This window comes from Lotus japonicus, chromosome 6, assembly GCF_012489685.1.
Source record: "Lotus japonicus ecotype B-129 chromosome 6, LjGifu_v1.2".
NCBI lineage: Eukaryota > Viridiplantae > Streptophyta > Magnoliopsida > Fabales > Fabaceae > Lotus > Lotus japonicus.
This window is the reverse complement of record NC_080046.1, coordinates 52,511,645-52,582,876: the sequence shown is the minus strand read 5'-3', so window position 1 is coordinate 52,582,876 and position 71,232 is coordinate 52,511,645. Positions and strand designations below refer to the sequence as shown.

The 71,232-nt window shown below is 37.1% G+C and overlaps 5 protein-coding genes and 2 long non-coding RNA genes across 8 annotated transcripts; 5 read left to right on the top strand and 2 right to left on the bottom strand.

Moving 5' to 3' along the window:
- Nucleotides 1–2,831: 2,831 nt before the first annotated feature.
- On the top strand, nt 2,832–4,263 carry LOC130725545 (uncharacterized). The gene is made up of 3 exons (XM_057576764.1): nt 2,832–2,988; nt 3,044–3,370; nt 3,632–4,263. The coding sequence occupies exons 1-3, from the start codon at nt 2,832–2,834 to the stop codon at nt 4,261–4,263; spliced, it is 1,116 nt and encodes a 371-aa protein (XP_057432747.1).
- A 21,468-nt stretch (nt 4,264–25,731) lies between these two features.
- LOC130725544 (uncharacterized) lies at nt 25,732–31,013 on the top strand. Its single transcript, XM_057576763.1, has 4 exons — nt 25,732–25,833; nt 30,086–30,293; nt 30,360–30,621; nt 30,959–31,013. Exons 1-4 carry the CDS (start codon nt 25,732–25,734, stop codon nt 31,011–31,013), a joined length of 627 nt encoding a protein of 208 aa, XP_057432746.1.
- A 160-nt stretch (nt 31,014–31,173) lies between these two features.
- On the bottom strand, nt 31,174–41,411 carry LOC130723134 (uncharacterized). The gene is made up of 3 exons (XR_009014192.1): nt 40,249–41,411; nt 39,924–40,067; nt 31,174–31,745 (listed from the first exon to the last, which is right to left on the bottom strand). It is a non-coding gene; the product is annotated as an uncharacterized LOC130723134 (long non-coding RNA).
- On the top strand, nt 34,024–36,931 carry LOC130723133 (probable flavin-containing monooxygenase 1). Its single transcript, XM_057574092.1, has 5 exons — nt 34,024–34,557; nt 34,778–35,018; nt 35,596–35,774; nt 35,866–36,215; nt 36,305–36,931. Exons 1-5 carry the CDS (start codon nt 34,096–34,098, stop codon nt 36,645–36,647), a joined length of 1,575 nt encoding a protein of 524 aa, XP_057430075.1. The 5' UTR covers nt 34,024–34,095; the 3' UTR covers nt 36,648–36,931.
- A 1,138-nt stretch (nt 41,412–42,549) lies between the features above and the next one.
- Nucleotides 42,550–47,926, top strand: LOC130724259 (uncharacterized). The gene is made up of 5 exons (XR_009014470.1): nt 42,550–43,450; nt 43,551–43,656; nt 44,003–44,123; nt 44,345–44,408; nt 47,765–47,926. It is a non-coding gene; the product is annotated as an uncharacterized LOC130724259 (long non-coding RNA).
- On the bottom strand, nt 44,453–51,950 carry LOC130724258 (respiratory burst oxidase homolog protein E). 2 transcript variants are annotated; one of them, XM_057575454.1, is made up of 14 exons: nt 51,108–51,950; nt 50,357–50,516; nt 49,320–49,368; nt 49,077–49,190; nt 48,491–48,913; nt 47,920–48,303; nt 47,720–47,815; nt 47,495–47,610; nt 47,245–47,412; nt 46,900–47,059; nt 46,623–46,814; nt 46,220–46,348; nt 46,028–46,106; nt 44,453–45,156 (listed from the first exon to the last, which is right to left on the bottom strand). In XM_057575454.1, exons 1-14 carry the CDS (start codon nt 51,739–51,741, stop codon nt 45,047–45,049), a joined length of 2,814 nt encoding a protein of 937 aa, XP_057431437.1. In that variant the 5' UTR covers nt 51,742–51,950; the 3' UTR covers nt 44,453–45,046. The 2 variants fall into 2 exon arrangements, with proteins under 2 accessions (XP_057431437.1, XP_057431436.1); XM_057575453.1 differs by having other exon boundaries at nt 44,455–45,156; nt 46,623–46,820; nt 51,108–51,949.
- A 7,667-nt stretch (nt 51,951–59,617) lies between these two features.
- On the top strand, nt 59,618–62,460 carry LOC130726740 (uncharacterized). The gene is made up of 3 exons (XM_057578042.1): nt 59,618–59,942; nt 60,703–61,170; nt 61,902–62,460. The coding sequence occupies exons 1-3, from the start codon at nt 59,921–59,923 to the stop codon at nt 61,937–61,939; spliced, it is 528 nt and encodes a 175-aa protein (XP_057434025.1). The 5' UTR covers nt 59,618–59,920; the 3' UTR covers nt 61,940–62,460.
- The last annotated feature ends 8,772 nt before the right edge of the window (nt 62,461–71,232 follow it).

Genomic DNA, 71,232 nt, shown 5'->3' with positions numbered 1-71,232 from the left:
TCCACCTAACTATCCCTAGCCTAGGTGAATCTATCAATTAGAATTCCTAGACGTAATCCCTTACCATCTAGAAAACCCAAAAGAAATAATATAGCTCAAGTTCTCTCTCAAAGACATTCCCAATGACCAATTCATCCTAAGACAAGGTACCCTAGGCTTGAAAGTCTCCGTTGTCACTCCGGAAACTCCTGTTAGAACTCAGAATCCCACCTGTCACGTGGAAATCCACTATTGCTCCTACCCAAGATATTCTCATTTTAAGACAACTAGTTTAGTGAGTGGTTTCTCTCTTGAACCGGACCCATAATTATCTCCCGATCTCATGCTAGTCCATAGAAACCTAACACAAATCAATCGATACTTGAAGCGAAGAAAGTAAAACTTTAACACGGTGTTGTGACCTAAGACATAGGCGCTCTACTTTCATTTATCTAAGCATTCACCAACTCATATCAACCTCTCGATCTATTTACAAATTAGTGAGACTCATTTGATTATCAATTGATTGGTTAGAAGCATTAAGCGTAGAAAGAAACACCATACATGAAATATTTCCATTTACATTAATGAATGAGTTTACAACAAATCAAAAAATCAAGGTTCAACAATCTAAATACAAAAATAGAAACAACATGTACAAGGGATAAGGAAGAAGAGATGAAACTAAGAAGAACGACAATAGAAGCTTTCCCAAGCTTTGCATAGCCCCCGAGAGGTTGTCACGGTCCTTCGGCGGTCGCCGCCACGATCCGGAGCTTCAATCCGTCAATCCTAGACCCAGGGACCTCTCCTCCATGAATCCGAACTCCCTAGCTATGTTTTGGAGCCAAAAGTGGGAGAAATTCGAAGAGAATGGGAGAGATAACGAAAAGATGAAGGTTCTGGCCATTTATAGAGTTCTGGCCGTCTTAATTTCGCTTGAGCGAGATGCAGTTCGCTCGAGCGAAAACCTTTCTTAACTTTGAAGAATTATGGGCCGCCTTACTCGCTCGAAAACCTTCCTTCAGCATTAGGAAATCTGGTTCGCTTGAGCGAACTAACACTCGCTTGAGCGAGTTCTTCTGATCAAGAAACTGTCTTTCTGTTTTTAGCTCGCCCAACCTTCCTTCAAAAGTAGGTTTTCTTTTATGATTCCTCATGAAATCCATACCTACACCAAAATAAGACATTAACCATTAAAAACATAATATTTATGCTATTTTTATGTTAAAACTAAATATTTTATAAATAAACTACTTTGGGGGTAAAACGATCAACAATGCAAGCATACAAGTCAAATAAGTGTCTAAAATGATATTGAAATATACGTAAAAATTGCACTTATCATACATGCAGGGTAAACTTATTGTTTTGTCCTAGTGACTTAGAATTATCAAACACAACACACAAATGACATGACACTATTGTTCTATTTCGTCATGTTTCCTTATTCTGTCAAGTTTTGTTCTGTTACGAAATGTTTCATAAGTAAGATAGAGGAAGAAAAAAAAAGAGAAAAAATTAAAAAGATTTTTTTTTGAAAGCATAAGTTTAATTATATGGAATAGTTGATAGTACAAACAGAACTCAACGAGCATAATCCTCTCCAATATTACACAAGAATACCTAAAAATGAATTGCGCCCAAAAGACGTAACTTTCAAACTCCAGCACCTAATAAACACTTACTACCCTGTACAATTTGCAGGAAAAACCCCAATGACATTAACAAGGACCGAACCCGGATCAAACACAAAACGACTAATGAGAAGGAGCATATGTCGGGGACCAAAACGTGGCAAGAAAAAGTCACATAACCCAACAAAAACATAGCTCATCTTCTCGCTATTGGAGGGGACGAGATTCAGCACAAGACATCAATTAGAAAGCGAACACATAAAACCAAAGGGATCTACACCCGACAACGACCACGATCAGCACACGACCGATCCAAAATTTTACCACCTTCTCCGTCTACCTTGAGCAGCACTTCGAAAGCATAGAACTAAAGCACTCCAAATAGATTTGTGACAGGCTGCACTGTAAATGAATGAATACTCACACCAGTGGCACTAGTTATTCATTTCTTTAGATGCCATATCCAATTAATTTCAGTAGCCATATTTTATGGGTTTGCCTCGAAAGACTCATCATCTACCACATCCAATTTGTATACCCTCCTCCACCACAACTAATTATGGCTATTAATTTTTTCCCTCAAATAAATAAAGAAATCAAATGCAAGAGAACTTTTTTCTTCTTTTGCCGAGAAAAAAATACTCCCTAAATAAAATACAAAAATGTAGTATTATTAACATACAAATAAAATACAAATAATGGCGGATGACTATCAGGCATTCTTCTACAAACAATACTGGTATATCCTGGGGAATGATCTTCATCATATGGTGGAGCAAGCGTTCAGGAATGGTCATGCAGATGATACCTTATTGGAGACCCTTATTGTCCCCATTCCTATGGTGGTGGAACCCATGCGTTTCAACGATCTGAGACCAATTAGTCTTTGCAACGTGAAGTATAAACTCATTACCAAGATGTTGGTGAACATGTTTCGACCTTTGCTGGCAGATTTGGTGGGACCGCTGCAAGGGAGTTTTATTCCAGATAGATGCACAAAGGACAACATCATATTGGCTCATGAAGTCATGCACACTCTCCATACCCACAAGCGAAAAGGAAGTTTGGTGGCTTTGAAGATCGATCTTGAGAAAGCCTATGACCGAGTTAATTGGGACTTTCTGCTGGCAACCTTATATGACTTTGGATTTCCTCCATCTATAGTTGATCTGATTATGTGGGGCGTGTAGTCGGCATCCATCTTTATTCTTTGGAATGGGTAAAAGCTTCCGCATTTCAAACCACAACGGGGCCTTCGCTAGGATGATCCTCTCTCTCTACCTGTTTGTTCTCTGCATGGAGCGTTTGGCCATTCAGATCCAAAGACTAGTGGAGGAGGGATTCTGGAAACCAATTAGAATCACCAAAGGAGGTATTGGCATCTCGCACTTGTTTTTTTTGCTGATGACGTCTTGCTCTTTTGCCAGGCTTTGGAGAGCCAATTGCCGGTGGTAGCGGACATGCTGCAGAGTTTTTGTTCAGCTTCCGGATGAAAGTTAATCTTGAGAAGTCACAGATGTTTTGCTCCAAAAACGTGGATAGCCGTCAACAACAAAGATTTTCAAACAGCTTGGGGATCCGGCGTGCGGCGAATCTAGGAAAATACCTTTGTATACCTCTTATAAAAGGGAGGGTGATTAAGAGTGTTTTTGCTCCCATCATGGACAAAGTGAACACTAGACAGACAACTTGGAAAATATGTGCTAACCTCTCTCCCCGTGTACGCTATGCATGCCCTTTGACTCCCAAAATCAGTGTGTGGCTTCATTGATAGGAAGCTCTGTCGTTGTGTTTGGGCGAAATGAGAGAGTTCAAGGAGTTGGAACTTAGTGCCTTGGGAGGAAATTACCCACACTAAGGAGTTAGGTGGTCTTGGGCTCCGTAGCACCCGCCTTAATAACATTGCTATGCTGGGTAAACTAGAAGAGAATCTTCTTCATGACAGAGGAAAACCGTGGGTTGTAGCTCTCTTAGAAAAATACTTAGGGAATGACATTGTTCTTGATGGTACTTAGTGCCTTGGGGGGAAATTACCCACACTAAGGAGTTAGGTGGTCTTGGGATCTGTAGCACCCGCCACCTTAACAACATTGCTATGCTGGGTAAACTTGTAGAGAATCTTCTTCATGACAGAGGAAAATCGTGGGTTGTAGCTCTCTTAGAAAAATACGTAGGGAATGTCATTGTTCTTGATGGTACCTACAAAGGGGGACACTCGTACATTTGGCGTGGAACTGTCAAGGCTAAGAAGCATATTAAGGAACTATACAAGTCGCAACTAGGGGAAGGAGGTTCTTCGTTATGGTGTCACAATTGGCTTGGAAGTGGGAAACTGTGTGATAGAGTCCCTTTTGTACATATAACAGAAACTCTGCTCCGACTATCTGACGTATGGGAAGGGGGACGCAGGAACTTGTCTAGTATGTACACTGTTCTACCAAACCAAGTCAAGGAGGAAATTCTAGCAATTCAGGTTCCATGTGCGCCTAATGGAAGAGATGCCTTAAGATGGACAGAAACCACCAATGGTCAGTACACAACAACATCGGCATATTCCACCCTTACAGAGACAAACGACAATGTTTCCTTTGCCTTGAAGAAGATATGGAAATTCGAGGTCTCGAAAAAAATCAGATTCTTTCTCTAGTTAGTGAAGAAAGATGCCCTGCCCACCAACGAGAAGCACCGACGTAACCACCTTAGCTCATTCGTCGGGTGCCCGTGATGTGATGCAGATTGCGAAGACTATAATCATTTGTTCCGGCGGTGCCCCCAGTCGTGCTTACTTTGGCAACAATTCGTAGGGATTCTGCCTGCCATTGATGGTGCCTACCAGTTTCAGCACTGATTTGACAGACTTTTGCAGCAGCGTGAGGCGATGATGGGGATTGCAATCCTATGATGGAACTGGCGATGGCGAAACCATGGTATTTTCGGGAAGGAGGCTTGGACGCTACCTCATGTCCCGCGCAAGGTCTTGGTAGATGTTACAGTGTGGCGGCAGAGTAATAAGTCACCTCAAGGCAGTCCGCTATTGCACCAGGGGACTCAGCGCCACAAGCTTGCGATGGATGGAAGCTGGGATAGAGGAACCAAGAACATGGGAGCTACAACGGTCTTATGTGCATCAGGTGGGACATGGGTTTCAGCGATTTCAGATAGTGTGGTGGCTGGATCATCAGCGTTTCATGCAGAAATCTGGGCAGTGGAGTTGGGCCTCATCCACGCTTGGAATTCAGGGATTCGCACGTTGGTCTGCATGACAGATTGTTTGGGTGTTATCCAGGTACTTGACGAGCAAGTCAATATTGAAACATACTGGGATAAGGATTTGATTATGGATGTCAGGCGCTGGTGAGGAAAGACTAGAGTGTCACTTTCGTCCATGTGCCTCAGGAAAAGAATAGAGCTATAGATTTCCTTGCTCGGAAAGCTAACAGAGAGAGGAGCTCGCGAAGGATTCAGAGGCAACCCCCTCCTAATGTTTACGCGTCCTTGTATTTAGACGTTGTTGCTTAGTTTCTTTTCTTCTGTCTTATTTTCCTCATGTAACAAAAAAATAATACAAACAATGTAGTACTCTATCTGTTCCAAAATATAAGTTGTTTTGCAATTTTAAAGCTTTTTTTCACTATTTCCTTTTATACTCTCATTTGATATTATATCTCTTACCCACCACCTCCAATTTTCACTTATCACAACTCACACTATGCATTTAACCAATAATCACATTTCTCTCTCCTTAATATATATATATATATATATAAAACTCAACTTTACATAGAAATATTTCAATTAAAATATTTATCAAATGATGAGTTCTTAATACTTATACATAACCTTAACCAACATATGTTTTGAAACAGAGGAAGTATTATTAAAAAAATTCATGATGTACCCAAAATATTATACAAAAATAACATTGTGACTAGAAGGTTAAATTAATCTGATGGTTCTTATAGTTTCATCCAATTTTCAATTAAAATTCATACATCCTATTAAACTATATGAACCTTATTTTTAATTTGACGGGCCTACATAAATTTTAAACAACAAAATATCATGTTCAAAATGAATTAATGGATGTGCTCTTAGCACTCTCAAGTAATAATACTCCTGGAGGGTGTGTTATTGCAGTTGAGTGGGCACTTTGTTGACATTCATTGGTAATTATAATCTATTATTCATTGTGGAAGAAAATTAACAGGAAAGAAAGAGACGTTAGTTGGTAGAAGAGAAAGTGGAACACATGCAAAATAGAGGATAATATATTTATCAAATGACATAAATGACCCCAACTAATAATTGAATGTGGTGAAGAACATAATCGTATCACCTTTAATGAAAATAATAACAACTAATTTGGATGCAAATTAAAAAGCATTTATTTAAGGTTTTCTAGTGATTTTTTAAAAAAACTTAAATAAGTTTGCATCCAAACGGAGTTTATATATATATCCTCACTTGCTCTCTTCCTCTTTCTCACCTTTATTGGCTTCATCACAATAAGCAGCAGCCACCAAAAGTTGTAGAGCCACTGAACAAAGCTTGTAGAAATTTGTATCATTGTCATTAAATACTACAATAAAGTTATCAAAAGTAAGATAAGATCTCTGCTATTTTGAACCAAGGTTTGAAGTATCCATTATAGTAGCATCCTTGTAAAAACTATGGGGATATAGTTGGAAAATACTACTAATATAGGTCCCTTAGCTTTTTGTCCCACTTTAAGAGTGGGATGTATTTTCATGTTGGACCTAACCAGTATTTAATTTCCTTTTATTTTTTGTTATTTTAGATTGAAATTAAACCAAATGAGTGAAGGACCCATTGTGATCATACCTTTTCCCTTCCTCTAACTTTCGATCCTCCACAAAAATAAATTAATCATAACTTATAAGTATGTGATCCTCGCTTATTGACCAAACTTACAAGTTCTATTGATGCGTGGTGGGATTTTGTGGGGCGGTTTCCGTTTTCTTTTGTTCAATAAATGTAATTACATAATCGAAGCATTTTCAAGCTATTTTTAATTCTTTAAATGGATCGATGCAGATAAGTTTATTTTTTATTTTTTGGAGACATATTCAAGTCCAGATTCATTAGCAAGTTGCAAAACTTGCATGTCTTTAAAGTTTAAACTATATACTTATATAAGTATGTTTTTTTTTCAGTGTATTTAGAGGCTAGTTTTTAGTTAGTCGTTCATTTTCTTTTTCCTCTTATAAAAAAAAAGTAAACAGTGTATATTTCAGATTTATGAGTTTTAGGTCCATGAATCTAGTGAAGACATCTGGGCCAGGACAGGTTGCGTTTTACTAAGCTTTATTGTTCATTGGCGTCATGCAATTTCTAGTTTAATTTTTTTTAGCTAGATATATTAAGGGAAGTATTAGGTGTAGTTCAAACCATAAATAGTACAAGGAAAAAAACCAACAGCCTAAGAGGGACATCCACAGCTAGAAAACAGAAGAAATTTAGTGGTTGATTCAAGTGGTATAGATGGTTACCCTTAAGCAGGGTCTCGGGTTCGAGTCTTATAATGGAAATAACTCTCACTGGAAGAGTAAGTGGATGTTTTTGGTTCGAACAGTATTGCCTCCGAAGGATGACATCTGTCTTACGAAAAAAACTATTGGCGATATTTTTTATTTAACTATTCTTAATTTTTTTTTTATACTGAACTTTTTTCATAACACAGTGATAAATATTTATCTCATTAACCTTTCCTACGTGCATCACACTTACACATCAACATTAGTATAATATATGTAGTTTTGAAGTTTAGTGAGCAAAGCAACATCAATATATTATTTTAGCTGAAGACGAAATATCTACAGCACAATTATTATTAAACTTGCATGTGTCCATGTACGTGTTACGTGTACCTTCAAGGATAATGTAAATTAATAGTTATGCAAGTTAGTCCCCAACTTTGTTCATAATTCGGTTTTCAGATTATCATTTGAATTGGAAACTTGCATCATTTAATGATTTTGGATTAATAGTCAAGTTAGTCATTGATTTTATAAGTGAGTATAATTTTAGGTGCCCACTAGGGTGGGGAATTAACATTTTGGTTCACCGGTGGACCGGTGGGGTATTTTAGACTTTTTTCCCTTCCTTTCCTTCTCCCTTCCCCTCTACCCTGAGTACCCTCCTCACGCCTCCCAGAACACCACATACGGTCTGAAAGAGGCACGACGGCTCCAGTCACCGGAGCTCCGAGTTACTGCCACCCACTCGATCGCAGGAGCTCCAAGCCGACGGTTATCGGAAAACACCATAGCCAGTCCTCTTCTCTTCTCCCTTCCAAGCCTACGCTTCTTCCTCACATCCTAGAAAATAAAAGCCAATATTGCGATTGAGATGAAGAGGGTCTGGGTTTCTGATTTTCAGAGGGGAAACGGTTTCTGATTTTCAGAGGGGAAACAGATCTGGGAACAAACCCTAAACCCTAAAAACATATTCTCCCTCAGATCTAGTGTTTCTCTACCACCAAGAAAGGGATACCATGAAGGTTGTGTTTCAGATCTGGGTTTTTAGGTGTCGGAGATGTCTTCTCTGTTTAGGTTTTCAGTGCATTGTTCTGAGTTCTAACATTGCTTCTGAATGAATGTGTAGAGAAGGTTTAGAAGTGACTTGGTCATCTGTTGTTAAAATTGGCCAATCTCTGTACGCCGAGGGACCTGGTAAAGATCCATTCAGACACAAGTGAAGAATTTCTTTCTGCGTGTATCTGCGATGCGGGGGAAGAATTACTGACATTGCAGAAGAAGCTTGAAGAGTTTGAAGACGACCTTCAAATTTCAAATACTAAAGATGAATTGAGTTTAGTATGAGAGAAATTTCACGTTGAAATAAGTAAGCTTGAGCATTTAACATTTTATAATTGTATAGTCGATCAAAAGGTTCTCCAGGGCTTATAAATTATGGCTCCTATCCAGCCACCAATTTTTTATTTTGGATTGAGATTCAGCATTAAGATCATTTGAGATAATGATCCAGCAAAATATCACTGTACAAATGAATGGGTAGGGAAGACACGCCAGGAACAGGGAAGGGAGAAAGAAGAGGGGTTGCCAGTTTCCATTTTTGCCCTATTAATCATCATTAAATCCTAACCGTTTGATCAAAGAATATTCCAAGATTCTTTGATCCAATGGTATTTAAACGTGGTGCACCGATGGACCAAAAAAAAAGGTTACCCACCCTAGTGGGCACCATAATTTTAGTTCTTCAGCGGAAAAATGCGTTTAATATATAGCGGTAAAAAACTGTCAGCAACTATACAAATGACCGCCACTATGTATCATTTTTAGGTTGAGGAAATAAAATCAAATTCACTTACAAAGTCAGTGACTAATTTGACCATTAACCCAATAATTTTTTTTATACATAGTAGTATTTAATTTCATTAATATAATTGTTTAGGAATTTATTAAATAAATTAAGTTTACAAAAGGTCATATGATTTAAAAACTAATTTAAACTTCATTAAATATGTTTTTCTTATACCCATTTACACAATGCATTTGTTTTTTTTTTACAAGATGAAAAGTTCAAACAGACTAGCTAACTAAAAGATCAGAATAAAGAAACTCAATAACTGCTGACGACGGCAACCGCGACACACGCTTGGGTGTTCCTTCATGAGAGGCTTGTCTTGCCATAAAATCCGCTGCTGTATTTTGTTCTCAAGGCACAAACTCAATGCTAACAGTCCAATCTCGTTGAAGTTGGCCTCTAACCCTATCAAGCACGTCTCTATCCAGAAATTGCAAGTATCCACATTCTCTGGGAAAGCTTTCACAAGAATCCACGTTCTCTTTGTTGGGTGGAGTGGGTAGCTCTCATGGTTGGGCTAAGGGTGATTTCATATGAAGGGTCAGGGTTCGAACCCTAAGGATGAATAATTTATACTCCCTCCGTTCCTATTTATAAGAACCAAATGAAGGGTGTAGCTTGATCCTTTTTATAAGAACCAATTCAAATTTCAAGATGCATTAATTATTTTTTTGCGACAATACCCTCATTTAATAAAGCTTTCTTTTTCTTTCCACTATGTAATTCATTAATGATAAATAGAAATTAAAAAAAATAAGTTGGGGTAGTTTTGAAAAGTTGAGATAAATTTGAACAAATTTAATACTACCAACCACCTTCTTAAGGGGCGTGAAATGTTAGTTTGATTCTTATAAATAGGAACGGAGGGAGTACTAATTTACTCACAACTAACCTCTAAATTTCAAAAAAAAAAAACATTTGCCTCTAAAATAACAATACATTTATTAAAAATATAAGTTACATCATTTTCAAGGTTATATATACTATAAATTAAATAAGCTTTTTTTTAAACCGGAAGATAAATAAGCAATTTATTTGTGTAATTATGATATTAAGATCACATGTTCACATGATCCAAACACACACACACTACGTGTTAATGCCCCCTCCACATTGGGTAAATAATTGTGATACACATTTTGAGTGTAGCAATCAGATAAATGATAATTGTAATTAAGTGTTACAACCAGATATTTTCACCCCAAAGTGGCAATAATTAATTTGTAGAGTGTCCTTGAAATCAATATAACATGTTTTAAGTGTAACATCCGGTTATGCTTAATTATTTAATATAATATAGTTTCTCAGCCAACTCAGTTTGACTAATTAAGTTGCAATTATTTCAAAGGCAGCAACGTATCCACCACTCAGTCACTGACCACTGTATCACAGCTTGTCCAGATATGTGAAGAAAAGAACGAGATAAATGATAGAGAAAGATTGGAAATATATATAAAAAAGGGATCAAAATTAAATGAAAGGTTCCGATACATTTGGGAGCAAAATCTATTTGTCATAAATTATGAAAAATCTCTCTAGTAACCTCTTAAAATAAAGAGAAAAATGTTGATGCATAAAAAATGTAAAACTTTTTTATACAAACATTTAATTAATTTCTCACGCATCAGAATTTTATTTTGTTTTTATTAAAAATAAATTTAACTATTTAGTCATCTGTGACATAGTTTGATTAGTTGTTTGTGCAAAATAGTTTTAGACCGACATTACATCAAAATTAAATTCTAAAATAAAAGGAAATGATGGAGTGGTCGCGACCATGAATGATAGGGTTGCTCTTGGACTTGGTATTTACTATTGGATCTGGTTTAAGTCTTCAATTTTGCTTTCTTTAATGTTTTCTTTTTCTTTTGGTTCAGAGAGGATATGTTGCTCTTTATAGGATAATTAAGTGTTAGTGTATTATTATGGATGGTTGAGGTGTTTATTTTTCTTATTCCTATTATCTTATTCCCCAATTTAATCTATTCCCTCTTATTAATATATATGGTTTATAACTTTCAAAATATATATCTGTGTGTGTGTGTTCGTGTGTGTGTGTGCAGTGTGTGTATGGATTTGTATACATTTTTGTCTTTATACATTATGTTGTCCTATATATTCCATATAATAAACCGAAAGATATTAATTAAATTCTTTTATTTTAAGAAGGTACTGAAGCCATGAGTAATAACTGTTTCTTACCTATTCCGTGACAAAATTACCAATATTTTATTAGTTGCTCTTCCATTATATATTATTTTTATTTTGAAAGTTTTTTTTTGATAAGCATTTTTTTTTATTTTGAAAGTGAAAAATCTTTTTCTCGTGGGGTTCAGATGTTGGACAATGATGCCGCATGAGGCCAATAGGTAAATCTCCATTCTGACTAATTTTGTGGCTGACAAATGATTAATTAATGATATCCTCCTCCTTTAAAATGGTTTTTTTGCTAATAATGTGCATTTTTATTTGTGACATGTTTTTAAGTTTCTATCAAATGAGTTTTTAAAATAAATTTTCAATAAAAAAGGAAAGTTTACCTATTTTGGTGATGCAATACTTCATAACTTTTAGGTGGAAAACCATGAATGAGATATGATTTAAGATTAAAAAAAAAATATAGAGTTGAAAATGGTGGTGAATATGAAGACACGCCATATTTAAGAAATTGTGTTATGGGGCATGGATTTGAATTTTCTCATGTGTTAATCTCATATGATGTGAGAGATCCGAACCTTTAAGTCTTTAACTACTTTATTAATTGGCTTAATTGCAGTTTTCCTCCCTCATGTTTCACCGTTGTGCGAAGTTCCTCCCCCATGTTTAAAAGGAGCAGATTCGCTCCCTCATGTTTCAAAATGTGCAGATTCGATCCTTCCGTTAGTTTGCCGTCTGAAAGCTAACGACAGATGCTGACCTGGCTTCCTTTTCACACCCCCCTTGCATACCACCCCTATTTTTTAAAAGAAAAACACGAAAAATAAATATAAATGAAAATATGCTAAACCTAAATCCCCAAATCAGACTTCATAAGCCTTCACCAAAATTAGAAACCCTCTTTGTGCGATTTCCCTCCTCCATTTTTCCCCTCAATCTCTAAAGTCCATTGATCTCTTCGCCCAAACTGCTCAATCGCACGGTTCTTCGTTGAGATTCCCTTCAATGGCTGGTGGTCCCAGGCGTGGAGGTAGAGGGCGACAACGACGAGGCAACGACAAGGGAAAGGAGCCTGTCGGTGAACAAAGCACACGTGAGGGGAAGGGAAAAGAGCCTGTCGTTCAAGAACCTGTCGAGGGAGAAGGAAAGGAGCCCGTCCTCGAAGGGTGGCAGTTGTTTGGAGCCGACGATATTCCAAACCATTTCCGATTTAGATACCAACATTTCTGCCCTTTTTTCCTCTTATTTTTTGTTCAATGTTTACTTTTAGGTAGTGTACATTCATTGTAAATTGAATGGAATTTAATGGGGGTTGTTGAAATCTTAACTGTGTTGGTTGCAGGCCTACTGTTGTGAGTAAATTGACATTGATTATTTGGCATAAAGGTCATTTTGTGTTTGAGCCTACATGTGCGTATGTTGAAGGGGAGTCTGAAATATTGCCAGGTTGGGATCCAGATCAAATAAATTCAATAGAAGTAGACAAGATAGTGACAGCACATTTAGGGTATGCTTCATATAAGTGTTTGTGGTATAGGGCTCCTACTTTAGGGTTGTTTGATGGCCGCAGACCACTTAGGGATGATGGAGATGTTCATCAATTTCTGAGTGATGTCAAGGGTTTCTCTGAAGTTGAGTTTTATGTTGAGCACTTGGAAGAAACTGGAGTACAAACTGGTGAATTGCAGAAAGGGACACAGATATTTGTGGAGGACATTGACTCTGAAACAGAGTCTGCTTTTGTGAGTGTAGCAAGGGAGGCAGAGGCTGAGATTGACAGTCTTGCAAGGGGGGTGAGTGAGGTAAGGGCGGTGTCTGAAGTTGTGAGTGAAGAGAGTGTGGTGCACGAGGGTGTGAGTGAAAAGAGAGTGCTGCCTGAGGGTGTGAGAGAGGAGGTTGTGGTGCATGGGGGTGTGAGTGAACAGAGGACTGTGTCTGAGGTTGTGAGTGAACAGGGGGTACAACAAAATATTGGTAGCCTGACTGGGGAGCACATATCAGATGATGACAGCTTGGATGATGATTATGAAGCACTGAGTGGGGAAGAAGAATCTGATGATGTGAGCCTTGATGACTCAGACTTTGATGAGAGATGGGAGTGGACTACTGTTTTGCCAACTGGAGATGTTGAAGCTGTAACTAGTTTGCTTGGTTCACAAAACCCCAATTCTACCAACTATGATAGTTTTGAAGATGAGTATGGAGACTCTTCAGACCTAGATACTCCACCTGGAAGTGATTCAGATACTGAGGAGAGACCCAAGTTTCCTAAGTTCAAGCAAAAGGAAGATGATTCTGAAGTCAGGTTTGAGGTAGGTCAGATATTTAGTTCTGCTGCTCTTCTTAAGAATGCAGTGAAGGATTATGCCTTGCAGAATAAGAAGAATGTTTATTTGGAAAAAAATGATCCAAAAAGGGTTGTAGTTAAATGTACTGAGGAATGTGTATTCTATCTTAGGGCATCTAAGTACAAGCAGAACACATACTTTCAGATTGTCACATTATATGATGAGCATACATGTGTAAGGACCAGCAAGAATAGGCAAGCTAAGACCAAGTGGATAGCAAAGAAGTTTGTGTCTATGCTAAGACACACACCTTCCTTGAAGGTAGGTGCTTTGGTAGAGGAGGCAAAGATAAGGTGGGGGGTTGTGTTGTCTAGATTTCAAGCTTACAGAGCTAAAGTAACTGCATTAGAGATGATACAAGGAGCAGTGCTTGAGCAGTATAGACATCTTAGGAGTTTTGGTGAAGAACTCCTAAGAAGCAATCCAGGTAGTACAGTCAAGATCAAGAGTGTTGTGGGAGCTGGTAATCCAGTGTTTGAGAGAATTTACATTTGTTTTGCTGCCTGTAAGAGAGCCTTTGCAACCTGTTGTAGACCCTTAATAGGCTTGGATGGGTGCTTTTTAAAGGGATTATATGGTGGGCAGTTATTGGCAGCTGTTGGGAAGGATGGGAATAATCAAATGATTCCCATAGCATTTGCAGTTGTAGAGGCAGAGACAAAGGATTCATGGGCTTGGTTTGTGCACCTGCTAGTTGATGACTTGAGTAGTGTGAGTCCAAATGCCTGGGCTTTTATTTCTGATCAACAAAAGGTACCACACTCTAATTATCATTTTTTTGTCTTTTATATGGTCTTTCATTTTTTATCAACTAACTGGCATCTCCATCACATTCATGTTATTAACAGGGATTGGTACCCACTTTACAAGAGCTGGATCCAAATGTGGAGCATAGACTTTGTGTAAAGCATTTATATGGGAATTGGAGGAAAAAATACCCCGGTCAAGAAATGAAAGGAGCACTTTGGGCAGCGGCTAGAGCAAGTACTGGTCCAGAGTTTGAAAGGGCTATGGATCATATGAAGACATTAAATGAGGAAGCATGGAAGGATATGATGGAGGTACCAGCCAAGATGTGGAGTAGGTCAGCTTTTAGTACTAATACAGTGTGCGATCTGCAGGTGAATAATATGTGTGAGGCCTTCAATAGGGCAATATTAGAATGGAGAGATAAGCCAATTATTACTCTAATTGAAGGCCTCAAATATTATATCACTAACAGGATAGTGAAGCAAAGAGAACTGATGTTAAAGTACAGGGGTGCAATTTGCCCTATGATCCAACACCCCACAGTCACAGTAGAGAGTTCTACGAACACCCCACAGTCACAGTAGAGAGTTCTACGAACAGTGGCATCACTGTAAGTGCTTGTCGAAGATTGGCTCCCATCGTTAACTCTTGTCATGCTTCTTCGTTCTCCTTCAATCTCTTATGGATTTTCGAATGCCCTTCGTGTTCCTCTTCTCACTTCTGGCCTTCGTGTTCCTCTGCTAGCCTTCGTGTTCCTCTGCTAGCCTTCGTCTTCCTCTTCTCTCTTATGGCCTTCGTTCGTCTTCCTCTTGTCTCTCCTTGCCGTCGTGCTCCTGCTCCCTTCTGAATCTAGGGCAGATGTTAAGAGGAAGAAGAAGATGGTGATGTAATTTAGGGAAGTCACGTGTTTGTCACGTGATTTTTTTTTTTCTCAAGCATAAATGAGCTTAGTGGCAGCTTAGTGGCATCCTGGTGGACATGTGACAGAGACACGTCAATTAATGAAAGCCAGGTCAGCATCTGTCGTTAGCTTTCAGACGGCAAACTAACGGAAGGATCGAATCTGCACATTTTGAAACATGAGGGAGCGAATCTGCTCCTTTTAAACATGGGGGAGGAACTTCGCACAACGGTGAAACATGAGGGAGGAAAACTGCAATTAAGCCTTATTAATTTCACATGACCATGTTATGTGAATGAGACATTTAATTACTTTTTTAGTGAAATTTAAAAGTCAGTCTTATTTCTATTTCTAGCACAATTTTAATTTTCTCTCTCCATATATTAATTAAGGGTCAAGATTTCATTAAAGTAGAATTAAATGGTTTGTCCAATTTCTGTCCAAGGCACATGCAAAGGAGGCCATAGCTCGTCTCAATGGGACCAAGGTTGGTGGAGCTCATATTTCGGTGACGATGGCGAAGTTCCCTGCGAGGAATGTTTCACCTTCTCCGGCTCATGGGACGGTGGCTCAGTCTGTTCTTCAGGGAGGGGTGACCTCTGTTTCGCAAAAAGGGCTATTAAGGGAGAGAGGGTGACGCTTCCTTCTCTTTCGTGGTGTGACGTCGTGATGGGCAAACGTGGAGAGAAGCGTGGAAGGAGTGAGCGGTATTTATCTCAGGCTGAAGAAGACATGCTTTTAGGGTCGTGGAGGTGCTATGAGGAGGGTATTAGGTTCTCGGATGTTGAGTTGTTCCCAGAGCTCGTGCCTATTGTGCGTCGGAAGGTTTGCGGTGGTGGTTTGGGGGGCAATAGTCTCCCGTTTGATGTCCTGTTTCCTGAGGTGGTTTGGGAGTCTACTCAGGAGACTGTGGTACCTCAAATTGATGGTAGTCTAGCGTTATCTGTTGAGGAGCGCTCTGGTCTCACCTCGCCTGTAAGGCCTTTGGGTCTTCCTTCTTCTTCCCAGTGGTGGTTAGCTCAAGAGAGCTCTACTGATCTGTTGGTGGGCTTTGGTCCTTGTCGTTTAGCCAGGGTCGGGTTGCTGCCCCTTGGTCTTGACTCTAGTGGGAAGTTGATGGTCTTGTTCCTGTGTGACATAGTGCAGGAGCGTTTTGGTCTCTTGCTGGCTGGGACTAACTCTTTTGTCTCTACTGTATCTGTATGTTCTGGTGAGGTGGGAGTGCAGGCTTCGTGGGTTGCTGTTGTGGAGTCCCCTAGGCGTTGGGGGCGTTCTAAGAAGCTCACCGACGGTCTTGCTGATTGTGTTGTTTGATAGCTCCTTTGCAAGTGTACAAAGTTGCCCGTAGTAATAAATTATCGATCCCTTGAGGATTGTGATTCAACAATAGTTTCTATTAATTCTCTTATTTAAACTTATAAAAATAAAAACCAATTTCAGATTTTAGAAGTAATGATGTTGAACGCAATAAGTAACACAGAAAATTAAACAGATTTGAGAATTCAGTTGGGGAAAATAGCACTCGGGTATGTTTCACCTATTTGTCCTATGATTCAATTTTAACAATATTTATATAAACTCAATAATCCTCTCTTCGGCGATCTAGCCTTTATTCTAGGATGTTGATAACTCACACGCCCTAGACTTCCAATTCAAATACTAAGTCTGTTTTACGAGCACTTAGACCAGAGAATTGAAGATTAAGTTCTATTTAAACTAGCCAACGCAATTAGGTTCTACTCTTGAATCAAGCAGTAGGGAACGCCTAATCTAATTGTTTCCTTGTTTCCCTAATTCCTAATCAACTTCCGTTCTCATAAGAATCAGTAAATTACTCGCATGCATTCAAGTATAATCAAGATAAATTGAAACAACTACGTTGATTAATAAATAAAATTCATATGAAGCAAATGTTCGAATCAAAACATAATCCTAAAAAAGTTTCACAACCCAAGTACTAAAAGAAGTTTAGCCAAACATGGTCATAATCAAGAATTCAAGAGAAAGAAAATAACACCTAAAATCTCCAGGAGAAACCTTGAAAAAGCTCTCAAAACCCTAAAAATCTGTGCTCAATTTCAATCACAAAAAAACTTCCCCCTAATACTTCTACCAAAATATATATATATATATATATATATATATTAAGTTTTTCCAAATTCCATAAGCCGCCACCGTCCACTTTTTCCTTCTGTTTTATTTCCTTCTTTCACGTGAATATGCCACCGCATAAGACAAAAGAAAACCGCCACGTGTTCTCTTGCAATTGGACCAATGCTAAAGTGGGCTGGATTCCAGTGCTTCGCGTGCTACGGTCTAACGGTGAACCTCTGCTACGATCGAGCCACATGGCGGGGAGTGAAGTTGCAACCTTCGGATCTGCTGCGGGTGCATGGAAGCTCCTGTGAACCATCAGCACAGGATTAGCTCTCTTATTCTGGTTTTCTCTTTTCTCTTTATTCTGAAAATCCTAAATAAAATTTAAATAAACTAATTAAAATAAAATCCTAGAAAGATAATAATAAAAAAATAAACAACCTAAATCCTTACTAAATCTATCATTTAAAAAGTACTAATTAATAATAAGATAAAAACTACTAAAATCTAACAAATCAAAATAAAAACTCCTAAAATCCTAAAATAATTAAAAATCCGAAAATTACTTAAAAATATCATAAAAACTAATTAAAACTTAGAAAATAAATTAAAAATAAAATAAAATACCCACAAAAATACCCTTATATCCTCGGGTCAACATTGTTCAACCAGGGGAAGGGGTTGTTAGAGGTCGTTGTCCTATCGCGAAGACACCCCGCCCTCGTGGGCGTCCTAGGAAAGGGAAGAGCCTTGCGAGTGCTTGTACCTCTTCCTCAGGTGTAAGGGAGGATGTGGTGGGTTCTTTGGAGAACCAATTGGTGATTGTTGAGCCGCAGTGCGACAAAGGTCCTCCGGGTGTTATGACGAGAGCGAGAGCGGCGTTGGCCATTGGGAAACGATTTGGTTTGACTTATGATTGCTCAGATGATGAAGCCCTTCATGGTATAGCGGAAAATATTAGGTCTCGTAGGCTTAGGCAGAGTTAGTTGGGTCTTTTGGTTTTCTTTGGGTTGTTTTGTCTCTTTTATTTGGTTAATTTTTCTCTCTTTGTAGTTAGGGGCTGATTATAGGCTTATGGTGATTAGCTTTTTGTTGCACTAATCACTTTTCCCCTTTGCTATGGTTTTGAGATTTGTTGCCAAACCATATGCTATTATTATATATATAATTATCCTTTTGCTGTAAAAAAAAAGCATAATCATGTGAGATCTTCACATGACATAATCATGTGAGAATTAACACATAAGGGGATCCAAATCCTATGGGCATGTAGTCAGAATGATGAGGAGGATCATTCCAAGTACACCTCAATACAATGATGTAGTTGAGAGTATGAAACAAACATTAACTTCAAGATTCATAAGATTGTGTGTGTACTTAGACTTATGAAAGCAGTTTTGAGAAGAGGCACTCAACACGACAACTTACTTGATTAATTGAGATTCATAAGTACTATTCGAGCATAAAACACTAGAAGAAGTATGGAGCGTAAAAGGGGTAGTTAAAACTCACACATCTTAAAGCTTTAGGTTGATAGCATATGTGCACATTAATGCTTTCACATGCTATGATTTTTTTATAAGCCAAATTATCATTAAAAGCACAAGGGGTGCCACTCATAATACATAACAAAGGAAAAACAACAAAACAGAAACAAATAAAAAATAAACACACGAAAATAGAACATAAACTAGACCCGAAAACGCCTCACCCACTACCGCCACCCGCTCCACCATCCAAGGCCAACTAGAAGATAGGAGTCGCACAAATAATAGACAAACGCACTTCCTGAACACCCACTGAACAAAACAAAAAGGGTTATCCCAACATCCTGATGCACACATACAGTTGAGACAACCATTCATAGACAGAAAAATGGAAACCCCCCCCCCACCTACTTGATAACCAATGTCAATCCCTGAGTAGTGCAACTTATAGCATTTTATATGTTATGGTGAGGATGAGTTTGGCTACAACTTATATGATGATAAAACTAGAAAGATAATTCATAACATCGATGAAATCGTCAATGAAATAATGATGTGCAAGGACAAGCATAACACACACGCCATTTAAAGTAGATTAAGCCAATAAATGCAGAGGTGCATGACATCTCATAAAGTCTTATAATTGAGAATCTTGAGTAAGAAGAATCAAATGAACAGTGCAAAGATTGGCATTCTGATACATTAGAGCCTCATACTCCAACTCTTGTATTGAGAAGGTTTTCTTGACCTAAGTGGAGCCTAAGAATTATGTAGAAGCATGTCAAATCGAGATGTTACCAAGTAGAAGTTTGTTATGAAAGATGAGATGAAGTCTTTGATGTTTTCAGCTAAACATAAGAATTAGCTACGTTACCTATGGGAAAGAATGAGCTTCACAACAAATGAGTGTATTGGGTGAAGAATGATCACGATGGATCCAAAAGATACAAGGTCCGACTAGTTTTCAAATGATTTTAGCAAAAAGATTGAGTTGATTACACTGAAATATTTCCTCCAGTCGTGAAGCTCAATATTTTAGGTTCACTTTACATATTATGGAAAGAAAGAGCTCTACTTTAAGAAATTGGACATAGAAACTGTGTTTCTCTATGGAGACTTGGATGAGGAAATCTATATACACTGATCTTAAAGTTTCTCAAAAGCAAGGAAAAAGGACATGGTGTGCAATTTTAAGAATAACTTGTGTAGCGTGAAACAAACTCCAAAATAGTGCATACAAACTATGAAGGTGCCGTCGCCGGGACGCTATAAGTATGAAATTCAAGGAAAAGTTTGGAGACCAAAGGGACAGCCACAGACGAACACCTAGGGTGCAGAAAAACAAGAAAATGAGGTAACAGAACAGCAAAGGGAATTATCTCAACAGCCAGTGTTTGGCCCGCTGTGTTTCACGAATCCAGAATCTGGTGATGGTTGGTTCAGGAGATGTGCTCAGGCACGCACCCTTGACCTCACGTCTGTCAACATTGTGCAAGATGAGCTGAGTCGAATTGGGATGTATAATTTTCGCCTTATTCCATTAGGAGCAAATGAGGTGATTCTGGAATTTGAGAATAATGAAGAAATGCTGGACACAATTACTGAATGCCGGACTTTTTTGGAACAAAAGCTCTCTGATATTAGACCGTGCACTGCGCTTACTTTTGGCGTTGCACATCTCGTTTGGATTCGCCTCTGGCAAGTACCATTAGGATTATGGACTGAACACTTTTTTACTGCAGTTGGAAACAGAATGGGAAATTATGTGTTGTCGGATGCAGCAACGTTGTCGAGGCATCGAGTTGATTATGCCCGAGTACTAGTTAGAATGCATCACCCGCTGGTTCAAAGTCTCACAATGTCTGTTGATGTCGATGATACTTCCTGTATTATTTTAGTTGAGAAGGATTATGTTACTTATGATTACGGGTGTGTCGAAAATATGCCAACTACGCCATGGAAGGAATATGTGTCAGAGGAAGACGATTCTGATGATGATGTTATGAACGATGGTTTTGGTATAATCATGGACGACGCTAAGGAAAAAGATTTTCAGCCCGCCGTAGATGTTGTTTCCGATGAGGAAGATGAAGTGTATCGGGACGATAGATTGGAAGGCCTTGCTGTTCTTGAAGTTGAAGCGGTTGTGCAGGGGCTGGACAGTGGCCTGAAACAGAACACGGAGGAGATGGATCCGCAGACGGAGCCGCCGGCGAGAGAACAATCAGAAGCAGGATTTTTGAATTCTCAAACGGTAGCCATAAATTCTGGAATTAATTCAAGGGAGCAGTTACAGGACCTATTTGATGCTGGTTATACGTTGAATGACATTGAGGAATGGAGGAAGAATTTAAAAGGGAATCAGATTTCTGATAATGGAAAACAAATTTTGAATAAAGAAATTCAAAATCCAGCCCTAGATGATTCAAAACAATATCCGATTACAGGATACTCTTTTAATTCCAAGGATTTGGTTTCAAAAACAGATTATTTTAGGCATTCAAATGCTTTGAACCGGGGCCCACGTTTCTCTCCTCAACAACAAACACAAGGGACGTGTTTGCCAGGAAACAAAGCAGCACAAAACGTGTTTTTGAGCTTCCAAGAACAGACGTGTTTGGCTAACAAGGAAAAAATCAAAAACGAGTTTGGGGAAGCTGTATGTGCAACTGAAAAAACAGAGGTGTTCGTTCACACAACTCCAAATCAGATTGTGAGGAAACTCATCTCCACATCCGTGCAAGTGACTCCAAAGCACGATCAAGGTAAACAAGAGGAGATTCAGAAGCAAATTTCGTCCCCAACTAAGCCTGCCGAAACTCCTGTCCAGAAATCCACTTCTGTTATAGTTTCACCACAAACAAACTCATCACAGAAAAGCTCTCAGAGGGGGCGCCCGAAGGGGAGTAAAAATAAGCCTAAACCACTGCCTATTGAATTCTTGGAACCAGTTCCGGGAGAAGACGGAGTGACGACTCGCGCACAACGAACTTGGCTAGTTGGAAAACAATTGGGTCTGAAAGCACGAGGGTCGGAAGCTTTGATGATTAGAGGCTTGGAAGCACAAATCCGACAAAATCATCCACACCTTACTTGATATGCCAGGTCCGTGGTTTACATGGAATGTACGGGGGTTGGGAGGGTCAACGAAGAGGGAAGCCGGAACTTTTGTTATTACAGGAAACAAAGTTAATTGAGCAGCGACAGCGTACGGTAGAGTCATGGACACAAGGTATGCAAATGCGTCATGTGGAGGTTCATTCTGAGGGTGCAGCGGGGGGCCTCATGTGTCTGTGGTGGGAGAACTCTTTACAGGTAGCAGATGGTGTCTGTTAAGTTGTGGTGGCCTTGGTGAAGGCTGTGGGAGAATGCTGCTGTTGCATAGTTGCTGCTGTTACTGTTGTGGACGTTTACTGTTGCTGAGGCGGGTCTTTTTTTGTTGCTGCCGCCTGTTGCTGTTGCTGTTATGTAAACACAGAGCTCTATGATGCTGTTGTTGTTGGCTGTGTTGCTGTTGTGCTGTTATGCTGTTGTTGAAGCTGTTATTGAGTTATGTTGTTGCTGTTTGCTGTTGCTGTCACAAAAAATGTGATGCTGCTGTCAAAATGAAAGTGTTGTTGCTGTTAAAATAAATGTGTTGTTGCTGTATGCTGTTGGTGCGAAAAATGGATGATTCCGACAGTAGCTGTTGCTGGTTAATAAGAGATATGTGGTATGTTATGGATGTTGTTGTGCCTGTGTTTGCTGTTTTGCTGAAGCTGTTCTTGAGTGTTGGTGTAGATGCTTGCTGTTGTTGTCAAAAGAAATATGCTGTTGTTGCTGTCATAATCCACATGTTGTTGCCGTTAAAATAAAACAGCTTCTGATAGTTACTGCTGGTGCGAATATGGAAGGTTTTTTATAGATGCTGTTGCTGGTTTTGGTGATTAATAAGGTTCATGCTGTTGCTGGTTTTGGTGATTGATTTAATGCATTGAGCTTAAGGATGTAATATCATTGAACTCAGATACAGACTGACTATCTCAAGTTTGTAGTACTCTTTTTCCTTGCTAGGATTTTCCCACTGGGTTTTGCCTAGCAAGGTTTTAATGAGGCTCTATCTTGGGATTTCGTTTATGCATTCTGTGGGATGGTGGTGGGATTATTTTTTAATCAGCCAGCTGGTTCATAGGTCGTTCGAGTTCAGTTTAGATTGTATTTGGTTCTCGCCTTGAGTTGCAATTGACTCAAGCACTTCTATTAATAATATACATTTCATTTTCAAAAAAAAAAAACTATGAAAGCTTCATGCATGCACAAGGAAGGATTCCTGTCGTGAAATGCTAACCACAGTTGTTTCTTCAAGAGATATAAGTCCAATCATATCATTTGTCTACTCTATGTCGATGATATGTTAATAACAGGTTAAGATATGAACAAGATTAAAAAACTTGAAGATGCGAATGTCAAAAAAATTTGACATGAAGCACTTGGGTCCAGAAAAGAAGATTCTTGGAATGAATCAAGAGAGATACTTAAAGAGAAATTTTGTTGTTACCTTAGCCATGACACATCAACATTATTTTGCAAAGATTCAAAATGGGTATAGCCAAGCCTGCTAATATACCTTTGGCCAGTTATTTTCACTTATCCATGATCATTCCCCTCTAGTGGAGGAAGAAAGAGACTTCATGACTAATATTCCTTATGCTTCAGCCATCGGAAGTTTTATGTACACAATTGTTTGTACTAGTAGAGACATTGGTCGTGTAGTGATAGTTGTAAGTAGGTTTATGGAGAATCCAGGAAAAGCTCATTGGAAAGTAGACAAATGGATTTTGAGGTATTTGCGGACTACGAGGCACCACAAAAAGTCCATATACATTAGAAATATAGAATCAAAAGTGCAATGCTACCTAGATGCATATTTTGGAGGTGAAATTGATCACCGAAGAAGTATCATCGGTTAAATTTTCACTGTTGGTACTACATTTGTCAGTCGGGAGTTGAGGATACAAAAAATTGATATTTTATCCCTTTTAGAGTATGTAGTAGTAACGAGAAATAGTAAAGAGTTGATAGTAGTTCAAAGATTGTAAACTGAGTTGGGATTTATCCAGGAGAGGAGTGTTTTATATAGTGATAGTCATCGTGCAATACATCTGACAAATAATTCAACATTTCATTCTAGGTTAAAACGCATCAATATGTTACCACTTTACCGGATCCTTACTTGAAGACGAGGTAATAACATTGAGGAAAATTGTAGGAAGCAATAACCTAGCACACATGCTAACATTGAAGAACATTATTGCTTTATCCACTTCAGAGTATGTACGTAGCAGTAATAGGAAATAGTAAAGGCTTATAAAAAAACAAGAAATAGTAAAGAGTTGATATTCCTTCAAGGATTGTCACCTGAGTTGGGATTCATCCAGGAGATGAGTATTTTACACAACGATAATCATAATGCAATACATCTGACAAAGAATTCAACATTTAAATATAGGTCAAGAAAAACATTGGTATATCTTACCACTTCATCGGATCCTTGCTTGGAGATGAGACACCAACATTGAAAAAATTTGTTAGAAGCAGGAACCTAGTAGACATGGTAACATTGAAGAAGATTATTACTTTATTCACTTCAGAGTATGTAGTAGTAACACGGAATAGTAAGGAGTTGTATCGCTTCAAAGATTTCTAACTGGGTGGGATTCATCTAAGAGATGGGTGTTTTACACAGTAATAGTCATAATGCGATATATCCTGATAAAGAATTGAACATTCATTTTAAGTCAAAACACATCGATATATAACCACTTCAACATATCTTTGTTTGAAGATAAGGTGTTAACACAACTTTAACTGGCCTACTAGAATAACAGATCAGAGAAGACTCTTGTATATATTAATCGAAGTGTGAAGATCGACTGAAATCAGTCCACTATTGAAAAAGTAAAAAAAAAAAGTGATTTGGTCACCTTTAATATTTGAAATATCGTATTTTGTGATGTCTAATGTTTTACCAATAAAATGATACAAGAGGAAAGCAACATGTACACACAACCAAAAGAGAAACCATCACTATTCACTAGAGTTAGATCCATGCTCTCTTGGGCTTGAAATGTTAATTAGTAATAATGTTTTACATACTAAAATATTTACATTTTAACCGATAAACTTTAGAGTTATGATTCATTTATACTCACTTCATTTTCACCTTCATTATTTACTCATTATATATCTTACTTTCTTTCTCTTTCTCTCCTCTCTGTTTCCACCATAATTTTAAACTTTAATAACAAATGGGGGCAAATATAAATAGTGTAAATACATTGTTATGATCGATATTCGATATAATATATCTAGTGGGGGGAAATAAATCATGGCTGATAAAAACATAATATATTTGGATCAATCTTTATACTGCTAACGTACACTAAACTTTAAAATCAAGTGGGGGCAAATGCCCCATGCCCTCCAACATAAACCTGTCCCTTATGGTGTTTCATGTGTACAGTGTGATTTCGCACGTGTTAATTAGATACTCAAGTGGTGCCATGAAGTGGCTCTAACAGCTCTGAAATGGGGCCTTTCAATCGAGAGTGTGGTTCTACGTACGTGTAAGATTCTAAGGATATTGATGATTCTTTTTCTCACAAGAGAAATATGAATAATTGGTGATTTTAGGTTTTTAAAAACCTAAACAAAAGACCGTGTGTCCCTCCATTGTCCTATACATGCAGACAAAGTTCATTCAAATGTTGAAAATAAGTGGAAATCAGACATATTTTAATGCAAAAATGGAATGAGAAAAGTTAAGGGTTATGGTTTGCCAATTTCCTATTTCTATTTTAAAAAACAAGGTTAAAAATATGTTTGGTTAATATGTAGAAAATATTTTCTTTAATTTTTATTTATAAAATATCATCAAATTAGAAAATAAAAAAGTGGTTTTCATTTTGGATGAAAATGAAAATGATTTAAAGTAGTGAGATAAAAAGCAGTGTTAGTGAAAGTTGATGATGGCGGTGGTAATAACGATAATGATGAGTGAAGATAGTGGCAACAACAGTGACAACAGAGGTGGTGACACTGACGGTAATGACAATAATGACAGTGGCCTGGTTGCGTCGGCAACAGTAATGGTACTTATGATGACGGCGCTAGTTGTGGTGGTGGTGACAGTGACAATAACAGTGGTAGTGCTGGTGGTGGCTGCGACACAATGAGAGTGATGGGTGGCAATGCTGGCATGGAGGTGGTGATAGCGGCGACAGTGAAGGTGGTGTGCTAGTGGCCACAATGGTGGTAGTGACGAAAGTGGTAATTGTGATGGTGTTGATGACAATGACAGTAAAAGTGAACACTTAAAATTTATAAACACACATTTTTTATATTTTGAAATTTTAAAATAAAAATTAATTTCAGAATACGAAAGTAAAAAATAAAAACAAAATATTTTTCAAATCAATCGGTCAAGACAAAATGGGAGTGATGTATTATTTTCTCTAGTGTTTTGTAGAGAAAAGTAGAAAGAAGAGGGGAGAAAAGTTAAAATGAAATTTTTTTTGGTACATTGGAAAGATAAATTGCGCCTGTAAGGAATCGATCTCTGGACCTTCCCTATCAAATTCATATGTCCCACAGCTCCTACCACTTGAACTATCCTACGGCGACTTAAAATGAAAATCCTATCAAAGTTGTATCTCATCATGGATTGGAGAAAAAAAATTGAATTAGAGAGGCTCACTCTTTTTAATTTTGATCATCTATATTCATCTCTATCATGAAATCCACTTAATTTTGTTTCATCAATGTTACATAAAAATAATACTAATTATCTTTCCTTTTTGTCTTACCACTTTTCTACCTAATCAAACACACATAAATAGTTACAAATTAAGTTGTTGCTTGTTAGTCTAGTATATAGGCAAATTAGACCTCATAATGGTGAGCAGATAAGTGAAACTCCAGAAAATTTATTTATATTTATAGAAACAACTATATTTTTTGATTTTTTTCAAACAGGGTGGAGATATTTGCGTCAAAGTGTAAAAAACCAAAACATACCTACAGAAAATTGTTTTTTTAATGTCTTTCCAATTCTATCTAATTAAATATGGGCAAATAGCGAACTATATTAAAATTATTCCACCTTTGAACTATATTTTTTTACCACTAATAGTTAGCATTTTTTTTTGAGAAATTCAAAATATGATATTCACAATATATTTTATATATGCTAAAATTAATTCACTCTTTTAACTTTTAATATATAAAACCTACTAGTTTCTTTTCTTTATTTCTATCAAGTTATTAACCGTTTTTTTTACATCATATAGAAAACAGCAAAAGGGGGAAAAAAGCGATACCTACCCAGCTACCCTTAGAATGACCCTGCCACCACTGAAGAAAGAATATACTTCCGAATATATGCATCTTTTAGAAGTTACCAAAAAATCTTTAGAATCCAAATTTATCCTAAAGTATCCCCATTATAACTAGTCTTTTTTCTACCTTCAACAAAAAATTAAGGCTTTGATAAATATTTCAAGCATATTTTTTTCAAGTAAACCTGCAATTCATGTGTTTTGATTGGCCCAAATAGCCAAAGACTAGTAGCATCTCAAACAGCTAAAAAAAACTTACAACTATGTTGATTAATCAATACAATCCTCGACCAAAAAAACCAGAACAACCAAAGCGAAAATATCAAGTGTGTCTGAAGTCTATACATCATAATCAAGGTAGAATTAATAAGGTCTAGATCCACTATTGGTTTCTAATTGAGCTAATTTGAACATATTTTTTCAAGGGAAGTAAAATATCATTGATTAGTAGAAACGGACACAGAAACTAATACATTACAGTTAAGAGTTAATTATAAAAAGGCCAAGAGAAATTTTCTCAATCCAAACTGAACTACAATAAGTAAAAACTTTCTTAATCAGAGAATCGGTAACACGATTACCACCTCTATGAATCATTAATAAATTTAGAGGATTATATTTTACTATTATCCACATTATCTCTCCAATCATGCGTGCATTATCTTTTCAAATTGGATCTGGTCAGCTTATTTTACCAAATCCATATTATTTCCAATTATTGCATGCACTCCTGGCTCTGGTTAAAGTTAACAATCACTTATAGAGCTAGGAGTAGCATCCATGTGTTTATTTGTTCATTTTCTATTTACATATGCATTCATTTTAATGAAACAAAAATACTTTCCTATTAAGAGGAAGAACAATTTTCAAAATTAAAAGTTCCTGGTATTTTTGTAGACAAGATCCAAAATTGGGATAAACCGATAGAGGGAAGGTATTGAAGAATGCTCAATTGGTGATAGTGATATAGCTGGAATAAATAAGGTCATTATTGCTAGCTTATCGGTGGAAGGAATCATGGATGTAACAACACCTTAATATGGAAAATAAGAAACCGGTGGGATTAACTTTTGATGGCCCAAATGATGTCCAAATATTTAATGTTTGAACAGACATAAAATATATACAAAGACTTGGCAATTGACTGCTTTTGAGAAGCAACTTGTGTGCGTGTATCAAAATCATATCATGAAAGACACAGGTTTTTAATCAAAATCATATCATGAAAATCCTCTCACATTCGCTTAAGTTAAAATTTTGTGTCTATTTCTATCTTCACATATGAATTAACTAAATAATATAGATATAACTCTTTAAGAGTTTGTGAAAAGAGAGATAAATAGAAAAAACGGACATAAGAGAATTTTCATCATGATCCCCAAGTCGTTCTTATTTTTATCCTTTAGTTTTGGGCGAGAGGTTTTGGTTGTTAGATGGTAGATAGGTGCATCAGGGGATGAGTTTAACGTATTCTTGTATGGATTGATTGCAAAGTAGAAGAAAAAAATAGTGTCATAATAATTTATACTAATATGTGATAACTGATAATTAATTAAATTAGTCTGTCATGAGAATTGATTATTCAGTCAGTTAGTTGATTAATTAGTAAAAGAACTTTTTTTTTTCTACATGAAACATTTGAGCCACCCATCTTTACCACCAATCCACCATTGCCATCTCTTCTATCACCCTCATCGGAGCCACCCACAACTAAGCCATCAATTTTTACCATCACCCCCTTAGACACCCACCAAATGGCGTCTATTGTTGCCATTGTCGTACCCACCTAACAGTTGAACATTTTTTTAAGTACTTCAACACTACTAAAGACTGGAGATACATAAACTCTTGCAATTGAATCGGTATTCTCGTTTCAATTTAAAAAGTATATTAAAAAATAACTTACCATATAGAACAGATAGCTTACTTTAAAAGATGAGACGTGTACTAAAAATTATTACCCTATCAAGCAAGAAGGAAACGTAGACAATATCCCAACGGTCGCTTTGTCTTCTCTCTTTTCCATTTTCACACCAATTTCATATTTTCCCTCCTACCATTTTAAGTCAAACCAAATGAAACCATGATATGAATTTGTCGAATGAAGCATCATCACACGTCAGCTTATGGTGAAAAATTGTCCCTCTAGAATGATATTTCTTTATGTAAATTTTATATTCATTTTCGATAATTCTAAGGAAATTGTTATTCAGACCCACATAGTTATTTAAACCCAAAAAAATCTGAGAAATGTCAAAAATACCTTTAATGAAAATAAAAAAATTTGAAAAATATCCCTCCCTCCATCCTCACCTTCTTCCTAATGCTATGTTGAAACCCCTCCCCCCTCTCACCACATTCTCTTTCTTCTTCCAAACCCACTCTCAACTTCTCACATTGTTGCCGGCCACCGCCTCCACCAACGTCGCCACCGCCGCCGTCGTCCTCACCCAACACCATCACCAACGTTGTCACCGTCGTCGTCATCCTCACCTGACTTCTCCTCCCTCGTTGTCGTCGTCATTTGTGAAGGTACTGCACTCTAATCCTGATCTAGATTTATCGCATTTCCATTAAGCGTGAGCACCGTACTCTTTGTGTGCGTCAAATTCGCACCCTGAAAGTGCGACAGAGACGCACACTGAGAGTGTGTTCATCTGTTATTCTTATCCCGACGCATTGTTAAACCGCGTCTCTGTCGCACTTATAAAGTGCGTTTGTGACGCGCGTTCAACATGCGATTAATACAGTTCTGGCCTGTAACAGAAACAGTAAACAATTTGCAATTTTTGTTTTGTATTTCAGGATGAGTCTCCTTGAGTCATATGAAGTGGACATGCCACAAGAAAGGCAATTAGCCAATGTAGAAGATCGACATGATGTGCCAATTGCAGTGGACTACACAGAACAATTTACCACAGACAGGGGATTTTCATAACCAATGAGTGAGTTTATGTCAAATAAGTTGAATTTATATGTGATGTGTATATGTGTTAATATTTTGTAGGTTATTGCTACTCGGGAAGTGCTTTTGGATTGGGCTAAGAATGTAGGAAAGCAACTAGGCTTTGTGATCATTATTAGAAGGTCTGATTGTGGGAGCAAGGGTCGTGGGAGTAAAGGCAGACAGTTGGCTATTTTGGTGTGCGAGATGAGCGGCAAGTACAAACCGTACAAGCCTGTGTTGGTGCGGAAGGGGACAGGAACCAAGGAAGGTGATTGTCCGTTCAGGCTCAAGGCGAGATACACATCATAAGATGGTTTGTGGAGGTTGAATGTAGTACGTGGCGACCAAAACCATGAGCCAGTCGAGACTCTGGTTGGCCATGCCTATGCCCGTCGCCTTACAAGTCAAGAAAATGATATGGTTGGTAAAATAGTTGACAATAGAGTGAAGCCAGATAACATGTTGCTGGCATTGAAGGACCCTCAGAATCTGACTACCATAAGGCAAGTGTACAATGAGCGGATGACACACATTAGGGCCAAGAGGGGACAATTGCCAGAGATGCAGTACTTGATGAGGTTGTTGGAGGAAGACAGGTACACGCACTGGTCCAGAACTGAAGAGGGTTCCACGGTGATCCGGTCCTTATTCTGGGCCCATCCAGTTTCTATCCAACTATTCAACCAATTTCCTATTGTTGTCTTGCTTGATAGCACGTACAAGACCAGACCAACAAGTATATGATACCATTGTTGAAGATGGTTGGCATGACATCAGTTGGATTCACATACACCATCGGTTTTGGATACATGTGTAATGAACGTGAACCTGAAGTTACATGGGCACTTGAAAAACTAAGGGGGTTGCTACTTAGGAAAGAGGACATGCCTAAAGTCATGGTTATTGACAAAGACACTGCTTTGATGAACGCAGTTACAGCCACATTCCCTACAACAGCTCACTTGCTATGCCAATTCCATATTGCTAAGTGTGTGAAGGCAAAGTGCAAGTTCACTATCCAAGACAAGGAGATGTGGGATGATGTCGAGGACACATGGAATAGAGTCATGTATGCAAAGTCAGCGGAGAAGTTTAATGCAGGCATGGACTTCTTACGTTCACTTGTTGGGGAGCACTCTGACCTCATGAATTACATTAAGGAAACTTGGTTGCCGTTTAAGCACAAGTTTGTGAGGTATGCGATTGACTTTTATATGCACATGGGTAACACAACTACAAACGGGTACATTCTTAGACACCGATATTTCAATAAGTTTGCTACATTCATTAAGTATGTATTAATGTTAACGTTATAACTTTGCACAGGGTTGAAGGTGCACACGCAAAACTGAAAGCGTGCATCAAAGATAGCAAGAGTGACATGTGTGCGGCTTGGGCAGCTATACATAGGTGCACACTTCTCTAGCATACAAGGATTAATGCTGCTTTTCAGACAAGTATCTTCATCAGAGAGCATACATTTAAGGAGAAGTTGTACGACAACCTGCGTGGTGTAGTCTCAAGATATGCCCTCATGTTGATCGCAAAGGAGAAAGCGCACGTTGGAAAATGCGGCTGCACTATCAGGAGGACACACGACCTGCCTTGTTCACGTCGCCTTGGTGATAGAGTTATTAGTGAGAAGTAGAGAGGGTATTCCAACCCAACACAAAATAATATGTGAGACAAGGCACAAGCAGTGAAAATTGTGACTGCATGCCTGAAAAGTACCAGAACAAAATTGTAAGAGCTATAACAATAGAATTAAGAGGATAAGATCTACCTTTCGAAGCTTAATAGAATTAAGAGGACAAAGAAAAGGCCCCATAGACAAATCAAAACCAGCGCTCAAAATAATACGCACACCTTTGTCTTATCTTACTTAATACATGTATTAAATTTTCTTTTTTGAAATTTTATCGTACAAGTATTAGTTATTATAATGCTAAAGAAAGATTATCACATTAAATAATTTTTCTATTATATTTTTTATAGGCAAATATTAGTTATTATTAATGTTAGTAAATTAGTCATTTTTAAGAGTTCGAACTTTGAACCCTTTACCCTTCACCCTAAAAAACTATTATGTCTCATAGCTCTATTATATGAGATCTTACCAGTTATAGCTATAAAATATTTTTTTTATTTTTTCTGTAATTCATTTCCCCGTACTTTATTTTAAAAGGCTTAATAGCTCTTTTGATCTCTCACCTGTCACAATTTTACACTTTTGGTCCCCAATAAAAAAATTAGCACTTTTGGTCCTCTATACATTGCTTATTTATTTGCAAAATGATCCCTATTTGAACTAAAACGGTAAAAGTGTGTAAATGTGAGGGACTAATTTTACTAATTTTTTTCTAGAGGGACCAAAAGTACAAAATTGTGATAAATGAGGGACGAAAATAGCTATTAAGCCTTTTTAAAATTCCACTGTCTGGCAAGATATTGTCATCAAATAATAACAAAATTGTTATTTACACGAGGCCCGACATATCATTCTATAGATACCATCCCATTCAAAGGGAAATCCAATAGGCCCTATATAGGGGTGGGAATAGGCTGGGCCTAGGTAGGCTTTGCTTAAATAGGCCTAGCCTATTTAAAAATCTTAAGGCCTGAGCCTGGCCTATGGCCTATCAAAGGCTTTTTTTCGAGCCTGGCCTGAGCCTTCCGAAAGGCTGGCTTGGCCTGGTAGCCTGTTTAAAGGCCCGTTTCACAACAACAGTTTTACGTTTGTTAACAAATTTATCTGTAAAGAAGCTATCAAACTTATAAGCTAACGGGTTAAATTATACTAAAATAATCTTTCAACGATCAGACTTATAATATTATTAGCTAATAAGTAGTGAAGAAACTAAACGAGATTATGTTGGTTTCTTAGAGTTGGAGAGCCAATTTAAAATCACACTTCATTTTTAAAAAGACTTATAACTTTGACTCGTTATATAAGTCAATTTGCTTAAATATATAAAAATCTCAATAAGTATATAATATCAAGATATTATAATAAATTTCTAATATATAGACATCATCAAGGGTAAAATATATTTATACTTATCATATTTACAATTTACCAAAAAATACTAATCATATTTACTTAAATAGGCTAGCCTGTAAGGCTTACAAGACTTGTTGAATGGCCTGAGCCTGACCTTTTTAACTAAATAGGCTTTTCAAAAAGCCTAAGCCTTGCCTATTTACCATTTTGGTCTGGCCTGGCCTGGGCCTGTGGTAGGCTAGGCCATAGGCCCCTACGAACGGCCTGGCCTATTCCCACCCCTAGCCCTATATTATAAGCTATCTGCCAGCAAGACACCCACATTCCCCATCAATATATACCAAATAATGTTATGTACACACCTCTCACCTCTTTAAGAAGAAAAGAAAAAGTAAGAGAGAGAAAATATGAGATGTGATAGATAATAAGAGGAGAGAGATAGAAATAAAAAGATGTGTAAATAGAGTGTTTAAAAAATAAGGTGTGTATATATCATTACTGATATATACCACACGTTAATTCATAAATAGTTGAATAATTTTTTTTTATAAGCATAAATAGTTGAAGAATAGCAATCCATTCACACTTATTTTTTTCTTCATTCTATTTCACTTATTTTTTCATTCTATTTCTCAAATTTTCTCAACTACATTATCTATCATATCACTTATTTCTCTATAATCTCTTTCTATCTCACATTTAATGTGACTGAAAGAGAAGTGTAAATGACTCATTATTCATAATTGAACATAACCATTAATGCAAATTTCCCGTATCAACCCCCAGCACACACACACTGAATCAAAAATCATATAACCAAATCTAATGGAAACTTCCACAGTCTATTTTTGTATTTGCCCCTGGCGGCCTGGTCCTCTGCTCCACGTAGTAAAAAATTTACTCACGTGTCTTGTTAGCGATATAATATCATAATAATTAAATTAAAGCAGCCTCATGATTTCTAACTTCTATATATAGGATATTGATACATCTTTCAGTTCCACAGCAAAAATACTCACCAATTAATAACTAGCCTCATCATCAATAGCCTGTCCTTCCAGAAGCCCCTATGGATACACTAAACAACCAACCAATTATGGTTTCCAAAATTGCCATCATCGGGGCTGGAGTGAGTGGCATTGCCGCTGCAAAACAGCTGAGCCACCACAACCCTATTGTTTTTGAGGCCACAGATTCCATTGGTGGGATATGGAGGCACTGTGTGTACAATTGTACTAAGCTCCAGTCTCAGACTTGGAACTATGAGTTCAGTGACTTCCCATGGCCTAAGAGGGAAAGTACTGACTACCCTTCTTACTTGGAGATTTTGGAGTACTTGGAGAACTATGCCGAGCGTTTCGATCTGAACAAGCTCGTGAAGTTCAACACCAAGGTGTTGGAGGTGAAGTTTATAGGGGGACAACAGGAAGGGTCCGATTTCGGACGCCTCCCTGGTGACCATGGAAACCCACTTCCTGGTAATCCTGTGTGGGAGCTTGCTGTGCAGACCAATGGATCAGACACCATTCAGGTCTTTATTCACTTTCAACTCAAAAGCTTCAACTCATCATTGGATCACAATAACTAACTAACTGGGGTCACAGAAATCAGAACAACACTTCAAACATGATATAACTGGATTGAAATGACCTATCCCATTTTTGCTCCCCTTACATGCAAAACTACACAATTTAACAATGAAAAGTAAAATAGTTTTAAATTAAGAAACTTATTTGGCTACTTCATTTCAGAAATACCACTTCGAGTATGTTGTGGTTTGCACTGGAAAATATGGTGACATACCCTTGAAGCCATCATTTCCAAACAACAAAGGGCCTGAAGTGTTCCAGGGTAAGGTCCTGCATTCCCTAGATTACTGTAAACTTGACAAGGAAGGTACTTCAGAACTTGTCAAGGGAAAGAAGGTTGTGGTGGTCGGTTACAAAAAGTCAGCCATTGATCTAGCACTCGAGTGTACCCAGGCAAACCAAGGTAACTATCGACTCCTTTTTTATTACTATGACATATATGCGCATGTTTGTACTTGAAAAATATCAATGCATGCAAACAAAAGTCTATTCACAATATTCAGCATGGACAAGTAATATTGCTAAAAACTCTTCCACATTATTTTTTAAGTAAAGTAAATATTATAACAAGTGTACACGGAGGATAGTCCATGATTCTTGATTTTCTAAAGTAATTAAAACTTATGCATGTCTTTTACTACTTTTTTTTAATGCTATTTTATTTCTAAATGCCACCTGATGTCATGGTTTTGGAGTTGTGCAAGAATCATGCTCCATTATGATTTTTTTTTTGATAAACCATGCTCCATTATGATTTGAAATGAACTTTTTGCATTAGCCGCCTTAAAGGAGACTGCATGGATAAAAAAGTCCAACGGTTGTTACTTAAATATTAAAATCTTTGTCCAAAGAAAAAAATATATATTAATAATTGGTTTCTGATGTAGAATTCCTTGACCTTCACTATCCTCATTTATTTTTCTTTCTTAAGTTTCAAACATGGTGTAACAATGGTGTTTTTTGCTTAATTTGTTCCAAAGGACCTGATGGAAAACCTGTCACCATGGTAGTAAGAAGTTTACATTGGACACTTCCCCATTATCGGATTTGGGGAGTTCCCTTTTTCTTGTTCTACGCTACAAGATCTGCTCAATTCCTCCATGAAACTCCAAACCAGGGTTTACTTAGAAGCCTTCTCGGCCTCGTTCTTTCTCCAATGGTAAATAACTGAATCATTTGCTAATTCCCTTAATAATATAAAGCTCTTGTGGCAAAAGCTAATGATTTTTATTTAATATGGTGCTCTTCAGAGACGTGGAATTTCTAAGTTCATTGAGTCCTATTTGGCCTGGAAACTTCCTTTGGATAAGTACGGGTTGAGGCCAGATCACCCATTTGAGGAGGATTTTGCATCTTGTCAAATAGCTATCACGCCAGACAATTTCTTTAATGAGGCTGATAAGGGAAAAATCATCTTCAAAAGGGCATCAAAGTTTTGGTTCTGGAATGGAGGAGTTGAATTTGATGACAACACAAAAATCGATGCCGATGTGGTGATTCTTGCGACAGGTTTTGATGGGAAGAAGAAGCTCAAAACTATTTTACCAGACCCTTTCCGTAGCTTGTTGGAGTACCCTTCTGGTCTCATGCCCTTATACAGGTAATTTAAGGTTGTTTTAGTTCATTTATTTCTAGATATGTCAAACAAATAGTTGAGGATCAATAGCTGAGTTATTCTATTTATGGCAGAGGAACTATCCATCCGTTGATTCCAAACATGGCCTTTGTGGGTTATGTTGAGAGTGTTTCAAATCTTTACACTTCAGAGATGCGCTCCATGTGGCTAGCAGGACTACTAGATGGTAAATTTAAGCTCCCCAATGCTGAGAAGATGTTGGCACAAATATTTAAGGACATGGAAGTAATGAAAAGGTCGACCAGATTCTGGCAAAGGCAATGCGTTACAACTTGGGGCATTGGCCACAATGATGAAATATGCAAAGATCTGGGTTGGAATGCATGGAGGAAGAAGAACTTGGTAAAGGAGGCATTCAGCCCTTACTTCAGTGGAGACTATAAGAAGGAAGACTGAGCATTAAGTTTACTAAAAAGGAGGGTTGGGAATATTTGAAGTTTATAACAATTCTATTTGTGGTTGTATTACTAATATGATGTGTTAGAAAAAATAACTGCATGTCTTCTGCAAAGAGATATATAAGCAGTCTGTTTGGGATTCTGTTTAACAAGGGATGAAAAATTGAGGAACTAGTTTTTCGTACAGTTTTTCATATCCCTCAATTTTTCAAACATTCATGGTTGTGTTTCAAAGAAGTAGTTATCATTCCTTCAATATTAAGTCAATGTTCTCGAGATAAATCCTAAAGTTCATTGAAGCTTGTAATTCCAACAATAACTCAACATTGATTACAAAGATCTTAATGGAAACTCAATTTGCCAATTAAAGCTAAAGTTGCAATAAGGCAGAAGATACTGATATGTGACCAAAGTGCTGTTGTACCCATGAAGCAACGATTCCTACTTAAAAACATTATAATTGTTTGCTCTAACCCCTCCCTATATAGCATAACGTATATTATGACCACCATGTGAACTAATTGCAGAATCAGTTTCAGCTACCATAACTAGACGTTGCAAATTACTCTCAGTTTATTTTGGGTGTGGAAAAAGCCAAGTTAGCTCCTACCAATGAAGTAGAAGAAACACTCTTCTACTATTGTCCTAATCAGGAGAGGATATTCTCATGTGAAAATTCTCTCACGTTTTCTGATGTTGAAGTTTTTGTGTCTATCTTTCTCTTCATATGTTAAATAGGTGTGTTAAAATAGATGAGTTCATGTGAATAATTATGAGGAGAGAAATAGACACAAAAACTTAACATGAGAGAATTTTGACATAAGAGGATCCTAATCCGCTATAATCAGATTGAGCTTTGCCCAAGGAAACTGTCAAAGGACTATGCCCTTTGGTGTGTTCAAGAGGTGACTAAAGAAAACCATTAACGAAATTCAAAGAAAATGAAAATCATTTTTTAATCAAGCAAAAGCATAAAAATTGTTATTAAATTGTTGGCAAGATTACTGCATATTAGAATAAAAAAACTACAATTAAACACAGAAAATGATAACAAATAACAAACAGATAAAAACAAATGGGACTCTAGGTAAAAGCATTCGTGCAAGAGACTGAATCATAGTTGTGAAACATTGCAAAATTCCAGTCACAGGAACTATGATTCAAACACAAGACCTGCAGTTTTTCACTTGATGTTGAAATTGAGACAAGGGTGAGGGTTGGCCTGTGAATGGTGTGGTTGTGGGTTAAAATGTGACAGCTGTTGAGAAATTTTCATTCATGTTTGAGTATTTGTTTCTTGTGTTTGTACGCGAAAACGAGAGTGGGGGCTCTTGCCCCTTGCTTGAAGCATCAGATAATGAATGGACACTGATTGCACGATGGTAGTGCTGCAGCGTATGCATGCATTGTCTTGGAAGAAAGGGAAAAACGGGGGAGACCAGCATTGTCTAACAAATTCACAATTTCTCACTAATAAGTGATGAATATACCCATCACAAGCACAAATAATCTATCACTAAGGGATAACAGCCACAAAACATAAAGTAGTTAACCAATTCTCCATCACTGATCAATTATTGACAGACACATTATATCACCTGCTAGTTAAGGAAACATTCCACTTCAAGATGTGTTTCTATTACAGATCAATGATGAAAGTGTCCCCTCAATCATCAGTAACCTTCACATTCAATCATTATTAATTTTTTTTGAAATGGACTTTGTATATCTATTTTAAATAACACCCAAATTCATTTAATTTGAACTTGTATTTTCAGAAATTCCATCAATAATATGTTATCAGACAACCTCATACATATGTCCTGCATTGTTTGGGTCGGTCGAGCGGATAAGTCGCTATTGAAGGGCCTCAGTCTCAAACCATTCTGGAAAGCTGCAATACAAATGGTTGGGTTTTTATTTGTAGCATGCAATGCAATGTTATTAAATCTAAACAAATATTATTTTAAAGATTCACCAGGCTGCTGCCGAATTTTGAACAGGTGGTCAGAGTTACTCGATGCGCTTGTTTAGAAAAGAATTGTGTTAGGAATCTTCTTGAGAACTCTGCAAAATTCATGATGGAATGTTTGGGAAGACTGGTGAACCATGTCAACGTCGCCTTCTTGAATGTTCCTAAAAAATACCTTGCACTTAAATTGGTCGATCCCTCTATCGATCAACATCTTGGTGTTGAAAACTACAAGATGCTCTTTGGGAACAGAGGAACCAAGCCATCATGCGAGTCAAGCATCAACGTCTTAAAGTTTTCTAGAATTTCCATAGAGGTAATTTCATTTGAAAAATGTCAACAGTCAATGAAGATGCCTTCATTTTGTGGCTCCTTGTTCTCGGGTAAGGTTTGTCATTTGAGTCTGCAGCAATTAGTTCTATTGCGGTAGGTCAGCCTGGCTGATCATCCGGTCTCGAATCAAAGCTTCTGAGACTCCTTATTCACCACATGGATTAGAGCCTGACAGAGCTCCATTTCGGGTGAGGACCAAGTCTCCTAAACAGAAATCATGAACCTCGAAATGAGGTCTGGGAAAGTTTTACCAGACCCCATGGTGGGTACCGCTTGTTCACGAAACTTATGGAGAACAAGGTCAGTCGATTGTACACCTTACTCATCCCTTGCAAGCCAAAGTGTGAATTGTTTGATCAATTTCCCCTTCTCTCGTATAAATAGCCTTACCCCGTGCGACCTTGTAATTAATGTCATAAAGGAAATTACATATGTTTGGCCTCATTGACGTGATTTGCAGAGGTAAGTCAACCAGGGAAGGACCCTGGTGTACTCAAATTGGGGCACTCACCCCCCAAGAGAAGAAATTTCCTTACTAAAGTAGTATTTAAATAATGTATTTGCCCCCTTAGAAGATCCCTATGGGCAATAAAGCTTTCTCTACCAAGTACTTAATGCAGCTACATATGAAGATTACTTTTGAATATGAATATTACTAACACCATTAAACCTTTATCTTTCTTTTATTACTTTTGGAATACTATCATCAATTTTTTTCAAATCTTGTGGAAATACTGAAATACTATTCCCTTTTTAACATTCACCTATCCCATTAAATACTATTCTGTTTAAAATTCTAAAAAGTGTGATGATTTTGTCCATCCTCTGTAGTCTCTGAGCATGATTCTGACATTTTGTTTTTGCTAAATGCATATATCTTGGCCATTAAGAATTTTTTTTATCAAACAAACAAACAACCAACAATTATGTTGTGATCCATTGGATTAATGAGCAAGAAAGGAGACTTACCTCACAATCTCTGATGCTGAAAGTGAACAAAGCCATCTCAAACTCTAATCTCACTATTCTTATCCAACTCGATCGTGCTTTTCAATCTTTTCTTCGAGTAACTGTCCTTCTCAGGATCAAATCATGAATTATAAGACCTAGGTCCTGTTAAAAATTATATTAAAACACAAATATCAGTGGAAAATAGCAAAATTAGCCAAATCTGCCAGCAACCACCTTGATCCAGGTGCAATGCAATGAAATTGGACTATGAAAAATTGAAAACCCTAAAATTCAATGGAACTCGAATTGTTCGAAAGTGGTAAAAGGTGAAACGAAAGCTTACCGCAAATTCGAAAGTTGACGATGATTGTGCAGAGAATTTCCAGATTGTGTTCCGCGGAGAGTAGATTCAGTTGAGAACGGAGGAGAGGGCATTCTGGTAAGAAGCAGCAACTGGAAGAGCTTCTCCGGTCTATTCTCTCCCGTCTCCGGAATTTGGGCGCCAAGAGAGAATTGGTGCGGCGGGCAAAATATTACCCGAATTTGAAATGCTATGAAGTTTTTTCGCTTAATTTCAATTTTGGTCATATAATTTTTTAAATTCATAAGTTTGGTCCATGTTTGTTTACTTTTTAAATTGAATAACGCCAGTAAAAAAAGTTGACTTCTTGTTCTTTAGCCCCTGTTTGGTTCAAAGGAGAGGAGGGGAGGGGAGGGGAAGGGAGGGGAGAGATTTTAATACTTATTACGTTTGGTTCATAGGAGGGGAGGGGAGGGAAAATAACTTATTTTTATTTGATTCATGAGGAGAGGGAAGAGATTTTATGATTGAAATTACTTTTATACCTTTTATATATTTACTTGAATTTAACAAAACAATATGTGGTTTAAAAAAAACAACACAATATAACATCTTCATCATCAACAATTATTCTTCCCAAAGATGGTATAGCAGCAGCCAGGATGGAATATATAATATTGGTATGGTGGAACAGAAGAAGCAAGAAGAATACCCGAATAATGAGAAAGCAAGAGCAAGTGGGGGGAGGCGTTGGCTGATAAATGAATCTCCTAATTTTTTAAACACCAAAATGGAATTCAACGATGACATAAAAGACAAGCATAAGAAGAAGGTCCCTTTTTTCAATCTTGTAGAAGAATGAAAAGCAAAGCCTTATCCTCATACGCATGCCCCTGTTCCTCCCGCACAGTTCTGTCAATACTCACCACAATCTTTCTCATTTTCATACCAATTGTCTCGCTAAGCGCCACCAACAACCATGCCCAGTGCCCACCATCTTCATGCGGAAAAATCCACAACATATCGCACCCGTTTCAACTCAGAAGGAGGTGGTGGAGAGAGACCGGAGAGGGGGGCGGCGGTGGTGGTGGAGAGAGACCAGAGAGGGTGACAGCGGCGGTTGGTATGAAGAAGGAAGGAAATAAAAGAAGTGAAATAAGAAAGGGAAACCCGAGGACAAAAAATTGAAATTTTTAGATTTGTGCAAGGTTAATTTTGTCCAAAATTTATTTCCCCTCCTAATTCCCCCACTTTTGGGGGAACAAAAAATTGAGGTTGGAGGGGTTTTGCTCCCCTCCCCTCCTAAAGTTTGAACCAAACAAAATAAGATTTTAAAAATCCCTCCCCTCCCCTCCATTCTCCTCCAACCAAACAATGCGTTAGAGTAAAAGTAAGAGGCTCTCCTCGGTATCTGCGACAGAGCACAAATAAGAGTGCTAAACCACAGCGTGAGGTATCTGCAGAAGACACTTTGATGCTCAAGTTAATGAGAGAGCGGTGAGAGAATCTTAGAGTCTTAGAAGAACCCATAGATTATAAGAATAATGAGTGTGTTAAGTAAATGAACTACCACACACAAGTCCAAGGGAAGTCTTTGTGTAGGTGTTTTCAAGCACAAGGTTAGCTCTAGGCCATCTTGCTTAAGTGTTGTATCTCGATCGTCATGAGTCTGCTCAAACACTAGCTAGGATGAGATTTGTCTTTACTAAGTCATTCAGTCCGCCCTTATGGCATTTGTGTATGTGCACGTCCTTTGGGTCGTATGGGATGTTTTTGGACCTCTCGCCTAGTAGTTGATCGGAGCAGTAGCCTTCTAGCTTGGCGTGTCAATTTTGGCATGTCAAGCTTTGGAAGTTCTTGCGGGAAATACCTATTTGGGGAATCTTTTATCCAATTATGCTCGGGTTTTGCTTGCTTTGAACATACTCTCTTCTACGGGTTTCCAATTTTAAAACTTCAATAGTGGAGAAACTTTAGACTTTTGTTGGAATGCCAAATTTACCCCTGCTCCAAGGAAAGGTTTTTAAAACTCTTTACAAGGCAAACTACATATCATTTGTTGAGTGGTTCTTACCCTTATTTGTTTGCTTCTTTGAATTATTGTTGGACGAAAGCCTTGAGGAGTAAGTTCGATTCATTTCGCGCTCAAACTCTCCTTCCATATTTTTCTTGTGTGCTTCTAAGTGTTTCAGTTCACCGAACCTTTTAAATTGAGGCATGGTTTTATTTTAAGCTCCTTTTTCTTCACATTTCAAATGATGGTTCTCCTTCACCCTTTTGAGGACATGGATCTTGAAGATGTTGAGGATGAAAACTCCTTTTCTCTTCTCTCTGATGGCCTTGCGTATTTGGAATTTCATGATGACTCCGTTAGAATCTTTTTTTTCTTCGATGGACGTGGGAAAATCTTCGATCCTCCCTAGCCTTAGATCTTTTGCAAGTTATCACTTATAATCCCTTTTGGAAAGACTCTATCGAGTTCACTTCAAAATAAATTTATTCTAATGATTTTCATGCTTTGAATTTTATATATTCATTTTCCATGGCTCGTAAGAAGTAGACTCCTCCATTGATCCTGACCAACTCGTGGGCTTTTAATTGGGTTGAAAAGGAGATGTCCGAGCAACTTGTTGTTGATATGATACTATTGTGGATGTCGGCAATCTTCTTGTAATCAAGGATAAAGTCATTCACAGTTTGTACCTTTGCATTATTTCGAACAAATGTGCTCACGTCTAAACACTTCTTCATGTAATTATTAAGGTAGGTGCGTACCGACACTCTCAAGTTTGCCCTAATCCCCACTTCTTCATGTCCGTGTTTGGATTCTATTAAGTTTTTTCAAAAACTTGTTTAAAGCGGGATCTTTCCATCAAAGTGAGAGTTGGGAATACACCAAGTTTTAAGGTGTTCTAACAACATTTTCTAAAGAGTTCTCCTTTCAATACTTCTCACATTAGTTGAAATTATATGATTGAAACTAAATTGGAGGTGAAACTCCTAATTTTAAAAGAGAGTGTTGATATGAGTTTTGCCTGCATTTTTGGAACACTTTACCTCTTTCATTCGCGCGTTCAGACGTTCCTTGACCCGCATTCTCACTTTCATGCTCGTGCTTCCGACGGTTCTCGCTCGCACTCTCTTCGCGCTCGTTCTAGGGTCCTCACTCTCCAATCTGAACCCTTCTTCTTCCTCTCCCAAGTCGACGAAGCTCATTGTAGGTCTTCGTTCAAGCTCGTTGCAGGTGTTCATCACAATTCTCATATCCCTAAAATGCTAAGCAGTGAACCTCAGGTTTCAGTTATCGTCCTCTTCTCTGATTACCTTTTTGGCTTTCGTTGCAGCTCGAAGTCCTGATGTCGGAGTATCAAACCAGTCCAGATTAACCCAAGTTTGCCAGTTGCCAGGAACAAGTTGCAGAAAATAGGGCCCATGACAACCAATGAGAAGGTAACTCCTCGAATGTACCATCTACCCAAGCTTGAACTAATAGCTTGGGGACTTTGAATTGGGTGATAATTGTATTGCCTTGAACAAAAACTTTTGTACAAATGTTCTTACTGTTTGTCAGCAAATTTGTTGTTTTAACATTGCTACTGTTATTGATTTTCTTTTGGTGCTTGTGGTGCCTTTTGAGTTTTGAATTAACTTGATGCATTATTTTGAGAAGCATGAAGTTTTCTGTAATTTTTAACTGTGATTCCAGTGTTTCATGTTTATTCTTGGGAATTTCTTTTTTTTCTCTTTCTAGTTTAAGTCATTTTCTTATCAATGGTTGGTTTATGGATTTATGCAGGAGTTGATTGATTTAGGGGCTGTAGCGCTTATGGTTCAGGGATTTTACCTCTAGTGTGCAATCCAGCATATTTAACATGCTATAATTTATGAAGAAACAGATAAGAATACACTCACACAAGGTGTCAACAGTCAACATTCATTCCTATATATATATATATATATATATATATATATATATATATATATGCATTTATATATTTGCACTGTTCATGTTATTCCCCAGTTTTTCACTTTTTAGTTCATCAAGCTTAGGTGGCTTAAACTCCTTATCTTCAAACCCTTGTCTCTCAATATTGAACAGACATATTTGCAAAGTTCAATATTTATTTTCTATTTGCAGTTTGAGCAATTCTGTATTAATATCACGAGTGAAAAGCTGCAGCAGCACTTCAACCAGTTATGAGGTTAGTTTTTCATGTGTCTGACAGCTTCAAGCCTTCAACTGTAACTTTTCACTTAGCATGCAATCTGATGTCTATGATGTTCTGCATGTGTTTATGAATTCACTAAAAATTAATAACACCACAATGTTTCTTATCAAATAATAGCAACACAATTATAGAATAAATATACAATTACTACAGATGGAACAATCAGAAATGAGAACAATTATATGCTTTACATATGAATACCAAGGTCTTTCTATTACGCCAGTGCGCAATTTGTTCCCCTGATACATCCCCCACTTCTCCACTAAGAAACATCATAGACTAGTATTGATGTATCATGTATGTATGTAAGTTTGCAGGGAAGCAAATCATAAATAACTAGGTTAGAAGCATGAGGCATTGAGAATACTACTTAGATATTTTACACAGAATTCGTGGTGTAAAATATGCTTAAATGGCCTATGCCTGATACTGATATCTATGTATGCTTTTCTCTGTCATTTGATTTTGCACTATATTATCTTCGTTTAACAAATAATATAATTACACGTTTTTTCCTTCCTATCAGACCTGAACATTTCTTAATTTCCCTTTGAATTGTTCAATTGGTAATTACAAAAGAATACGCAAAAAATTGTTTTTCATTTCCAGCTTCAAAAGTACTCCTTATGAAAGTCAAAGCGTGTGGTTGTCTTGTGGCTCAGCTCAAGTGACAGCTTTTTTAGCTCCTTCGCTAACACTGGCATCCCACAATAGAAAACCCCTGCAAGTTTAATGCATCATTTGCTTGTTAAAATGTTACCAATATTATGCAGTAACGAAGGTGAATTGAGGTTTACAAGTGTACATCAATCTTCTTGTTTGTCATCCTTACATCTGATTGCTCTGTGTGCCGAGGGGGATGCTTTGTCTCCTAATGACTACCATTTTTATTTTGAATCTCAATTATTCGGATTGTTTTTGTTGAAGTTTATAAAAAGAATATTCTAGATAGTATTATAACTTAGGCATAGCTATTTAACTGGTTAAAATCTCATTAACTGATGACTTAATTAACCATTAATTTGGAAATACTTTTCCAAACAATTCCTCTCTGTTCATTGTAATTTTCTTACTTCTTATGTTCTTTGATTCTAATTTGTTAATTTATAACATTGGCATGTTGTTGACTTGTTGTTAAGATGCGATTAACTTCAAATATAAAGAGACTTGATGGTCTCCAAAATAATTTGGAGAAATAATATCAATACAAGTCTAAATTAGAAGATCAAAGTAATTAAGTCTTAAAATTTATGTTCTATGTTAAATTTCATGCTAGAAAATTGTCTGACAAGACATATATTTCTTTCTCCAGAATCTTTGGAACACGTAAGCCTACACTTCCATGTTTCTACCCCTTTCTCTCTCTTAGTCTTCAATTATATTTCATAAAAAATGGTTGATCTGTTTGATTTTAAGTTTATTTGTAGTTTTCTCACCAATCAATCAAGAGATTTCCCCTGTCCTCCTCATGTGAAGCATAGAATAGGCATGTCAATTACAAATTATCTTTTCTCCCTATGTTAGATGAAGAAAAGGGAAAATGTAATCTCTTTTATGAGAAGTAGTTCTGCACATTCTAGCAAGTAATTTACCTACTGTAGAGTACGGATGTTTAGAGGCTATCTTGATGAAAACTTCTCTCCAATTAGGCCGAGCAAAGTGTGTTCTCACCTGCCACAGAAAAAAACAGTGGTACGTTCAGGCGTGTGATTACTTTGAACTGAAACAGAAAATCTGTTTCTCTTGGTTAATAGAATCATAACTTCATGTACAAGAGATCTTACTCGAGTGCCGGAGAGGATGTCAACACCATGTTTTGCATGGTTTAGTGCTTGGATCATGGTGATCAGGGTTGATCTTGCATCCCCCTCTTCATAGACACTTGTAAGATAATTGTGAAGTTCAATTTGACCCTGACTCATGGGAAAAATAGAGAAAGAGGACAGTTATTAAGCTGCTTTGAATCATGATAGTATACATTTCTTTTTAGTTTAAATTATATAGCATATTAGATTAAGTGCATGTTTGGGAACACTTCTACAATTGATTGTGAAGTCAGAATCAATTATGGGGAGAAACTTCTGTGAGTAACTTATGAGATTCAGAATTGATTCTGATGAAAGAGAAGTGATCCAAACATGCTATAAAGGTAGAAACTCTTTTATAAACATGAACATCATATATTACTCTGTGGTCCATTTCCGCAACTTCATCCATCACTCCTTTAAACCATTCAAAGGATCCAGGTTCCCTAGTCACCCAGTAGAAGTAAGCATTTGTTGTCCTTTGTGATCTCTTATTTCCTCCGGGCGTCAAATTTGAAGATGTAAAACTATTCCAGCTCTCATCTGATCTGGTTGTTTCTGTGTTTGACTGATCCTGCACCTAACCTTATTATGAAAATTGATAACTGCTGGTAATAGTGGAATCAACTTATGAAAGGCAGCCAAAGTATGGATAGTACCATTGATTCATCACTTGCTCTCGTGTTATTGAGAAGATCTCTGAGAATACTAATGAAAGGAGTTGCTCCAATTCCTAATCCTATGAGGAGTAGTACATCAAAATTCTTGAAATCTTGTGCTGGAGCTCCGTAAGGGCCATCAACAAACAGTCTCGGATGCCTGTGTACCAAAAATCTATTTTAGTGATGGCTTAATTACATTATTTATCGATTTAGTTTCATGAATACTTGATTTTGGTCACTATAGTTTCGATTGCACAAATTATGTCTCTTTACTTTCAAAATTAAACAAATTTGATCTAGATGTTAACTTGCATGCATGAAAAAATTATGGGCTATACTTACTCTCTTTGATCCATTTGGACTAGTTCACCAAATGTTGCATTACAATTTACTGGAGGTATGTCATCTTCGGTGAAAAGTAGCTTAAGTTCTTGCGTCCAGTCTCCTACTGTGCGGATGTGCACACTTAGGTACTCATCTCCTGGTGCTGAGGTAATGGAGAATGGATGCCTAAAAGGTCATGTGCTCATATACCATAAGATTGATGATAAATTGATAAATTAATAAACCTGAGAGCTAGATCCACACTCACCATTCAAATGGAGAGATTTTTGGGCATTGCAAAAATATGTACTGTCCACTTTTGTACTTAAATCCATTAGGCTTTGACATGATTAAGCTAAAGACATTTCCTGGTAGCACCGAAACCTGCAAGGTCAAAATTAGAAAATATAAACAGCAAAATATTATGTGATATCATTTTTCATGCTATGTCTCCAAGTTTTTGGATGAAGGAATAAGGACTTGTTTTGATTACCTTCTGAATTTTTACTGCATAATGCTTTGATCTACTTGTTCGCAGAGTACGCTCTGCTATGTACAACAACAGTGGAACGGAGATATACATCCATGTCTGAAATTAGAAGGGGGGAAATTTCTTCAACTTTATCAAGGTGGTGTACTTTAGGCAACATTCACTTTTCTCATGCTTATGTAGATTGTAGTTAAAATTCTTACTGTTTTATTGTACCACCGATGGGTTAAATTCAAGAATGATCCATGGATGAACAACAAAATGTAGACAACACCAAGAAGGTGGTGTGAGTACCAAAATGCATTAAAGCCCGTCAATCTGTTGAGAGGAGGAGGAAGCCTGACTGCATTTCTCCGGAAGTGGTGAGTTGCCAGAGTAAAAGAGATGGCCATCAAAGTAACCATTGAGATTCCAGTCACGCCTTCAACGCCGGTAAGAAGTGTTTTATATGTGGGCTTTTTGTTATTGAAATCTGAAGCTATAAGTGAAAACTCTTCTGGGGATGAATTTATGAGAAGTGGAAAATCGCATGCAAGGTGATTGCCTGCATGAACAACGACTCCAACAACTATTGCACAAGCAATTATCTGTGAACAGGTCAGGGGAAATATCAAACTGTCAACTAATTTATACTAGTTTTGAGTTAAATATGCCACTAGAGGGCGAGTGAACCAATAAATGTCATGAGTTTTGAAATTATCATTTTTTACCAATCAAAAAGACAAGGGTTGAAATTAACATTTTTTAGTGATTAAGCGGGAGATGTTCGATTACCTTGTGAAAATTAATATTGTCATCAAAGGGGACAATTTTCCTCGCTCTGGTGGAGCGAAGCCATGTCAACGTGTTTCGACAAACTGGTAGAAGGATGAGAGCCATGTTGAGCTTCAGTGTCTCTGCGGCACCTTTGGCTACCGGTAAGCAGTAACCCATGACTTGGAAAGATGTTCTGTTTCTATACTGGTAAAATTTCCAGGCAAAAAGGGAAGCAGTGGTAACTAACCACAGGAACAACACCCAGCCCCTTCTCCAATATTCTAATGCAAGACATTGGAGTGTTCTGCACAATCTTTGGATCTCATTTTTGTGCTTTAGACCAGTCATGTTTTGACTCCAGCTAACACTTGAGGTGCTCAGTTGTCTGCTGTAGTTCATGTATCTATCCTTTTGTAATAACAACATTTCTAGCTGCCATAACTGAATCAAGGGCCAACATTTGAAAGGGTCAAGTAAGGGTAATAGAAAGTGTAATGTATAAATGAGCAAATCTGATATATCTCCAAAAATTGGATGACACTAATTAATAGATAGCTTTTATTTTTAAGGAATTGTTTTAAGTTTCACTCTTTCCCACTCTTACCTCAATATAACCTAGATTTTCTGGATCCAATTCTTCCATTATTAACGCAGCGTATCCTTCAGCTTGTTCTTTTAGCTTCGATAGCTTGTTTGCGGAAGCACTAAGCATTATGAGCTGTTGAATAAAATTGAAAACGTTAATACCTGATTACTGGATGTTAGCAGATTGTAGAGGATATGTCATCCCTTTCTTTTTATTGAATGAAATATAGTTATTTATTTGCTTTAGCATCCTAAATCTTACCTCTTGTACTTCCTCCCGGGTAATTCTTCCATCTTCATTACTGTCTGCCCTGAAATAAGTATAAACTTTAATCTAACTTTTTAATAATACAGTTCCTGTTCTCCCTACAAGAAGCTGCAAAATGAAGTTGCATCTTTATCTTTAGACAACATAATTCGAGGTACCAAGATCCTCTCATGTGTTATCATATGAAGTTTTTATGTTTATATCTCTTTTCATTTGTATTAAATATGTGAGATTCATTAAATTTTTGTGAAGAAAAAAATAGATACAATGTTTCACTTGACATTATCATATCATAAGGAATTGTTTGTCCTCAATATGAGAATAGTCTTTTAAGTGAGATCTAATCATGAATTTTAAAGTTCGTCACATCTAATCATTGTTAAGTGGTTACATAATCATTAAATAACTTATAATTCTAATCACATGTAATTAAATTTGACGATCATAATTTATTCATACAATTCTCATATAAAAATATCATTTTCATGATAAATCTATGCTCATGTATGTGTTGTTGTAAAGGAAACTTAAAGAAAAAATAACAAAACTCAAGTGAAATGCTTGTTTAAAATATGAAGTAAAAGACAGGCAAGGGGAAACAATTATTAGAAAAGAGATAAGTCAAACCCCTGAAAGAGAGAGAACTAGAGAAGGAAACAACTCAACAAGAACTTATAAAAATAATGAATCTAAGACAAATTTTAAATATTTTGTTGGATAAAGTTACAAGTTAAATATTAGAGCACATATCTGAAGTTTTTTTTGTATAAAAATTTATCGATTGTTGTAAAAAAACATTTAAGCTGAAATATAATCCGAAATTTCAATTACGATGATGATCAAGTTAAAACGGATTATAGTATAAGGATAAAATAAAATAAAAATCTTAGAAGAATAAAATTAATAATAAATATTGCTGTAAAGTAAATTCATACATCAAATCAAACATGTTAAAATCTTGAGGGTGGTGATGGAAAAAGACATATATTTTCTTGTGATTCTATAATGAAAATGCTGAGGTAAGTACTTACATGTCAAAGAAAATCTGAAGGCGAGCATCAAAGCTCTGGTCAGAAATTTGTTGCCAGAAGTGGTGCAGCTCTTCTTTGGTTATCTTGCTCGCTTTTCTTCCTTTCCTTCGAGCTAATGCATCAAATACTCCCACCGCAAATTCCTTAGAATCATCCATCCCTTTCAATTAGCAAAATTGAGATTATTTTGAGCAAAATTGTATTTTAAACAATTTGAACAAAAAGTTTTTGTTAGGTGATGAGTTAAGGGAGCTCAATACAAGAAAACACGCAAAATAAGCCAACACGAAGAAAATCATCTAGAAAACTCAACACCTAATACTCTATCTTACACTTAAATTCTTCATTTGTGACAAAAAGCAACAAATAGGAGGGCATATAATTTTTTTAGTAATGGAATGATACATAAAGGACTAACCGAGTATCTATGCATATACTCTTCAAGCATTTTTTTTTCTTTCAATATTTCCTATTTTTTAACCTATCATGTCGAAGTTATAATTCAATATTTATACAGTGATCTTATCATATCATCATATATCTATTACATTTTCTATTCTCTTCCTTTCTTACTTGAAGTGTTATACACCACCCTTCCTGTTTCTATCAAACAATTTCCTTTTACTATAGGTTTTTAAAAGAAATTAAACAAAAAAACAAATCATATTTTCATGAATTCTTGATGTAATGGCAGTGAATTTTCATGCACCAAAAGCTGTAATTATTTTCATGGCAATGAAACAAGACTTACCAATGCATCCACCAAAGTCTTCTCTTGCCAGCAGCCCATCCTTGGCCAGCGACCCAAACCTCTCCTCCACCTTCCTCCACAACTCCTCACCAGCTTCACCGGACTTACTAATAAACCTCAAACCTTTCAAAGCTCTCTGCGCACTCGATCTCGTCCTCTCCAGCTTCGCCTGCATTCTCCGCGCATTCCTCGCACTCTCCACCGGATCCTCCACACTCTCCGTCGACGACGCCGACGTCCTCATCGACATCGACCGCAACCACGGAAACTTCCTCCGAATCCTCGACGTGATCGAGAGATTCTTGGACAAACTCCTCGCCACGGCTCCGGCACCGGAGGCGGAGGTTCCTTCATCTCCGGTGGCGTGACTTGACGAGGAGGAAGTTCCGGCGCCGGAGGAAGCCGGCGCCACGTTGCAGAGGACGACGGCGTCGTCTTCGAGCTCCAATGTAATCTCAACTAGTTCCTTGTGGTGGTTGGTACGGAGGTCGTTGAGAAAAACCGGCAACATAGAGCTGTAACCATGTGACGGCGCGTGTCCTTCTGAAGCCGGCGGTGAGGAAGTTCTGAGATTCTCCGGCGAGTCGGTTTCGATATCGCCGGTGCTATACCTACCAAAAGACGACGTTCTCATTGAAAGATTGATGAAGCTTGATAGGTCTAACAATGCGGTTTATGTGTTGTTCAATATATTCTATCTCTATCTCTAGAATGAATATGAATATTGCTTGAAGTTAGAGAGAGAGAGGAGAATGTTTGAGACTTGGAAGCGAGAGTAGAAGAAGCTAGAGAGAGAGAGTTATTGGGTCACACGTTTGAGCATGAAGGTTGTGTTAGAGTATAAATAAAAAGAAATGAAGTTACGAAACGCAAGAGGAAGAGGAAGTTTAGAAAACAAGACAAACACCTTTCAACGAATTCGCACACACACGATTTCAACGCCAATTGAGCTTTCCGCACCTGCGAGAGGAGTAGTTGGGAAATGGGATCTTCCATTTTTTAGTATTTTCTTTCTTGTAACACACCAAATTAAATTTTGGGAAATGGGGCCTTTAGTTTTTTTCCCAAAAAATAAAAAAAAACAAATTAAGAACTCCCTCCATACCTCATGAATGTAAGAAAAGTGTGAAAATAAATATGACACCAATCAATAATAAAAAAAAAAAATTAACCAAAAAATATAAGAAGAGTGTCTTAATGGCCTTTTGCATTGTATTTGCCATTAATGCGTCTATCACTTCAATAGCTTAGCTTGAATTCTTGAGATGTGAGTCAATAAATGAAGAATATTGCCAATAATACTATACACCTTCCGGTCACTATTATAAGTAAAAGTTAGTTTTTTAGATTCATTTAATAAATGATGTATGTGGTCATTAAAATGGTCACATACATCATTTATTGAATGAATCTACAAAGCTAACTTTTGCTTATAATTATGACCGGAGGGTGTACTTTATTATGTCTCTTATCAAAATTATTCAATTCTTTTTCCTTTCAATCTCATTTTTACTTTTTTTTATTTGTCTTTTCTTTTATCTCAAAGTAAGTGTGTCAAATCATTGTTGTATCAACAAGTATCCAAAAGTATTCCACTAATCAATGAAGTTTTTTTCTACTTTTTTTCTAGTATTGATTTATTCGCACTTATATTTTTCTTCAATTTCATATTCACACATTTTTTTTATTTTACCTCTTTTTTTCTATTTATATTATATCATCTACCATATCTCTTATTTCTTAATTATCTCATAAAGGTGGAGATGAATAAAATATGTGAATGACACATTATTCAATTCTTTTAAGGCTTTAATTAAGCATTCGGAACTAGTTTTCACCTGTGCTTTTTCTTTTGGAGAATTGGTGTGGGTCCTATAGTTTGTGAAGATCATCGTTTGGCCCCTGCTCTCTGCTAGCGGGTTCCAGCTTCTGGTGTAGTTTTCAGAGTTCTGTTTTCCTCTGTTTTGGTTTTGCCTTCTTATTCTTTCTTTTTACCCATTCTTTGTAGTTCATTTTACCCCTAGCCTAGTATCTCCTTAATATTAATTTGGCTTAAAAAAAAAAACCTGTACTTTTTCTTTTTCTTCATTATGGGTTAGAAAAAAAAAAGGAGAGAGGAATATGGACTCACATATATTGAAAAATTTCGGATAGAGAGGGAGAGGGTATTAGTATTCAAATGCTTTGAAGGAATTGTTTAAAAAAATCAAGAAAAATACGGGGTGGTTAAAATTTGGTAGCCATAAAGGAGGTGTGTATACATGAACTATCGTCAAGGTGTAAGGTAAATGAAGGCGACCTAGAATCGGATTAACCAAAGCTAAAACAACGTAAGCCATGCTTTTGCACGTACAATAAATTGTACTATATATTTCCCTATTGTAGTCTCTCTCTCCCTCTCTTTGTATATATGTCTTTGTGTCTCATATATAGCGGTGAATTATGTGACACAACGCCTATATTTAATCATGAATGATCAAAGATTAAAACATAAATTTATTAAAGAATAAGAGACGTACATGTGTAAACACTAAGAGCTCATTTAGTGTGCCGTATTAGGCATAATTATATAAGCTTATATAATACATTATAGTCTTATCCATTGTTTGGTGCTCACATTGTATAGTATAAACTTATACATCAATCATCTCTTATACATTAAAATGATGGATTATTTAATTCACCATATAGATGATGAATAATGCATGATAAGAGTGTGATGTATAAATTAGCTACTTGAATATATTTAATCAACTGCCACCACCACCACCCTCCACCACCACCGCTATCATCACTACCACCACCACCACCACTGCCGCCACCACCACCACGCTCCACCACTACCGTCACTACTGCCACCACCGCCGCCACTACCACCACTGCCGTCGCCGCCACCACCCCCATTGTGTGATACTGTCATCGTTATCGCCACTACTATCACTGCCGTCTCCACCACTACCGTCGCCGCCACCACCCTCCACCGTTGGCACCGCCACCATTACCATGCTCCACCACTGCCACCATCGATATCGTCATTGTTATCGCCACTACCACCACCGTCGCCGTCACCACCACCCTCCACTACCGCCACCACCACCACCACCTTCGGCCACCACTGTCATGCTCCACCACTGCCACCATCGTTGATACCGTCATCGCTATCACCACACCGTCACCCCCGCCACCACCATCACCCCCCACTACCACGCCGCCACCACCACCGCCGCCACCACCACCCACCATCCACCACCACCGTCACCATCATCACTTTCCAATACCACCACCACCCCCACTGTCGTCACGAAATTATACAATGTATGACCAAACGCTGTATAGTATTAAAATTTTATCAAGCCTTATTCAATCAGGTCTTTTACTATCATGTCTTATATTATACTGTATACCAAACAGACTATTAGAGCAAGCATGGGAAGGAGGGTGAATTAAGTGTACTAAAATTTAACAATTTTAATAATCTGTTACTGGTTCTATGGCAATTTGTTACCGGCGAATTGATAATTTGTTTTTGAGTAATGATATGTACACACCTCATTTTATAAACACTTCATTTCCACCTATTTTTATTTCTATCTCTCTCCTCTTATCATCTATCACATCTCATACTTACTCTCTCTTACTTTTTCTTTTCTTCCTATCTCTCTCCTCATTCCACCTCTTTCCACCTCTCTTAGAGGTGTGAAAGAATCATTATTGTTTGTTTTTAGTTCCCAATTTAAGGTTACCAAAGCAGAAATTTAACAAGAATCAAAATTAACAATAATAAAATGCAATTAGAGATAGAACTCAAATCATATGAATCTTGATTAACATTTACGATTAGAGATAGAATCTTTAAAGAAACCTAATATTGCAAGATAATGTAATATATAAGTCCCTCTTGAACATAAGCCCGATGTTCATAGACCTTAATTAGCAGAATAGTGTGTAACAGAGAGAAAGAGAAGATGCATAGAATTCTCCTAGAAAGGACTAGAAATATGTTGCGAGCTACAAGATTAGCCAAGTTGTTCTGGGCAGAATCAGTGAATTGAAAACTGCCTGTTACATGATAAACAATTATGATTTGTTTAAAGACACACTGATGAACATGTGAAGAGGCCAAAAAATTAAGTGATTTTTTGTTACATTGTTTAAATGTCTTGTGTACGTGATGTACAACTCACAAGAAAGAAGTAAGTTGGTTCCAAAATTCATGATTCTTGGACTATATAATAGAGTAATGTTGGTTAATTTCAATGAAATATTCTCTCTACTAGTTAGACCACTATCGATTTCAAAAAAGACTTATTACCACTATAAAAGTAATATTGGCTATGTGTGATGCATTTGACTCACATATCTTGAACATTAATTTGGATGAAAAAAGTAAAAACTCTGTAAGTTATTCAAATTATAGAAATAATGAGTTCCATATGGAGTTATGTACACTCTTTTTTAAAGTGCACTCCGTGCAAATCCTAATATTGATGAGTGAGTAATTATATGCTCATACTTCTTTTTTTTCTTCAATTATTTTTTCTACATATTTTTCTTCTATTTCTCTTATTCTTTGATATCTCTCACTTGTATTTCTTTTAGTTTTTAATCTTTTATGGCGGAGTTTGAATTTAACTTATTGGTAACGAGCTAATTAACCATCATGTGGCGAGACTTAAATTCTGAGTTGAGTATTTTAAAAACGTCCTGTGGGAAATTTGTTAGGGGTCCTTGTCTTCCTAATCTTCATCTCGTTTTTTTATGGCAATTAACTTGCGAGCTTAAAGTGCTGTCTCTAAGATAATGAGATGAGGTTGGCTTTTCCAAACTACCACATTTTATTTGACTTTTGATGTATGAACTGTTGCATTCAACTAGTAGTTTGTAGTAAAACGTTTGCTTCACCATGATAGATTTTCATAGACCACAATAGGCAGCTATTTACTGAAAACAATTCATTACCAATTAAAGAGATGCAAGATAATTAATGGTTCAGATTACATTTCAACTTCTTCCCCTTCCTTGTTTTTACCTTTGACAAATCGTGTCTATATATTATTAAACGGAAAAAGTTTGGTTAAACCCCACACTTGAGAGAGACATGGCTATAAAATAGAAAAATGGGTGATATGATGATTAATGTGATAAAAAAATAATAGCGATATAAAAAAAGATATTAGACGTCAAAAAAAGAAGAGAGAGTATGCTTTTTTTAAGCCAAATTTTATATAAAAAAGCAAAAGGGGGGTGCTTATGTGAAAATGATATGGAAGTCATGAAAATAATGGTGTAAATAAATTAAAACCATGTTATTATATAATTCCTCATAATATCAATAAATTTTAGTGTGTGTAAACTATATAAATTAGAAAGAGCTTGAACATTTCAAAATGGGACTAGCTGTACTCCCACCATGTCATGGTACTGCATGTAAATTGTACTGATTGATTCACAAAAAATGAAGGACACTACTGTGTTTTTCTTGAGCAGCACTTCGGGTTTTAGGTGGAACCTACAAATCAACTCGTATATGACAAATTGTTTGTTGAACTGGAATTTGTGATACTCGATCATTGGGTAGAGTCGTCATGGGAAACATGATTCCCTGTGACAGCTACACAAAATCTAATAAAAGTATACAAGTCCAATTAATCACAAGTCTAATAAGCAGGCTTGATCATCACATTAATATTTTTAACCTAATTAATAACTTCATAAGCAAGCAAATTAATTACATGGCCATGCATGCATTTGGTTCTCTCAAATCAATATTCAAATTGCCTATGAATGAAGCAAAGGATTTGTAAGAGAAAAGCATGAATCCTTAGCCACTTAAATTTCTGGAAAAGTTTAGTTCGTGTCATCTGATGATAGACCTAAAATGTTGATCTTGTTTTATTGCTTTAACATGAATAAATGCTCCTACTAGATGAGTTCTTATATATACACAAAACATGTGCGTGCGGTGTGACAAACGTGAAGTGAAAAAGAAAAACGTTTAATTGAGGTTTTCATCCTCCGTCAATAAACACGCAAACTTTGTAGCGTTTCGTGTAGCATTCTCAAACCATCATGGTTTCTTTAAATACACTTTAAATTGTGGTGGTCCAGGGTTCGAATCCTGGAAAGAAACTTTGAAGAGATTTTCTAACTTACTAACAACTAATCACTAACATTTGCCTATAATAAAAAAAAATCAATCAAATTATTTCTGGATTATGATTTATATATTTTTTAATTCACTAGAAAATATTGTGCATATTGAAAAATCTTCTATAATTAATTCTCAAACCATAACTAATTCAGGAAATTAAAAATACTTATACAAAAGGCTTAATACATCAGAAGGCCCCTGTAATTGTAAAGGGAATCAAATCCAGGGCCTAGAAAATTTTTGCATCAAATTGGGTCCCTAGAATTTTTTTTTTAATTCAATTAAGGCCAAAGTGTGTCTGATGCTGAAGTGGCTTCAATTTTAGCATACTCAGCAATTCCACGTGGCATTTTGATTTTTTTTAAATTGATAAATTCTAATACTTAATTTTTTTAATTCCAAGTCATAAATTAAAAACAAAGACTTAATAAAATCTTAATGCAAAACCTAAACTAATCACTAATAATCCCTAATTTAATCTAAAAACCTAATTAACCTATTCAGCCCCAAATTGAGTCCTAAATCTGAATATTAGAAAGAACACAACGATAGTGAAGGAGAGAAGCGAAGGTGGATGATGGTGGATGATGGTGTTTTAGGGATTTCAAGCAAGGTGGCCTTGGTGAAGAAGAGGAGGGGCGATGGAGAGGTTTTGACTGTGGGAGGTGATGGAGGAGAAGGTGTGGTGGGGGGATTTAGGGGTTTTGACCAGGAAGCCATGGTGAAGAAGAAGAGTCGGCGACGGCGGCGGAGGGGAAGTTATGGAGGAGAGGGTATGGGTGGTGGCCGCCGGTGGGGAATGAAGAAGGAGAAGAAGCTAGAGAAAGAAAGAAAGAAAAAGAGAGAGATGGGTGTGATGAATCTGAGTGTTTTCTGCTCTTGTTCTTGCACACACTGTTGTTGCTCCTTATTCTTCCCCATTTTCAAAGAATCTGGTCTCAAATCATCATCACAGGGTTGGAACTCGCCGGAGAAGACGACAATGGCAGCGCCGGCGGTGGCTCGTGAGTGGATTGGTAGCCAGGAGAGGTTGTGTGTCATGTGGTGCTGGGGGTGGGGATGGGGTTTCGGTTGCAGGTGGAGTTGGGGGTTGGGTGGAGTTTTGGTTTGGCCGTTTGGGGGTGGGGGTTGGAGGTTGAGGTTGAGGTTTGGGAATGGTGTTGGAGGTGGATGTTGAGGTTGCAGGTGGGGTGGATGTTGCTGGGTTTAGAAGATGAAGGTGTTGGGTGTTGAAGATGAGAAGGATGAAGATGATGGTGTTGAAGATTAGATTTTTAAATTAGGTTTATTAGATTATTAGGTTGTTTAGTTTAGGAATATTAGATTAGATTTTTATTAAGTTTTTAAATTTTTTTTTCTGATTATTTTGTTGACTTGGAATTAAAAATTATTATTTTAATATTTTTTAATTAAAAAAAAATTATAAACCACAACTTTACTGCCATCATCACCGCCACCACTTTACTGCCACCACCCACAACCATTGTCGCAGGGCTTGCCCAACACTAAAAGATGTTTAAAGCGAACTTTAAAGTGAGACTTTTTTATCTAAAAAAATATTTCTTTATTAAAACTTTTTACGTAAAAATAACATGTCTTTTTCAACTGATAATAAAACTAATTAATTTAATCTTTGTTGAGACATGACTGATCTAAGATAAGATCTTATTAATTTTAATTCTAAAATGTGGGGATTACTTAGTAAAAAAATTGTTTTTTTGAGGCCTAAAGCCCTTGCTTGGATGGCTTTGCCCTTGGGCCGGTCTTGCACTATCGTCGTCGCTACTACTACTGCCACAACTACTACCCTCCACTAAACATATGTTTGTTTCAATTTAAATGACATGGTAAATACGCAGTGTATGGCCAAACACCATATAATATTAAATTTTTATCATATCTTATATTTTAAGACATAATATTATTAGACTACTATCATTAGGGGTGTCCAGCGGTCGAATTCGGGCGAGTTCGGGCCCAAAACGCGGTTTTGATCGGGTGAAAATGGCCAAAACTACAGATCCGCCACTGTCTGACACAAGCTTCCGGGTTCATCATATCGGTCGCCAGTCGGTTTGGGCTGGTTCTAATTTGTTTGGACAGCCCTAACTATCAAGACTTCATATTATATAACATACTAAGCATATCCTTAATGTTATGCCCGACAGTTCACCGGTGGACCATTTTATAGCATCCCAAATCTATTTATTAGTTTCTTTCTTTGGGTTGTCCTTCTGAACGTGCCATTTTTCATTTTGCTGTTTTTGATTTGCGAAGGGGCACATTTTGGTTGTATAATATAGAGTCTATATATTATAGACCGTTGGCTTGGCTATGCTGGCTGGATGTAAACAGAAAAACAGGACTCCCCCGAGAGCAACGCTTTACCGAGAAACAAATGCAAACGAAACAACACCATATCAACAACATACAATTCAAGTTCTATTTTTCCGCCGATTATTCTGCGTGCAAAGATTCAACACCATTAACCTTATCTTTCCTTTTTCGAATCCTTTCCTTCTAAGAATTTGATTCAGATAAAGCCATAATTATCACCACCATTTAACTGATCTTGCAACATTCAAGAGCTCGCTAGCTAGCTCTGCTTCCACTTCCGAAGCTTCATGGCTGCCATTTATCCTCTGGTTCACAGCTGAAGCTGATGCTCCTCTCATCATTATCAGGTAATAATTCATGTTTCATTTTCTAATTCACTATTCACCCTTAGACATGATTAACAAGATTAAATGTTCATTCTTCTTTGGCTTAATGATCTGTGGGGATCATGGTTTGGAATTGTTTCATTTGTTATAAACAAATTAGTCATCATATCATATCAGATCAGAACCTGATGATCCCGGATTCATGAAATTGAAACAGGGCACCGGATCTTGATTTATCAATGTAATTTAAAAACTCAGACAATGTGGCTTTGATGGAACAACAACATTCCCATATTTTCTATCAAAACATTAATAAATAATCAGGGATGGCTAATATATATATTATTTTTGGTATAAACCATACGTATGTGTTACGGACTATTGCGGATTAGGGATTCAGTCGCAGTTAAGACTCTTCATTCCTCCATTTGGTGTATTGTGCTAAAATCAAACCTGATAGCTCTACCCGCACATGAAAATATAGATTATTGATTTCCTACCTTGTTTTGATGATAATTTTGGTAATTTGGGATAATTGAGATTATCAGGGAAAATTTCATTTTGGCCATTGGTTATTTTGATTGAAGTTGAACATCATTTTTCATTTCCCCTTCCAGTTCTGTATTTGCTTTCTATATTTAAACACTTCTAGTTGAGGACTCAAATTTTGGGTTTGTTTTATACATGCAAATCATAACATATGATGTAGTATGTCACTATCTAATCTAGAATCAGATCCACTGAAATTGGCTGGGATTTTTTTTGTGTGGTGAAAGTTAAGTTATGGATCAAGGTGGAAGCTCCAAAGTAACAGGAATCAGGCAAATTGTGAGATTGAAGGAAATACTTCAAAAGTGGCAAACTGTGACCTTAGGCTCAAAACCTTCCCTTCCTAACAAATCTGATGCAACTGATCATCATGGGAGTAGATCACCAATAATTAACAGAAGGATAAAAGACATTGTGAGTTGTGACTCTGATGAGGATAGCTGCCAAAGTCCAGAGCCGCCGTGCGATGTTCCGAAAGGCTATTTGGCAGTGTATGTTGGACCGGAGCTTCGGAGGTTCATCATTCCCACCAGCTATCTTACACACTCTCTCTTCAAAGTGTTACTGGAAAAAGCTGCTGATGAATTCGGGTTTGACCAGAGTGGTGGGCTCACTATCCCTTGTGAGATTGAGACCTTCAAATTCCTCCTCAAATGCATGGAGAACCAGCAGAATGGGCACCATGAAGATGACAACTCCTGTAAGTTACTTATTAGCATTACTTGCTGTTATTCCAATTATGCAGAAAAGATTCAAGTAAATTTTAGCTTCTCCTTTTGTCTGAATCAATTTGGACAAAAGCTACTCACAGATAGTATGTTTGGACCAACTTCTCTTTCTTTACAATCAATTACTTAGAAGCTTATCATAAAAGCTTCGCTCCATAATTGACTGTCTTTATAATCAATTGTGAAAGAATTACCAAACATGCACAAAAACTTTTACTCATATTTGATTTTGATTTTGATTTTAGAGTTTAGAGTCAAATGTAGAATAGTTTCCAAACGCATACTTTGGGTGTGTTTATATTAGTATTGTCACTATTGGTTTTGGATTTTGGTAAAATTGAGTTGAAATTGAAGTGACATATGTTTGGATAAAACTATATAAAAAGTGATTTTTGTAGGGCAATATTCTAAATTGATTATTTTCAACATAAAAACTATCATCTCTAACTTCTAGCATAATTGAATTTGAGAATGAAATCAATTCTCCAAATTGAGTCTCAAGCATCGATACTATATATCAACCAAAATGATTTTACTCTTTTTATCCGAATTGATTTTAGTCTACCAAAATTGATTATAGGGTTTCCCAAAGCATATATACTATGCTCATTTAGCTTTTTCATCATGGATCCAGCTAGATTTATTTTGGTTGTTTGTTCTTTTTCCTGTTTCACTAACATTCAGAATCCTGATGAAACTGCAGCTGGACACAGGAACTTTGGAAGAGTAAGTAGTTGCTAGATCACTGTGGAGGTCGACGTCATAGGTTGGCTTCTTCTTGCTTCCATTTTTTTTTTTGATTTCTTATGTGAAAAAGAATGGTAGGATATCCTAGTTAGAAACAAAGACTTCAAGTGCCCTGGCAACAATTTGCTGATAGCTAGAGCGTGCTGTCTTTGCCTCCATTTACTTTTCTAACTAGAAACCTTTGAATTTTTATTGAGCCATTCTATCCACTTAGGGATGTGAAAATGATTAGCATGTTCGAATCAGCTTTTTTTTTCTCAGCGTCAATTCTATTATCCAGAAACTTCTCGCAGAACTTCATTCTAAGAATTGATTTTAAGTTTAGAATTAATTATGTAAGAAATTCCAAACATGCTATGAGTATTTTTTGTATGTGAGGGTATCTGTTAAGTGTATTATTTTGAGATGTACTGTGATCATTATTTGACCTGATTAAGGATTGGTTTGTCTTTAAATTGGTCTCATAATGAGATTCTCTGGCTGCTTCAAACTCATATTTCAGGGCTTTCCTTGAACTTCCCATATATGCTTTTCCAGACACGAAAATAAAATAGCTGAAGTGAATAATGTGAACATGTGCCTTTGTGTATATTGATTATTGAATCAACTATTAAAATCCAATTTCGAGCTGTCACGCTTCTATTCAGATCATATGTTATATTCCTTAATAAACAACAGCTTATAATTCCAGTTCGTGATCTCTTGAAAATTATGCATCCGTCGTGCATCTAATGCGAGCACATGCTGGAGAAGTCATAAGTTCATAGCATCAATATGATGCCTTAGAAGATTTCGTATTTATTCTTCCTAGTTTCCATATTCAAGTAAGGATAATAAAGCAACTTGTGTTTTATCAATTTTTAGGAATTAAATTGAAAAACTCATTGAAAATAAATTTTAATTGAAAATAATTTTTTACAGAAAATAATTATTAAGGTGATGAGGCAGTGTCATGAGACCTGTGTAGAAAAATCTCATTTTATCAAAAATAATTATTATGGTGATGACATGTGTTGTAAAGGTCATTGATCTCTTCCTTGATTAGGGAAATCAAAGGGTTAGATCTGCAAGATGACTAATGGATATGATATGGGCAGAGGCGGACCCAGAAATTTTGTGAAACCTGGGCAAAATTTGAGTAGGAAATTTGTTGTTATAAAATAGTCCCTCAATTTTACCCCAACCTTTAAATTTTGCCCTTTTTTTTGGGGGCCCAAAAGATGATGTGGTCCAAAGAAAAAAAAAATTGGCTAGAGCTTGGGCATTTGCCCTAGGTGGCCAGGCGCTCAATCCGCCTCTGGATATGGGTGACTTCGTCATTGAACCTACAACATTTTTTTTTCTCGAAAATAATAGAGCACTCACTTGCCTCTCTTCCTCCTGCAAAGCCGCACATACATGTAAAGCTTTAGAATACCTTTCATTTTGGTGTAGAACCAGTTCAATCATGTGTTCATTTTCTTAGAAGCCATGCTAGGAACCACACTTGTCTGCCCCTTCTCATCGCATCAATAATCACTCCTCGCCCTTGTCGTCCCGACCATCACTAGGAGCATCACAAGGAGCAAGGATCTCTGAGGGATTTTTCGTTGTGGGGTTTGGCCTCGGAGGCGTAAAGGACAAGGAAGACCTTGAAGCCAGATAGGGAAGTAGGGTCGTTGTGGTTGTTGTGAAGGGAGAGGGGAAGTGGCTGGAGAGGAAGAAGAGTAAGGAGATGACGACGAGGTAGAGGTGGGGTCAGGGGAGAGGAATGTGTCGTAGAGCTAGTGATAGAGGGGATCAAGGTAAAAACGGAGACTGGGGATGGGATAACGAAGTAGGCCGCAAATGTAGGTGGGATTGCGGTGCTGCAAGGATAAGATTGATGATACTTTTATCTTTTGAAGAATTTTGAAGGCACGCACTGAAAAACAAATATCTAACTAAGAGCAACTCCAACGCTGGTTTCTTAACCCAGCTGGAGTTGCTAAGATCCGTTTCTTATTTTGTGGCTGCATTGGAGTTTGCTTACTTGGCACTTTTGGTTTCTTAGCAACAGTGCAGAATTCCTTCCACAAGGAACTCTGCTTTTTGGTTTCTTAGATTAAAAAAATGATATTTTCTCTCACTTTGCATCAACGGATTTCAGAGGGAAAGAAACAGAATGAACATCAACACACAGCTAATGAAATGTTCAGAGGGAAAGAAACAGAATGTGGAATCAACACACACAGCATGAACATATACCACAATTCCATAAATTTTATTCAACAAAATAAGAAAATAATTACAAAGCTAATGAAATGTTGTGAAGATGAATTTTTTACATAGAAAAAATAAAAACCAAAAAACACAGCAGCTGAAAGGGTCGGTGGAGCTCCGATCCGGTTGTTTTTTGCTCCAATCTGGAAGGGAAATGAGAGAAGTTCAATAGAAGAGTACAGGAACTGACGAAAATCAACAAAATCAACATAAACTTGCCTCAAATCGGCTTGCATGTGTGAAAAGAAAGCTCTTTTGAGAGATATCAGGCCTTGAGCGCATGGAAGAGGGGCGGTGGAGGCTGATTCGTGGGTGGATCGTGGCGTGGTAGGAGACAGTGAGTGGGTGACCGAGAAAGGAGGAAGGAGACAGTGAGTGGGTGAGCGAGAAAGGAGGAAGGAGGCGGCTAGGTGGAGAGGGAGAGAGCTTGAGGAAGAGAGCGTGGAAGGGAGGCTGCTAGGGTTAGGAGGAAGGGGATGGGTGAGGAGGCTGCTGGGTTAGGAGGAAGAGAGCGTGGAAGGGAGTGGAAGGGGGAGGCTGCTGGGTTAGGAGGAAGAGAGCGTGGAAGGGATTGGAAGGGAGGCTGCTAGGGTTAGAATGAAGGGGATGGGAGAAAAGAAAATGTATTTATAGTGGGTGACCGGCTGAGCCGGTCATCCCACCGTTGTAGACCGGCTGGAGCCGATTTTATGCCCGTTTGGGCTTTTTTTTTGAATTTTTTTGAATTGACCGGTTTGACCGGTTTTCTTACCGTTTTTCAATTCTCAGCATCTTTTCCTTATATATAGTCTCAGCAATAACAAGAACAACAACAAGTATTGTATTCATTGGCCCAAACCAGTATTTAACCTTCAATTCCCAGCTTCTTTACTCTCACAATTTCTCTCTTGTCCAAAAATTCTCAAATTTCTCAAAATGTCTAATCCTTATGAGCAATATTATCCACTGCTCGACAATGAAACACCTCCTACCAGTGAAGGTTTGCAACCTTCGCATATGTTTCCGCCACAAAACCAACCTCCGCAGATGATTCGTATTAATTTTAATTAAATTATTTTTAAGTTGAAGTATTGATTTAGTATTAAATTTTAAATCTAAATTGAGTGAAAATAAATATTATTAATTTATGTTGTATGGTGGGACACGGGTGAGACCCTTCAAATAGTAATTTAAGAAACCATGGGTTGGAGCAAAATCTGCTTCAGTTTCTTAGGAGTTTCTTAAGTCTGATGTGGCAGACAGGGCCCACAGGAATAGTGCTGAATAGTGTGTTAAGAAACCAGATAAGAAATTGTGGGTTGGAGTTGCTCTAAATATATAATATATGATTATATAAACATAAAAAAAATCATATTCTCTAACTCCATTCACATTTGTTTCTTGGAGTTGACGCCTTGCAAGATGGTACTTCCTTCATTCCTAAATATAAGAGAAAAAAGATGATGCATCGACGGTGTAAATTTTTTTTACACCGTCAACCAATCAGATTTCAAGAATGTATCATGTCAATTAATGAAATTAAATAAAAAGAGAGATTATATTATTACAAAAAAAAATAAAAAGAGAGATTTTCTCACATCCTTGAAATCTGATTGATTAATGGTGGAAAAAAACTTTACACCATAGAAATTAAACTTTAAATATAATGCTCCATTGAAACAATTAGTCTTGAATTTTATCAAAATGGAAGATCTTTTAACCAATTACGTTTATAGAAGTTTTTCATGACAAAATTGAAGATTATTTTGGGTCCAAAAAGATGCTAAGATTGGACTTCAACCCTGTTAAGTGTGTGATATTTTTGGGCTCTATTAAAATGGTCTCACAACTCGTGTCAAAGGGAGAAACAGTCTGTCCAATGTCTGGTTGAACTCTCGTGAGTCGTGACCCATATTGAGATTGTTTCGGCCTCTGCCTCACCCTTGACAAAGGTTGCCTTTTTCTTCTTTTTTTCTTTTAATGTGAAACTAATTTATTGCCTTCACAGTTAGTGTGTTAAGTGGTAAGGGATTGTCCAATAAGTTTTTCTTATTCACAAGAGGTGAAATTTGAACTCTCAACCATATACATAAGGGATGAAATGTTAAACAATTAAACTATTACACCAACTCATTTGATTTGATGAAGAATACTTTTCTACCTAAAAGTTTATTCATATGAATTACTATGAAATGGTTTACTTACTGTCGCAACCGGGGGTCGCAGCGGGACGGCGCGCTAAAACTAAATCAATGTATCAGAAGAGTCGCCACTAATGTTTTTAGGGAGAACATCAGAGAACCCAAATAATAAAAGAAACCAAATCTAGATTCGGGAGTCGGTTACGTATAGGGAGGTGTTAGCGCCCTACAACGTCCGTCATAAGACAGTTACCTATGGTTAATTATGCAAGATTTCTTAGCTTTCTAAATCATTTATTTTGTCCATGAAAATGTCTAGTATTTTATTTTTGAAAAGAATATTTACAAGTTGCTAGTGTAATGAAAAAATTATTCTACAAATAAGAACAAAATTTTGATTTTTTTTGTTTGGAGTGCTTGGCGGGAGTGACCCCGGGCCTACGTATTCTCTATCAACAGAGAAAATCAAGGCTACGTAGTTCTTGGGTAGAAAAGCATGAGTTTGGTTGTGATATTTTTTAGTTTTCAAAATACTAATCCTCTTTTTGAGAAAAGATTATTATTTGTTTTATTTATTTATTTTATTTGCAAAGAGGGTTTGATCTTAGCATTTCATGATGAATTATTGACAACATTAAATAAAATATATAGTTTTGGATTTTTCTTAAGAAAATAATTAGTGAGGAAAACAAATAATGATTTCACCCCTTATTATTCACATTTTAATAGTTGATAGTAATTTGATCCATATAATGATGCCAAAAACCGAAATCAGGCCATGATTCAAAAAAAAGGCCCAGAACCAAAAAGGGAAAAGTAGTAAGAAAAATAAAGAAAGTAAGAAAAAACGGGCCAGCAGCCCACAACACAATCTGATTAGGGTTTTAAAATGTTTGATTAAGTATTTAAATGGAAAGAAAGGTAGGGACTAAATAAAATCAAACCCTAGCCGTTCCTAAAATTTTTTATCCCTCTTTCTCTCTCCGTTAATGGTTCTGTTCCTGTTTCTTTCTCTCACTCTCTTCCTCCTCTCTTTTCTCTTTTGGCTTCTGAAACCCTAACCACCTCCAAGCGCCGCAAGCCTCTCCGTCGGAAGGACGCCGCCACCTTACCAAGGCCGCAGCACCAAAGTCGCCGCCATCCTCCATTGGTGACTCAGTGAGGGCGTGAAGGACAAAGCCTTTCCCTTTCCTGCACTGTATTTGGTTACTGCACTACTGTATTTTATTTTATTTTTTGTTTTGTTTTGTTTTGTTAGTTCATGTATATTTTAGTCTTTCAAAGGTGTATCTGTTTTAGTCTAGGTCTTCATGATACCAATTTATTTTCATTCCTTGTATCTGCAATCCTTCTTATTTACCCTTTTATAAATTAGGATGTGAAAGGAATAGCAAGGGTGAAAAGAGGAACGTACAGACAATCAAAAAAAGATATAATTCACATGTATTTAAGAATATATGATCAGTCATGTATGATAAAGTCTGAGAAGAGAAAAAATACCTTAGGGCTCGTTTGGTGCGACGTATAGTATAAGGCCTGATAATTTTCTTATACTATCCAGCGTTTGGACATACACTGTATAATTTACTATATCGTTTAAATTAATGCAATTTTATGTTTAATGAAGTATTGAATAATGATATAAAATAAAAATCAAATATGGAGGTGATTATAACGGTGGTGGCGGTGGTGATGGAAGTAGTGGTAGGTTGGTGGTGGTGGTGGCAATGGTGGTAGGTTGGTGGCGGTGGTGGTGACAGTGGAGATAGGTTGGTGGTGGTGGTGGCAGCGATGGTGGTTGTGGTGGTGGTGATGGTAGGGTGGTGGTGGTGGTGGTGGTAAGGCGGTGGCGGCTACAGTGGAGGGTGGAGGCAATGGTGGTGGTGGTGGCGGCGATAGGGTGGTGGTTGTGGTGTCGGTGGTGGCAATAGAGTGGTGGCGACAATTATGGTGGTGGTGGCGATAGGGTGGTGGTTGCAGTGGCGGTGGTGGTGGCGGCAACATCGGTGGTGGCGGTGGTGGCAGCGATGGTGGTTGTGGTGTTGGCGACGATAGAGTGTGGTGGTGGTAGTAAGGCGGTGGCGGCTTAGTAGGGTGGTGGTGACGGTGGAGGGTGGAGGCAATGGTGGTGGTGGTGGTGGTGGTTGTGGTGTCGGTGGTGGCGGCGATTATGGTGGTGGTGGCGGTAGGGCGGCGGTGGTGGTGGTGGTGGCAACACCAGTGGTGACGGTAGGGCGGTGGTGGCGGCGGCGGCGGTGATCGGATGGTGGTGGTGGTGGTGGTGGTGCCAATGGTGGTGTAAGTTGGCAGCAATAGAGGGTGGTGGTGATGGTGACTTATACGTCACAACCTTATCATGTCTTATCCATCACTCACATGATGGATTAAATAATACGTCATTTTAACGTATAAGGGGACTTTGATGGATAAGCTTATACAATACAATGTCATCACCAAACAATGGATAAACTCATAATGTATTGTATAAGCTTATACTATCATGCCTAATACGGCGTGCCAAACGAGCCCTTAGTGAAAGCAGAAATTGCAGCTCTTGAAAAGAATGAGACTTGGAAAATTGTAGATTTGCCTCAAGGAGTGAAGGCCATAGGAAATAAGTGGGTTTATAGAATTAAAAGGAATGCAGATGGGACACTAGCTAGATACAAAGCCAGATTAGTTGCTAAAGGTTATAATCAAATAGAAGGCTTAGATTATTTTGATACATTTTCACCTGTTGCAAAACTCACAACAGTCAGAATGGTTTTAGCTTTAGCAGCAGCACAAAATTGGCATCTACATCAGTTAGATGTAGATAATGCTTTTTTGCATGGTACATTAGATGAAGATGTATACATGAACATACCAGCAGGAGTTCCTACAATGAAGCCTAATCAAGTATGCAAGTTACAAAAATCACTGTATGGACTCAAGCAAGCAAGTAGAAAATGGTATGAAAAACTCTCTTCCCATCTCAGAAATCTTGGTTATTCACAAGCTACTTCTGATCACTCCTTATTTGTTAAGTTCCAAGATACTCTTTTCGCTGGACTACTTGTATATGTTGATGATGTTATACTATTTGGAAATTGCCTAGCTGAATTTCAAGTAGTAAAGGACTCATTACATACAGCTTTTGGTATTAAAGATTTAGGCATTTTGAAATACTTTCTTGGGTTAGAAGTAGCACATTCTTCTTTAGGAATCTCCCTTTGTCAGAGGAAATATTGCCTTGATCTCTTGACAGAAACAGGAACATTAGGAAGCAAGCCTGTTTCTACTCCTTTGGATCCCTCTTGTAAGCTGGTTGTTAATCAAGGAGAACCTTATTCAGATGCTGCTGCATACAGAAGATTAGTAGGCAGGTTATTATACCTCACTACTACACGACCAGATATTTCTTTTGCAACTCAGCAGCTTAGTCAGTTTATGAGTAATCCTATGACTGATCATTATAAAGCTGCACTCAGGGTTCTACGGTTTTTGAAAACATCTCCTGGACTAGGTCTGTAGCTTCTTTTTTTTCCAGACTATTTTTAGTCTCTGTTTTTTTTTAATGGTCTTTTTCTTTTTCCAATCCTTTTTTTTGTCCCCTGGTAAAGTAAAAAAAGTTTCTATTTATAGGGGATGGCAGAAGGATCCGGAACCCACTTGCTGTGCTGATCATCTTTATCCTATTATTTTTCTTTTCTTTTTGTTTTTATATCAATTTTATCATTTTCTTCTTATGAGCATTTTTTTTGTTCGAAAATGGGCTAAAGGCCCACTAACCACACACTCTCTGGTTTTACTTGGCAGATCCCCTTTTTTTCCTTTCTTATTACCATTTTTTGTCGAAAGTGGGCCTAATGCCCACTAACCACACACTCTTTTTTTAATTGGCAAAGCATTTCTGGTAAAAAAAAAATACGGGTCAAAGATCCACTAACCAGACATTCTCTTTTTTTTTTAATTATTGTTACATGGTTAAGAAATCAAAAATAAATTAACTCACTTGATCACTAATACTAAAAAGTTCACTCTAACTTTATATCCCTAATTAAGTTATTAATAATTTTTAAATTTAAACTATTAACCCGGACAAAAAGGGGTATCCACACTTACGATATTTGTTTACGTAAAAATAATGTTTAAGGTGACTATGATACACTAGAATAAATAACCCAGTCGTTGAAGAACCCAACCTGTTGATTAAATTAACATTTTTTAACAATTCTTTTAGTTGAACATAAATCTTTATTTTTTTGTAGTTTGTTACCCAAATAGAATATTTTGACCCCTAAACAACGGAAAATGAGAATTTAAGCCTTGTGGACTTATTTTATGAATCAATAAATTGTTACATTTATCAATACCAAATCCTACACAATTCCGGTCATGACTATTTTGCTTATAAAATAATCATAAATGCCATTTAGAAATGGGAAAATAACCTCCCAAAATGGTTTGAGGTTGTCACGAAGTATACTTGATTATTTGTTTAAGTTTGATATTTACAATTGGACATCGATATTGTTCTTACAGAAACGAAGTTATGGATCTCTTCGGTCTCCTTTGCCTGGTTTCAGGCTTTACTCGCGGTGGTGAGCTCATTATTCATGGTGGAGCACGGTGTAGGAAATATTTGCATAAGAAACTTTAACACACAACTAAAAGTCAGTTTTGGAGCTGAGAGAGAACCCAAAGTTTAAGCAGAATTTAACGAGCAAAATGAATAATACTCATGTAATCAAACGATGAAACATGTATTTATAAAGTATGATATGATGTGTAGTTGAGACACTCAACCTTATTAAAGTCATCGTAAATTACTTTTGAGTCATTTACCAAGCTTAGGAAGCCTCTGTTATTGGTTGCGTTGTTATATTTTGCTCGGTTGATAGTTGTGGGAGATAAATCTTGCTTTAATCGTTATGGCTAGCCAAC

Bases quoted from the DNA above. Each gene is read 5' to 3' on its own strand.
- LOC130725545 (XM_057576764.1), top strand. From the start codon at position 2,832: ATGGGTAAAAGCTTCCGCATTTCAAACCACAACGGGGCCTTCGCTAGG. The intron at 2,989-3,043 runs GTATTGGCATCT...CTCTTTTGCCAG, and splicing joins AATTAGAATCACCAAAGGAG to GCTTTGGAGAGCCAATTGCC. The intron at 3,371-3,631 runs GTGTGTGGCTTC...GATGGTACTTAG, and splicing joins CCCTTTGACTCCCAAAATCA to TGCCTTGGGGGGAAATTACC.
- LOC130725544 (XM_057576763.1), top strand. From the start codon at position 25,732: ATGATGAGTGAAGATAGTGGCAACAACAGTGACAACAGAGGTGGTGAC. The intron at 30,294-30,359 runs GTGATTGTCCGT...GGTTGAATGTAG, and splicing joins GGGGACAGGAACCAAGGAAG to TACGTGGCGACCAAAACCAT. The intron at 30,622-30,958 runs GTACACGCACTG...TGATGAACGCAG, and splicing joins AGGTTGTTGGAGGAAGACAG to TTACAGCCACATTCCCTACA.
- LOC130723133 (XM_057574092.1), top strand. From the start codon at position 34,096: ATGGATACACTAAACAACCAACCAATTATGGTTTCCAAAATTGCCATC. The intron at 34,558-34,777 runs GTCTTTATTCAC...ACTTCATTTCAG, and splicing joins ATGGATCAGACACCATTCAG to AAATACCACTTCGAGTATGT. The intron at 35,775-35,865 runs GTAAATAACTGA...GGTGCTCTTCAG, and splicing joins GCCTCGTTCTTTCTCCAATG to AGACGTGGAATTTCTAAGTT.
- LOC130724258 (XM_057575453.1), bottom strand. From the start codon at position 51,741: ATGAGAACGTCGTCTTTTGGTAGGTATAGCACCGGCGATATCGAAACC. The intron at 49,191-49,319 runs GTAAGATTTAGG...TTTATTCAACAG, and splicing joins CCCGGGAGGAAGTACAAGAG to CTCATAATGCTTAGTGCTTC. The intron at 48,914-49,076 runs GTAAGAGTGGGA...CCCTTGATTCAG, and splicing joins AAAATCTAGGTTATATTGAG to TTATGGCAGCTAGAAATGTT.
- LOC130726740 (XM_057578042.1), top strand. From the start codon at position 59,921: ATGCTCCTCTCATCATTATCAG. The intron at 59,943-60,702 runs GTAATAATTCAT...GTGAAAGTTAAG, and splicing joins GCTCCTCTCATCATTATCAG to TTATGGATCAAGGTGGAAGC. The intron at 61,171-61,901 runs GTAAGTTACTTA...ATGAAACTGCAG, and splicing joins CCATGAAGATGACAACTCCT to CTGGACACAGGAACTTTGGA.